The sequence below is a fragment of the Sceloporus undulatus genome, chromosome 1 (genome assembly GCF_019175285.1).
Source record: "Sceloporus undulatus isolate JIND9_A2432 ecotype Alabama chromosome 1, SceUnd_v1.1, whole genome shotgun sequence".
NCBI lineage: Eukaryota > Metazoa > Chordata > Lepidosauria > Squamata > Phrynosomatidae > Sceloporus > Sceloporus undulatus.
Window position 1 is genome coordinate 354,559,339 of NC_056522.1, and position 72,089 is coordinate 354,631,427.

Here is a 72,089-nt window from a genome sequence, read left to right on the forward strand (position 1 = left end):
ATGAAAGATACTACTCAGCAGCTACTTATCCAATAGAGATGTATTTACAGTGAGGGCAACTGATTTCAGAAAATGCTTAGTGAGGATATATAACAGCCTTTTCCAAGATAACCTTAACCAGAGTATGCTTCAGGAAAGGTAATGAAAAGAGTGCAAAGTAATGAATCTGGAAGCTTTAGATTTTCAATAGTTTAATTTAGCATTTAAATCCCTGTTTACCCTAGTAGTAGTGGTAGTAGTAGTATTTCCTCTAGTGAGCTCAACAGGTTCCCGACTTTATAGAAAGCTATAATCTTGTAGATTTAGGAACCATTTGGCATACGATTATACAAGATTGAATGAACTCAGGACTTTAACCTACTTAATACATATGGACTAGGCCTAAATCTAATTCATAGTTTCATACAGAGTAAACTTGTGGAATCAATGGAAATTTGTTAAATCGACACATATAGAGTCATAGAATCATAGAATCGTAGAGCTGGAAGAGACCACAAGGGCCATCCAGTCCAACCCCCTGCCATGCAGGAACTCTCAATCAAAGCATCCCCGACAGATGGCCATTCCATTGATTTAGTCAATTTATTCTAGTTGGAGCTACCAACTGGATTCAGGCTCTAATTTAGCCAGTACTTTAATATGGCCCTGACAGTGTCCAAATTAGATATAGTTCCATTTTTATAGCACAGATGAGGTCTCCTTGACTTCACAGGAGCTGGTGAATAGAAACTTAATTGGGAATAGCTGTGTGCACTTCTCTTTCTGAAAAGCAGTGGTTTACTGAAGTTGTTCTCTAACAATACATTTCACCTTGTGTCATGCCTTAAAGAAACTATGGCCTAACTCCAAAGTGACCTGAAGCAGCTTTATTTTGGCCTGTCTGTATGGAGCCTATAATAATGGAAACTACCCACTCTCCATAGATCTGGTCTTTTGTTTCTTTCCTTGTAGACCTTGAGCCCAGCTAAGACTGAAGATCAAAGAAAGAAACAAGGAAAACACAGTTGAAGCTCTGTTACCTGAATTATAGGAAGTGGAATCTCAGAGTTATTATGCTACACTCTTACTCCACCTCTTCAGTTATATGTTAAAATGACATACGTATTGTCAGTTTATTTATATGTGTTGGATATCAGTTATAGGACTATTAAGATTAATTCTAATGTAAAGCAACTCCTGTATACTTCTAGACAAGAAAGCAGCTTCTCAGGGCAGGAAGTGCAGCTCTCTAATGGGGAATCAGTGAGGAAACATAGGCGGGTTACATACCACCGAGAAGCAGTGCTGTCCTACCGCCGCCGCTTGCGGCATCTGGGAGCCACAGCTGCCACACCGCGGGGCTTCCAGACGCTCAGAGGAAGGAGCGTGGAAATTGCGCTCCTTCTCGAGCCCCGGAAGAGGCACCGCAAGTGCCAAAGGGTGCACTTGTGGTGTCACTTCCGGTGTGCCACGTGCGGACGCAGAGCGTCCGTTACATCAATATGGTGGTGGCCGTGTGGAACGGTCGCTGCCATATTGTACATATTGAATACATATTAGGGTTAGGGGGGTGCGGAAGCACCGCCCCTTCCTAACCCTAATACGTATTCAATACATATTTTTGGCAGTCTATAATCTGCCATAGTAAAATTCATGCTTGCACAACTTGTGATTCATCATTCTGGATACTGGCCAAAGGTTTATGAGGCTTGTTGTCAGTAACATAGGGATGATACCTGAGTGGGGAAAGGCTGCTTCAAAATACAGCATGCCAAGCAGCTGAGAGAGAGCAAAAAGAAGACCCTTTAAAAATCCGAACCATACACATTGCAAGGGTTTCAGGTACAGTGGTAAATTATAAATTGCTAGAGCAGACTATGAGCATGTAAAACCTATATGGTAACTGTAAATAAAAGAAGTATGATAATAAATCATTGTTATTCTCCAGTTGTTCAGATGTGGGTTGCACTTTTTGATATTATAGCATTTCCCTCTCTCTAATTATATTGCTAATATTTATACTTAGGCCCTATACAGACCATCCCAAAAGGCTGGCCTGTGGGTGGAGTTGGGCCCCAGTGTTCTGATGACGCATGCCCTGATTCTGCCCCCAGGGTGCCATGATGCCGCACAACACTCTAGATAGCACACAGCAGCATGGCACCTCCGGTACACCAACAGGATTCCACACTTAATACACACAAAAAGGTTTGCAGAATAGTCTATCAGCTACTACGTTGTAAGGTACAGTATTGGGAGAACATCCAAATTCTGACTTTGTATGGGTAAAATGTCTTTCTTCTTCTCCCTCACTAACCCAATACTGCCACTCATCTGAGGGGACAATAGGAAACTTGGACAGTTTGGAATAAGCCGACAATATTTCTTAAACACATGCCAAAAAAGCATCATTGGGTGCATTTGACTTTTCTACTTCTCAGCAGGATTTGAGATTGTTGCCATGAAGAGGATACTCTCAGTATTTTCATGTACAACCATAGCTATGAAAGGCCTGTCAAACTTGATAATAGAAGGTGTAGACATTGGCACCAGGTCCATCGCAGAGGCTGCAGAGGCTTCTGTTCCTCTCTCATCTATCAACATCATGGCCTTATGAATGGCCTACGAAAAGAAATAAAAATTGAAAATCATGTCTATCTATGGAAAGGTAAATCCTGAATGCATTATTTCAGACTGTTAATGAATGTCTTGCAAATATGTCTGATTATAATGCTCAGTTTCTGTGCAATTGGCAAATTCATTGCCAGGATCCCATTGGGCAATATGGTTTGCACAATCCTTTTGTAGCTGGTGGCAATGGTGAATCTGATCTGAGGTTGTAATCTAGCCTTTAGCAGATGTCCATGGTACTGAATAACTTGGAGGATAGAGTTCAGGACCTTGGATAGCACCTCTGAATAAAACTCAGAATAAATAAAACTAAAACTAAATAAAACTCTAGAATAGCTTGGCACATTCACACTGTACAGTGTGATAGCAGTTTGATACCACTTTAACTGCTGAGGATTCTAGGATTCCACTGAATCCTAGAATCTGTAGTTTGGTGAGTGACTTAGAATTCTCTGCTCCAGCGTTCTAGTGCACTAGGGCCCTCTAGCAGAAAATTCTAAGAATTCTATCACACTATATTTTATAGCACCACATTTCACTTTTACTGGCATGGCAACAAGGCATGGAATCCTGGGATTTACAATTTAGGGAGGGTCATTTAGAATTCTCAGTCAGAAAGCTCTATTGAGAAACCTTACTAAAATACAAACCCCAGAATCCCACAGAAAGTTGCCATGGCAGCTAAGATAGAATATAGCATTATTAACAGTGTAGTGTGATAGGGCTCTATGTTTCTCATCTTCTTACAAATGTCAGGATTCAGTAGGATGGAGCCTGAGCCATTAAAGTGAGATCAAATGTTGTAAGTGTAAATACACCTCCTGTGCAATGAGGCATCTCATTCTCTTTGGCTGTGGCATAAGTGAGCCGGTCCCCTGTTTTTGCTACTGCTGCCACTGCCACTGCACTCACTACGGCTCAGCTGCCAGCACCTCTTCCCTCCTCACCATACCCAGCAAGCAACTCAAATTGTTTGCCTCTTTTCTTAAAGCAAACTTGCCAGGAATGAAGCAACTGTGGCAACAATGACTGCTGTAGCAGGAGGTCTTACAATGGGCAACCATCATGTCACTGAGGTGGGAAAGGACACTACCATAGTTCACCATAGTTCTTCTGTCCTCCTAATAAGTATACTGGCAAGGCTTTTTACCCCATCACCATTACCAAAGATCTTGGACCAAGTTTTTCACTATCTGGTCAGCAAGTTGACCAAAAGTTGTATTCTCTATAAGCTTCAACAAAGTTTTGTCCCTAGATGTTATGGCCTCTCAAAGAAAGGGGTGAAGTCCTACATGGACTTTTTTTTTAAAAAAAAATTGATTTTGAGGTATAAAATTCTCCAAGAAGTATCTTTCCTTAAGATAATAGCTGCCATGTGAGTGGATTGTCATATGACACAGTCATGAGAGGACCCATGTCAAGAAAAATGGTAAATCATTGTCCTTTTCAGGATATTTTTATACTTGTTTTGTTTCTACTTTAGAATCTTTTCACAGTATCTAAAAACTCATTCTACAAAGCAGCCCAAAGAACTGTATCAGGGGCAGTTCCAGAAAGTGGCAATGTTGTGTATTTGCTAGACTTTCAAGACTATCATAGAACCCACAAACCTGATAGTATCGCTTTTTCTACTTTACACAGTGTCCAAGGTACCACCAAAGGGATTTCAAAGTTTTTGTGCCTCACCATTTCCAGACAAGAGGAGCCCTATGAGGATGCCATGTTCCCTCCCCGCTTCCAAAATATTCCTAGAGACAGCACTAATTTTTTTTACATGTAAAAATTAGGGCTGTTCTTTATTTGTTTCATTTGGGAGTTCACCTCAGTTATGAGGGGTGGGGATTTTAGACAGATCTCTAAAATTAAATGGAAGTAGAGGGACAAAAATGATTGGGAGAAAGCAGTGTATAATTGTGAGAGAGAGATTAAGCAGTAAAGCTATCTAAATGTACAAAGAGAATAAAGTTATCACCTGCTTTTTAAAAAACAACAACACAAAACCTTAATTCCTGATTCTACACAAGGGAGGAGGAATACCATCAACTTACGTCTGAGAGCCGATGTTGTGGCTGCCCTGTGATTCCAGACAGATCTGCTCTGTCAGTGAAGACATCAACCACACCCATAGTGTACATTATGTCCTTCAGGTTAAGCTCTCCAGTAGCCTTGCATTTTGGAAGATAGACATTGACAGAGCTATATAATAATAATAAATAAAAAAACAGAAAAAGGAAAAAAGAATGGTCAACTGCATGAGAAAACCAGTGCAAGACAGGCTTGTTTTACTTGAACAGCAGAGACAGTATGGACCATGCCTCCTTTGGAATACAAAGGGTTGTAGTAATTTGGAACATCCTCCTACATTCAAAATTTCTAGCCAAAAAAGGGGGAAGGGCATTCTCTGAGATATAGCATAACAGATAAAACCTGATTTAGAACCTGCTGGGAGTGGTCTCTGAGATCTTGCTTTGAAGGCACACTGCTTCTGGTTGGTTGAAACTGCTTTCCTAAAAGATTCCCAACTAGAAAAGTAGAGAGATGCTGCCTGTCAGTATAGGCCATTGCAAATTGTGGCCTACCAGATTTTGTTGGACTTCCCAGATTTTCGTAGAGATCAAAAAAAGTATTATCAGTGGTCAAAGATAATGGAAAATGAAGACTGATAAGATATGAAGACCCACAGGTCTTCCAGCATGGATAGACAGCCCAACCACTTGATCCAATAGTGTAAGGCAGCTTCAAACCTTCAGATCTAATGCTGAACTAGATTGGACTTTGGTCTGATCCAATGGGAATTTTTTTAATTCAATCTTTAAAGGGTTAATTATTGTTTTTTAATTAAAAAGAAACTGAATGTGATATACTGCTCCTTTAGGAAAGACTTGTTAGTTAGTTGTGATCAAAAGAAAATTATGTCTGGCCCACAAATTGCCCAGCAGAACAATCCAGGATGTATCTACTCAAAACTAACCCCCAATATATTAAATGGAATAATAATAATAATAAACTCCCAAGTTAATGTACATGTGGGTGCAACCTAACTTAAACTTCAAAATAGATCTGTTGCAAGAACAATAAATCAAATTATCTTGATGTGATTTTAAAAACAATAGCACATCTCAGTATTTCGTGTCACCTTAAAGATATGGCACCAGTTTTCCTAGGCAAGAGGATGCCTTTATAAATGCATTTTATTAAAGCTTTGCCTTCAAAACATCCTCCTCCAATTGTCATCTTAACCCTCAATCAAAGGTCCTAAGTCAGAGCTATCCTGCACTGGGTCCTGTCCCAGGTCAGTCCACAGGCCAGCACAGCGATAAACAGGTGTTTACACATCAGCACACATGCTGCTCTGCCATGGACCTGCTACCACCAACACTCCATACCTACCTCCACCATTGCATCTTCTGAGAAGACCCCTATCACAGTCCGTAACAGCAGAAAGGGGGTGCCTGGCCATAACCACATGCCCGGGCTCCCTCCTTTCAAGACAGAGACCATAATGTGGGGTCTTCTCAGAAAACACCCTTTTAGATCAGGTTAAGGCCCATTTGGGCCAGGATCAGGTCGTATCTACCAGACCCACATCTTGTCTGCCTGATTCCAGCATGGTGCTAATGGATAGGATGACATGAGGCCGGGGCGGGGGGAGCACTGGCCTTTAGGTCCATGCATACAGGCCCCAAATCACTTGGCACCACAGTCCAAACTTGAAAGCAGTTACCTCTTCTTAAGTACTCTTTTCCATGTTCTCAAAGCGCCACATGATAAGCTGCTGGCAACTTTATCCACCTGTCCTTTGTCAGGTAGGATAAAATATGCAGCCGCTTGTCCATCATAGGGCATTTTCACCACAGTGCAAGAACGCTCATCGTCATGGCCAGCTTCAAACATTCCCATCTGGAACATCATAGGCACTTGCACAACAGTGTATGGATCCACATAGAAGTTGTGTGGTTCAGTGTACTTTGGATTGAAAGGCTTCTTCCATTTGGCTGACAGAAGAAAGAAAGTGTTAGTGGATAATTTAAGAAGGCATAACAATTTTATTAACTGAAACAATATTATTGCTACTAGATCGTACTGTATATAAGGGACTATGAAATTAAAATGGAATCATTTATGGCACAGAACATTTCAAGACCTCACTTCCATCTTTGACTTCAGAGTGCAGCATGGATTCTCTGGGTGACCTGGTGCAAGTCGCATCTCTCAGCCTCCTCAGTAAATGACAATGGCAAACCCCATTTGAATAAACCTGCCAAGAAAACCCAAAAAGCGAGGTGGGGTTCTCCAGATGGTTTTGTGTGTGTGTGAGTGTGTGTGTGAGTGAGAGTGTGAAAGAGACTGTATGGGCGGTCTATAACCCGCCTGTGTCTGTGCCTTTAAGTCTCCAGCTATGGGGGGAATGTGAGGAGAGAAGTGTGTGGCATGGCTGTATCATATAGCATTTTATGATTCATAGAATTCTCTACTGTGGAGCTCTAGTGAGACCCCAAACCACTGTTCCTAGAATTCTAAACACCTCCCTAAACTACAAATCCTAGAATTCCATAGGACAGAGCCAAAACAGTTAAATTGGGATCAATGTGCTATAACTATGTTGCACATATACATTCAGAGTATGTACTCATTACAACAAAAGTGTTCTCTCTGTGCTGGTGCACCAGAACACTGTCATGGTGATCATAAGTCATGGTCAGAAACATGAGATGTAGCAAGCTTGCTGAAAGTTGGCAAGTCAAGAGCCATGATTATTATTTGAATAGGAGAAGACTTCAGAACCTTCTAGACCAGTTCTCACAGAAGTGGCATATCTGTGTCTAGTTTGTAACATTTCACACTGCAGATGGAACCCACAGCGTTGAATATTCTTCCACAGAAAATATTATGATTATGTAGATCAGAGAACAAATAGGGTGATAGAATGCATCCTTGCCTGATCCCTTTGCCAAGTGGAAACCACTCTGTTTCTCTAAATTCCAATCTAATTGTAGCCTCTTATCCTATGTACAGATTTCTCATTGGGACTATCTGATGTAGTGGCACTCCCATAACCTTAAGAGCTATCCATAACTTTTTGTGATCAATATAGGCAAATGCTTTCTATAGTCTATAAAGCACATGGAGATTTTTCACCCCTGGAATTCCTTTGTATGCTCCATTAGCCAATATATGTTTGCAATGTGGTCCTTGAACCCTGCTTGTACTTCTGGGATTTCTCTTTCCATGTATAGTTCCAGTCTATTGTGCATAATTTTGAGCATAATCTTGCATGTGTGGAAGATTATTGCTATGGCCTTACAATTACTGTAGTTTTCTCTCTCTCTCTCTCTCTCTCTCTTTGTGGACTGGGATATATACTGATTGTTTCCAGTCTGTTGACCACCATTTTGTTTATGGAAAAAATTATAAGAACAGGTTTGGACTCAGATGAAGGAGAAGTGAAGCTAGGAGGAAGGAACATCAACAATCATAGATATATCGACAACACCATATTACTAGCAAAAAACATAACAGAGTTGTAGCAATTACTAAGGAAACTCAAAGATGAAAGTGAAAAGGCAGGCTTAATGTTGAACATAAAGACAACAAAAATAATGACCATAGAAGAAATACATAAATTCAACTTAGACAATGAAAAAATCAAAATAGTTAAAGAGTTTCCATACCATGCATCAAACATTGATCAGAAAGGAAACTGCAGTCAAGAAAGAAGAAGACTGTGGATGGAAAGCCATGAAAGAATATGACAAGATCCTAAACAGTACAAATATACAATTGAGAACTTAAGTTAGAATTGTCCAGACTATTGTAGTCCCCATCATCATGTATAGATGTGAGAGCTGGACAGTGAAAAAAGCTGAAAGGAAAAGTAATCAACTCATCTGAGATGTGGTGCTGGAGAAGAGTGTTAAGAATACTGTGAACATCCAAAAAGACAAACAAATAGGTCCTCAAACTGATCACAAGTTCAAAAATCTCCTTGGAAGTCAAGGTGATCAAACTGAGGCTGTTGTACTTTGGCCACATCATAAGAAGGCATGACTCATAAGAAAAGACAATAATGCTAGGAAAGAGAGGAAAACCACACAACAGATGAATAGACCCAATCAGAGAAGTCATGGGTATGATTTGCAGGAACTAAGCAGAGTAGTGGAGGACAGGGGATATTGGAGATCTCTTATCCACAGGGTCACCATGAGTCAGGGCTGACTCAAGGGCAGTTAAAAACAAGAGATCAGAGAAGGGAATCTGTGGGATTTCTCATGTTTATCAACTTCTGCTATTTCTAGCACCCTGACCAGATTGCCTGGGACAGAAAAAGACTTGAGTCCAACAACATCTGCAGGATTACAGGTGCCTAGTATTATCTTTAAAAAGAAAAAAAATACCCTGCCTCCTGAGAAGCATCCAACTATATTCTTACTCTTTCTCTCTGCCTTTTTTCATTCCTTGCCATAAAGGTGTGACTTGAGGTTGCCAATAGCCATCATTATAGTAATTCATAACAATAACTCAAAAGATCAGAAAACATGCAAATAACAAGATAGCAGATAACAGAGTATGGGCCTGTACAGACAGACTAAAATGAATCTGCTTTGGGTTACTTTGGAGGTATGCTGTTTAAATGACACATGCATCTTTAGATGCCAGAAGCTGTGCCAAATCTGCTCCCCAGTTCTTAGGACTGGAGCTTGGCTTTGGCGTGGCTTCTGGCCTCTTTTTGGTCTGTATGTATGGGCTCTATATTTTCCAAGATGATCAGTCAGTCTTGTTTAAAACCTGAAGAGCTCCTCTTCTTCAAGTTTATTTCTGACATAGACTCTCTGCATAGTCTTGGGCAAGCCACTTAATCTAGCTATACACCCATCGTTTCCTAATCTGTGAAATGGGAATAATTATGCTTTCTTGACTAACAGGTATGCTGTTGGGAATTCATTCATTAGATCTTTGAAGTGCTATGACACTGAGCATGTCTGCATGAAAAGGGCAAGTTGCTGCATTGTGACTATAATTAATCAATCACTCTAAAAGCTTTAAATCCCAAACTGCTCTAAACAACCAACAAAGAAACCTTAACCCCATGTTATTAACTGAGTGTGTTAAAGGAATTAATTTTGCAATAACATAAAATGTTGAAGGGTGGCATGAAAAACTGAATCCCATTTTTAAAAATGGGCTCTACATTTTCTTACTCTCCCTTGTCTAGATCTTCCCTTTTTCTTTTTCTGTCATGTATTTTTAGGCTATACGCTTGAAGCTAGGGATTAAATAGTTTCTATTAACTGTACGTCTGGAAGCTTTTGTTGTTGAATAGTGGAGTACAGTATATGTTTCAAATAAATAAATACTCTAACATGCAATCAGGAATAGTATGGTCCAAGAAAAGTGTTACTCTTGATTCTACTGATGGGTCACATATTATGGTGTCTGGGTTTTTTGTGTATGTGTGTACAGTATTTATGTTTGTTGTTTTTATGTTTTTCCAGACTATAATGTATGCTTCATTTCTACTAACTGAATAATGATCTTTCAATCCACAGCCCTGAGATCTTTCAGTTGTTGTGTCTACATACCCAATTAAAGTTAGAACTTTGAAAATTGGATGATTTTTTAAAATCTGAAATTTTAGTTAATATTTTATCCTCCTTCTCCATCCAAAGTGAATGTTGCATCCCCTCTTCCTTTACTGAACTCATTTAAAAGGGGTTTATTAAGTTTAGAAAAGATCATAGTGAATTCTATTACTGTATATACTCATGTATACGTCTAGAAATTTTAGTCAAAATTTTTTCCAGTTCTGGGCGCCACAATTCAAAAAGGACATTGAGAAACTGGAGCGTGTCCAAAGGAGGGCGACTAAAATGGTGAAGGGTCTGGAAACCATGTCCTATGAGGAACAACTTAGGGAGCTGGGGATGTTTAGCCTGGAGAAGAGAAGGTTAAGAGGTGATATGATAGCCCTGTTTAAATATTAAATATTTGAAGGGATGTCATATTGAGGAGGGAGCTAGCTTGTTTTCTGCTGCTCCAGAGACTAGGACTTGGAGCAATGGATGCAAGCTCCAGGAAAAGAGATTCCACCTCAACATTAGGAGAAACTTCCTAACAGTAAGGGCTGTTCGACAGTGGAACACACTCCCTCGGAGTGTAGCAGAGTCTCTTTCCCTGGAGGTCAGACTGTGGTAGTCTCCTTCTCTAGATGTCTTTAAGTAGAGGCTGAATGGCCATCTGTCAGGGATGCTTTTATTGTGACTTCCTGCATGGCAGGGGGTTGGACTGGATGGCCCTTGTGGTCTCTTCCAATGCTATGATTCTATGATTCTATGACTCAAAAAACTTGAGTCGACTTATCCACTGGTCAATGTAAGTACTGTACTTTAATGCTCGTAAAAAACAGGGCTATTCCCTGGTGAAAGGCAAGAGTCTAATCTGTCCTGGAAGCACTGACCTTCCCCTATTCACTCAACTATCCTGCCTTTAATATGAGCACAAACAGTTATGCCTGCTAGAATTTTGTAATTTTGACAGTTTTCCTTGCTTCATCCTTTAGATACTTTGTGACATGCCCCTATGTTTTACCCTTGGCTTATCAATGGGTCATATCAAAATCCATAATTTTGGCCCCAAAACCCACCCTTGAATTATACATGAGGTCAACTTATAGTTGAGTATATACAGTAGGGTGTTTTTAACCTTGCAAATACAGGCTATTTAAAAACAGCAATAATTCTAGTCTCTCTTTAAGCCATCGTCTCTCCTTTTTTTATTCTGTGTGAAAACCATTCCTTTTCAATATTCCCAACCCTTATTTAGATTCAACTGAAAAACTTACTTCATGAGATAGTAGAAAGGAGGACTGAGGAGTTATGCAAATAATAATAATATTAATGTGCTGAAAAGCTAGCATGTTTAATTTTATCAACATAGTATTCCTGAAAATTTTCAAGTACTTTTTCCTGAAGAGGAATATTATTTCTTTCTTTCACATTTTCTCTGAAATAGCACAGATGTCATTGTAATTAAGAACATTCCATGCTTTATAAACAAACGCAATAGACATACATATATTTGTCATAGGTTGCACCTTGGAATTACATGGAGTGTGAGAAGCACCTCAGATTATCTGCAGATGGGATCACAAGTCTGTCTTACCTTTTAAGTACATATAGCTAACCAGTAGTATTTCAGTAATTGGGTCCACCTCATCAACAAGTTTGGCAATCTTCCCATGGGTTTTCCTTTCAACATAATTATTGATGTGCTGTTCAGTTTCTGCTGTGTTCTTAAAGTTCTCCATATAAATGTCTCCTCCATAGATGTTTCTGAGTCCATTTAAGAATTGCTCTTGTGGATGGAGCTTGTTTTGTACAAAGAGGCAATTACCCATTTCTACCTGGAGGCCAGAGCCTCCATTGTTTAGCATGTAAATGAGGTCATGGAAACCTTCATGGATATTTTGTTCCTGGATCTCTGATGGCCTAAAGTCCAGTCCCCTAAGGATCTGATCTAAAGTGTTGGCCCTGGCACCCAAGGCCAGCATTGCAAAGGCAGAGGAGATGCACATGGGAGAGAAGACAATGTTCTTCTTTCTGGAATAATGCCGTGGGCCTCCATTGGAAGATACCTCCCTGAAGAATTTGAATGCAAAGTCAGAATTACTGTTGACTAGTACCTGGCTTGGCATATGGGCACTTCTTTGGCTGAGTTGATTGTCATGATGGGAGTATGGTTCATATCGGTAGTTGTTGCGACAATTGTTGTTATTGTCTGGATAAAGGTTTTTAGCAAGGCTCCCAGCAATTAAAAAGGAAAAAAAGAATATGATCTTCATTTTGCCCTCTAAGAAAGAAAAGAAAAGCATATTAGTTCTATTAGCACATTCTTTCTACCAAATTCTTGTTAGATGAAACTTGATCTAAACTTTTTGGTATCATTGGCTATAAGCTAATCTTGAACCCTGGCCATAATGATATCTCCTGCTTCTCATGCACTGATAAAATAGAATTTGAACTACCACCATTCATTATACATGATTCAAATGCTTACCCCAAGGAAAAATGTTCACTAACAAGAATAACACTTAATCATACACACACACACACACACACACACACAATATATATATATATATATATATATATATATATATATATATATATATCCCTGACTGAGCACATCCCTACTGTTTCAACCTTTCCTCATAGGCGAAGTTGCCAGTTGCCAGCTACAGATGCTGGCGAAACATCAGGAATAAACTCTTCTAGAACATGGCCACATAGCCCAAAAAACCCATAAAAAATAACAAAACTATTTCCTCATAGGGTTTGTTATCCAGGCTTCTCACTATCCTTGCCACCCTACTCTGGACACATTCTAGTTTGCTGAATCCTTCTTAAACTGTGTGGCCAAGTATTGCTGATCTGACAAAAGCATAATAAAGTTTTACCATTCATGATGCAAAATCTTTATTCTGTACTTGTCTTACTGCTTATCCTTACTTCACTGACATTATTTGTATAGTATTTGCAATGGCTGCACACAGCAGGTTGGTATTATTTATTCTATATTATACAGTGGGAAGGGGAACTTAAGCTAAGAAAATATTTTCTGCTATGGCAAGTGCAGAATTGCTGGGCTTCTAAGCACCCACTTGTAGACAGAATGCTATTACAAGTTATTACCAGTGGATGACACTGTCTCTCAACATAAAGGATCTCCCAGAATTACTGTGAGACTGAATTATATAGCATGCATTTTAACATCCTCATCAATTGGAAAAGGGGTGTAAAAGTATAAGCAGGTTCAATTTGTGGGGTAAGTGACTGATAGAAAATGAAAAAGTGAACATTAAAGGTGATTTTCACAGCTGAAAGAGAAATTGTTTCATTATTACCATAAACAACAAAACATAATAAAAGAAAAGCTAATGCCCATAGCAATCTCATCATCAAGAACAAAAATCAAAAGCACAGGGAGCACTTTTCTAGAGCTATTGCAGATAATGAGTTGGAGTCAATGTTTTCCTTTCTTTCCATGGATGAAGATTCCTCAATCTCAGGAACACTCTACTAGAAGGATAAAACTTTGGCTCTCACTCAATAATAACTTCAGGCGTCAGCAAGGATCACTCTCTGGTCTGAAGGGAAAGCAATAGACAAAAGAGGGTTGTGAAAGGATAACTTCACAAACAAGACTTGCTGACACCATGTTTATAAGGGTATGTCCCCTTCTTCTCAAGAAAACCAATTGATAGGCACATTTATATATGGAAAGGTGCTCTTTGACTGTCAGAACTAATGATTTCATCTCTCTATGTTTCCATCTGGATCTGGCACAATTGGGTAGAAAATTGTGATGGAATCCAATTTACAAAGAAAAGCGCTTCAGTGGGTGGTAGGCAGTGCAACATAAAAGAAACCAAGCTGGAGCAAACCATGGCTTGCTCATGTTCAGTGGCCAATTCACACTATACAATTATAGCATTATCATTCCATTTTAACTGCCATGGTAACATTCTATGAGATCTTGGGGTTTAAAGTTTGATGAGGGACTAGAACTCCCATCTCAGGTGTATTTTATTTGGACCTGGTGATTTGTTTGTTTTCAGTTTGTCAATATGTCCAGAAAAAATATTGGCAGCTTAAACTGTTTCCTGGAGTAGTTTTCTCCCATGGTTAATTTCTAGTATTTTGGGGAGAGGGTGGCAGGACTTATCTTGGAGAAAGACAGGCAGGCTGCTGGTGTGAATATGTTTACACATTCCTATCAGCTGCTTATCTCTATAAATCATATTCCACTCCATTCAAAGTGCACATCCATGTTTAAACTAGTAATACAAAATTCTGTACATTTTGGTCATTTAAAAAAAAATCTCTTAAATACAGATTTTCCAAAAGTTATCTGTTATTGTTTTCCCAGTCTGAGTTTCAGTTCACTGAGAAATTATATTTAAATTTTTGCATGAAAAGTCATGTGCATTTGGTAAACAGTTTTGTGTAACATGCACATTTTGCAATTCTCCTAATATTTTTGACTTCACATTTAAGGGAAATGTGAACTGAAAAGGTAAAATGCAATGTAAATAAATTGCTCCCCTGTCTGTAGTTAAATCCAAAATATTCCACCACCATGATTAGTTTTTCCAGGATTGTTAGGAATAAACATCATTCTATCCAGAATTTAGCATAGTTGCAATGCAGTCTCCACACAAAAGAAGCTCTCTTCCATCTTGAACTGAGAGTAAATAATTGTGACAATAAGACAAATTAAGTGAAATAGACCCTTGTTCCTTTGTGCTGTGTGATCAGCATCAAATCACACACTTGCCAGCTAGGTCTTTCCAAGAAACTTGTAGATTATATGTGTTTACTGCAGAAATTATACTATGACAAGTAATAAATTGTCCACACCTTAAAACATATCACAGTCTTTCAAATTTTACATACAAAAGAAGGCATGAAAACATCAAATTAAATTCAGGCATTATGAGAGAGATTATTCAAGCCTGCACCACAAAAATGCCACACGGAAGTAGATTCCCAGGTTCTTTCAGAAATAACAACCACAGCATCAGATTCCCATTTTCTTCATTTCTAGAGCAGCCTGGTGTAGAGGTTTGGATATTGGATTAGGATTCTGGAGACCAAGATTTGAATCCCTGCTCAGCCATGGAAAGCCACTGAGTGACCTTGTGCAAGTCACACTTTCTCAGCCTCAGAGGAAAGTAATGGCAGACCTTCCCTGAATAAACATAGCCAAGAAAACCCAGTGATAGGTTCGCCTTAGGGTGACTATAAGTCAAAAATGATTTGAAGGCACACAGCAGCAAATCTGCTTATCTCCTTGATTCTATCAGTGTTTGATTCCATCTCCTTGTTCTACAGGAATAATGTCTCTCAAGCATTCTTGGCTGATATTGGACCACATTTTCCTATAGAATTCTTCAGGAAATACTACTTGCTCTATTGTTTCATCAAACAATCATACCATTAGCATGTCATTCCAACTTTTGTCAAAAGTGAGAATTGTTTTTATGGAACCAGCAAAGCAATGTGTGTCCCTCTAATCAATATATTTTGGCAAGATATTCACTCTTGTCATTCTGATGTATCAGAAAGCCAGGCAAGTTCAAGTCTTCAATTTCTTTTACTCAAGGAAATAAATATCCTACTATATTTTGCTTTTCCTTTGTTTTATCACTTTCATTAAAACCATAAGACCAGCGCTTAGCAAGTACAACAAAAAATACATGATCCGTAATTAAGCTGCATTATGATATATATGATGCCAAATGGCATGTTAATACAAACTGTGTACTTTATGTATGACAAATGTTAGGTCCAAGATAGGCAGCCTGAAATTAAATGTTCTCCCAAGAGATAAACAGCCTGGATCATAGGAATGCTGCCTGTATAACCTTGGAATTATTATTTGGGTCCAGGAGGGCAGTATGTTGGTATGTGAAGTGTGTATGTATTTAAGGAGAAAATACCATATTACCAGAAGCCATGGAACACTGCAATGATGTTCTCCTCCTATCTATGCACAATCTGTTCTGGTTTGGCAACTGGATCTAATTGAGGCAAGGATGGGTTTGTATGACTGTGGTGTATGAATGTTTAGGCACCTTCGCTTTTTGATGGTTCAGTGCACACAAGCTTTGTTTCATGCACAAAATGATTTAAAATGCTGTGCATAAAAAAAAAGCTATGTGTATAATGTACATAGGAAAAATAAATGAATTTCATGTTTAGACTTGGGTCCCATCACCAAGATATCTCATTATGTATATGCAAATATTCCAAAATCTAAAACACTCCATAGTTTCAATTTTAGCACAATTAAAATATGGGCAAAAGACAATAAAGACCATTGCCTAGTTATCCACAGATGATGGGACAGGAAGAAATGGGATTAAAGCTATACACCTCATCATACTTACCAGGGTCCCTTTCACAATGCACAATTATAGTGGTATAATTCCATTTTAACTTCCATGGTTCCTTCCATCATATGAAATCTTGGAACTTGCAGTTAAGAGAGGGATATGCAAAATTCTCTGCTGAGAGCCTGAGTGCCTCAACAAGCTACTAGCCCCAGGATACTCTAGGATATAACCATGACAGTTAAAGTGGGATCATAGTATTATAATTGTGTGGTGTGAAAAGATCCTATATCCTTCCTTATTTTTATTTTCTCTATAACCCAACAAATTTGCCTCCTTCAGATATTTCTCAATTTCTATTTTTGTCTGTTTTTTGCTTCAGACATTTACTTCTCAAGTAACCTCAGACCAGAACCTATGCTCAGAATATGTCACAGAATGTTTCCTTCTGTGTTTTGTTGTTGTTGTTGTTGTTTAACTTGTCCAGACTTTCTGTTGGAGATGGAAAAATCTCTGATGTTTCTGTCTGTGTTCTCTACTAATCTTTACATTCTTTTGTGTTTCACTATCTCTTTTAAATTGCATCACATGCCTTTTCTCCCTCTCTTTCTGATTCTCTTGCTCTATTTTTGATACATTGTTTCCATTATTGCTTATATTCCAAAAAGTGCACATTTTTATTATATTAAAAAATTCTATAGGTTCAGTAGTCCTTATCCAGAATTATGAAATCCCAAAACTCCAAACTCCAACATTGTCCACTTGGTGGCTGGGATATTGACACTTTTTTGATGGTTCGGTGTACATGAACATGTGTTTCAAGCACAAATCATTAAAAACATTGTGTGTAAAATTGTCTCTTTTATTAGGCCAGGCCTGTTCTATACTCATCCTCTGATGGTTTTTATCCTACTAATTTATGTTGCCTTTTAGTTTGTCCTGCATCACTGCTTCACTATTATATTTTGCTTTATTATTTTAATGTTGTATATTTTATATTGCTATTTGTTTATATGTTGCTCTTTTCTGTACACCATTCTGAGATATTTTATGAAAGCTGGTACAGAATGAGCACTCCTGATCTGAAAATCCAAAATCTGAAATGCTTCAAAATCCAAAATATTTTTCATGGGTGATTAAGGCCAAGCTTTCTGATGGTCCAATGTATACAAACTTTGTTTTATGCACAAAAGTATTAAAAATATTCTGTATAAAATTACCTTCAGGCTATGTGTATAAGAAACATAAATTAATTCCATGTTTAAACTTCAGTCCCATCTCCAAAATATCTCACTATGTATATACATACATTTATTCGAAAATCTGGAGGGGGGGAATCCAAAATCCAAACCACTTGTAGCCCCAAGAATTTTAGATAAGGGATACTAAATCTGTAGTCTCCAATCGTTTAATGCTCCTTAAAATATTGGGATAGAATTCAGATGGCTCTTCCTAATATTAGAACCATACAATCTTATAAAATAAATTTACAGACAAGCCTGCATTTCAGCCAAACTCTTTTCATGAATTATTAGTTGTCCAGCACACTTGTCTAATAATACAAATATCAATCTTGCTAGAGATTTTACTTACAGCTCAGTCAATATTACTCTGCTGTTCTCTCCGTGTCTACACTGCTCCCTCCTTGATCCCTTTGGTTGCTAGAGTGAAAGCAGAGCATCCTTTTGGTACTGGCAAACTAGTTCTGAGTCTGACTCACCTAGACAGGGAACTAGTTTTACTGGACATTGAGCTCTTCTGAATATACATGTGACTTTGCATAATGACACAGGATTGTCTGTCTCCTTGATGATTGGGAACCCAATTTTCATCAAGATGAACACCTCCTGAATACATAATTAAATAATCAATCCACATTTCAGTTGTTGCAATCTTCCAACTCATTACAAACAAAAGGATTTTATTTTTTATTTTTTTTAAAGGCAATTAAGCCCAGGTATTATGAATTACTTTGGTAATCACAAGGTCCATCCAGAAGACATCAGCTCTGTGTTTTTAATAGTATCTAGTCCCACCCTTATACACTTAATAGGTTTAATAAACTTTTTTAAAATGCAAACTCTTGATTTGGAATGGGAGCTTTGAGAAATTGAAAACAATGATTGATGAATTATGAAGAGTCCTCACATTTTTAAATAAGACATTGTTGATATGTACTGTCAAGTCAACTTCATCATATGACAACTGTATCAGTGAGATAGCTTCAAGACATCCTATCATCAATAGCCTTGCATAGGCCTTATAAACCAGGGCTGTGGTTTCCATTATTGTGTCAAACCAGCGTTTAATTAGGTCTTTCTCTTTTACTGTTTCTTTCAACTTTCCCCAGTATTATTGCTGAAGAAACAATCAACATGTGATAATTGGAGTGCAGTTCTGTCCTTCAGTAAGTGCAAAATATTGTTTCGCAAAGAGGTGCACGCAAAGGTGTTTCCTCTGTCTAACAACTTATTAGTTCTGCTCTTTAGAAACACACTAAAAGGATGGGACAAAATCACTGGGTGGGAAAAGAGAATCCCCTATATACTGGCACTGAACACTGAGCAGTGTGTTATTATGCTTGCTATTGTCACAGCCATTCATTTCTCCCACAGAGAATTAAAACAGGCTCAATTTAGGGTGCATTTGGCATGTAAACATACGATGTATTTGGAAGACCACAAGCAAATATTAGGTCACTGGAAAGCTAAGAAGTTTCCATTGCTAGTATCCTCTGGGAATATTACAGAGAATGTCCCATTTAATTTGAAGATTTATTTTTATGGTAATTATCCACAGATCCAAAACGTATAACATACATGGTGTGGAGTTACAATGCTAGGACCCAGGTTTATCCACTAAAGCTAAATGGTGGAAGCTTCCTGACAAATAAAAGAAAGTATTCACATATCACATTGTTAAACGATGGAGATCATTGCTACAGGGTGTAGTCATAGCTGCAAACATGGATGACTTTAAAATGCATTGGATGATGGGACCATCAATTTCTATTAGTCAGGATAGCTATATGTGTCCTCCAGTAGTACACTTAGTATGGCGTCAGTCCATCACAGAGCATGAAATAGAGAATGCGCTTAACTCATCACCTGCTGGTGGGCTTTCTTTGGGGCAATGATTCTGTGTGAACAGAATGTGGATTAGAAAAGCCACAGGTCTAGTCCAACACAGTTCTTTTTATGTTCTCATGGCTTAATAGGAAACATAAATGATTTTCATGGTGCTATGACAGGTGGCAGTGAACCACAATTTACAACTGTGGGAAACTTGGAAAGAGGATTTTGTTTCATGAAATATAGAACCCATCCTTAAAATGTGCCAAACCCAGGGATGGGCCAAGCGTGCACATGTATGCAGTGAGAATTTCATTATATGCTCTCCCACTGAAACCATAGCATCTCCTCCAAGCTCTAATTAAAGAGGGAGGCAGCAGCCTTTGGCAAACACTAAGCTTCAGCTTGAAGGAGCTGTGTTTTCATGGTGGCCAGAAGAGATGCCAAGTCTATTGATAGTGCAGCAAAGTGTCTTCTGCTGTAGAAAAATATATATATATACATAAACAACTCTGGAGTCTCTGGAATATTTATCAAGACAAAATAGTTTGCAACATTCCCCTTGTATTAATACACATGTCCTCCTGAGGTTCACAATGATTGGTAATGTAATGGTTTGGGAGATAAAAGAGGCCAAATGAAAATGATGTTATAAATATAATCACCATTTTCAAAACAAACGAACAAAGAAACCCATATCATGTGAGTCCAGAAGGTGCTACAAATTATTCTGGGCTGGGTAGGAAGCAGAGCTCAATCCCAAGGTGTGGCTGCAATGGTATCTCTGAAGCATTACCCAGGAGTTAGATGGTTCTTCTGACACTCCCAGATCCTAAAATGTTTCTTCTCTTTGGAAACATCACCAAGTGCCAACAACAAACACAGGATGAAAGGAAGATGGGTGTGAATAGAACAAAGGTAGAGTAGTGAGAGCCAGCATGCCTTAGTGGTTTGAGGGTTGGACTACAACTCTGAAGATCAGGGTTCAATTCCCAGCTTGGCCTTGAAACCCATTGCATGACTTTGGGCAAGTCACATGCTCTCAGCCTCAGAGGATGGCAATGGTAAGTCTCCTCTGAAGAAATTTGCCAAGCAAAGCCCATGATAGGTTTGTCTTGGGGTTGCCATGAGTTGGAAATGACTTGAAGACACAGAAAACACACACACAGTAGTAGCAGTAGTGACAGAAACAGTGGTGGACACAGCAGTAGTAAAATTAGCAGAGTTAGAAACTACAGCTCTCATGCGCTCCCAAAAAGTATGGGACATTTCCCAAGTAACTTTTGCAAAAACTGAAAAATAGAAGAAATATACCATGAATGGCCAATGAATAGGTGCTGTAAGCTACCTTTCAGAGGAAGGAACTGGCAAAACCACCTCCAGGCATTACTTGCTTTAAGAAACCCTAAGAAATTCATGGGGTCAACATAGATCAACAAGGGACTTGAAGGCACAGACACACACATAAATCACTTCCAGTTTTCATTTGCTGAGGGTTTTCCCCAGACAGTTTTGATTGATTTGGGGCAATGGAGGTAAGTGGGGGAGATTGAGTGGTGAATGGTGGAGTCTCCTTCTTTGGCAGTCTTTAAGCAGAGGCAGGATGGCCATCTGTTGGGGATGCTTTGATTTTGAATTCCTGTATGGCAGGGGGTTGGACTGGATGGCCCCTGGGGAGCCACAAAAAAAGAGGCTGGGTCTGCATGTGGCTCACAGGCCTTACTTTCTCCAGCCCTAGGCTAGGTCTTAGACCAGCAAAAGAAAAAACTCAAAGTCCATTCAGTAAAGCCTTGGACAAGATCCTCCATGATATCCTTGCAAAAAAGCTAGTAAAATACGAGCTAAACAATGGGACTGCTAGGTCAATTTGTAGCTGGTTGACTGTCCAAACCAAAAGGGTCTTAACCAATGGCTCCTCTTCATCCTGTAGAGAAATAACTAGTGGGTTACCATAGAGTTCTGTCCCGAGCCCAGTGCTATTCAACATGTTTATCAATGACTTGGATATAAGAATAGAGGGCATGCCTACGAAATTTGCAAATGATGCCAAATTAGGAGGAGTAGCTAATATCCCAGAGAACATAATCAGAAGTCAAAATGATCTTTACAGATTACAAACCTGGGTCAAAACTAACAAAACTAACAGGAAGAAATGTAAGGTGCTGCATTTAGGCTATATATATATACACACACACACACACACACACACACACACGCAGAGATATAGGATGGTTGACACCTGGCTTGAAGGCAGTACATGCAAAAGGAAACTAGGCATCTTAATGGACCACAAACTGAGCATGAGTCAACAGTATGATACAGCAGCTAAAAAACCCCCAATGTGATTCTAGGCTGCAGCAATAAGAGTATGATGTCTATATTGAGGGAAGTAATAGTATTACTCGATTCTGTTTTGGTCAGACCTCATCTGGAATATTAGGCCAGCACAATCCAAGAGGGATGTGTGTCCAAAGGAGGGTAGCTCATCTAGAAGTAAAAAAAATTAAGCCCAAAAATAGATTCCAAAATCCTAGGTATACGTGAGCCTTAGGGAAAATTGTGGGGAAAGGAAGGAAATTGGAGATCTGGTGGACATTTACTCCAGTCAGCCAGGATTAAATTGGCAACTGTCAGCCAGAGAACTTTTTCTTCAGCCAATTCTAGACTGTAGAATGATCTGCCGGAAGAGATTCAACAGCTCAATATGCTGTCTGAATTTAAAAGAGCTTTAAAGACCAGTCTTTTCTGGCAGGCTTATCCATAGAATATGATTTTTAAATTCTGAATTTTAAACAATTAATTATAAATGTGGATTGTTTTAATATGTGAAAATCTTATTTGTCCTTTTAAAATGATATGTATTTTAACTGATGTGTTTTAAGTGAAGAGGTGTTTCTTCTTGTTGTTCCCCACCTTGATCCATGGGGAGAGATGGGTAAGAAATTACTACTACTACTACTGTATCTGTTGGGAGTGCTTTTATTGTATACAATATATACTCGACTATAAGTCGAGAAATTTATGCCCCAAAATGGACTCCAAAATCAAGGATCGACTTATGTACAGGGCAATAGGTTACTACTGCTGATAAAGTTAATTAAAAAAGTGCCCACCTTCCTTTGTAGCCATGTAAACAGCTCCCCGTTTGAGTCCCGGCGCCGGCAGCCTCTCCTCTCTCCAAGGGTGTGTGTGTGAGAGAGAGATCCTTCAGCCTTCCCTCACAGCTGGAGCCAGGGATGTAGCCAAGGGGGGGTTTCTTGGGGTCTGGATCCCCCCCTTCTGTTAGATAAAATGAATGGTGTGTGCTGCCACACCGCTGCACCCAAACCCCATTATAATGGTGGCACTTAGTCTGGACCCCCCCCTTCCCAAAATCCTGGCTACATCCCTTCTGGAGCTAACTAGTAGCTGCTGAGGGAAGGGACCCAGAGAGAGGGAGCATGCCCAGGCTTGGACCCCATTTTGCAAGCCATAGGTCTGGAAATGCTGGGCTTAAAAGCAGGGAGAAAGCAAGGCTGGTTGGTGTCCTCTTTTTTATTTTGCTAGCCAGGAAATGCTGAGGTAAAGCAGGAGAAAGCAAGGCTGTTGGTGGTCCTCTTTTTATTTGCTAGCCAGGTCCTGGAAATGCTGAGGTTAAAAGCAAGGAGAAAGGCAAGGCTGGTTGGTGTCCTCTTTTTTAGTTGCTAGCAAGGCTGAAAATGCTGGGTTAAAAGAAGGAGAAACAAGGCTGGTTGGTGTCCTCTTTTTATTTTGCTAGCAAGGTCTGGAAATGCTGGGCTTAAAGGCAGAGAGAAAGCAAGGCTGGTGCCCCGTGTTTTGCAAGCCATAAGCCGGGAAATGCTGATGCAGAGGTGTGTATGTGTATGTTGCACCCAGACTTGTTTCCCCATGCTGATACTATGACCCGTGAGAGAGGTGTCAAAGAGGAGATGTAGAGAGGGAAGTGGGCTTTGTTTCCCCCTTTAGATCTTTGTACATGTCCTTGCTATACCAGGTGTGTAATCAAATCCATGATTTTGGCCTCAAAACTGCCTCGACTTATACATGAGATGCTAAAAAACGACTTATACATGAGTATATACTGTATGGTATTCCTGCTGCAGGAGGTCAGACTGGATGTCTTTTGGTCTCTTCAAACTCTATGATGCTATGAAGCAAAGTTTGTGCAGCGACCTTCACTATACATATATTGCAAGACTTTTTACCCATAGCTGTGCTGGAAGCTGGACAGGTAACCCAATTTATTCCTTCTCCATGCTGAGGGAAACAACCAAACAGAGATTACCTAGGAAGAAGCATATGTGAGATATTGCCAAAAATAAACTGTTTAATCTCAAGAGAAATTTATTTATTTTATTTTAATCCCACCTTTCTCCCAAAAAGGGACCCAAGGCAGCTCACAATATAGACACATTAAAACAACATTTTAAAAAACAATTAAAATAGCCTGATTCAACAGCAAAAAATTAAAAATTTTAAACATACAAAATTTAAAACATACAAAGGCGGTAATAAATCGGATCTCTTCCGGCAACTTGTTTCATATCTTGGGGGGTATGGCTATATACGTTCTATGGGAAGTTATTAGCGTGACTTTTGAATAATCTAATAGATTTTTTCCAGATGTTCTGAGAGTGCAGGGCGGATTATGTAGGAAGAGGCATTCCATCAAGTAGCTTGGGCCCAAGCCATATAGGGCTTTGAAGGTAATAACCAACACTTTGTATTGCACCCAGAAGCTAATTGGCAGCCGATGTAGAGATGTTAAAACTGGTGTTATATGGTCTCACCTGGGTGTTCCAGGGACCAATCTGGCTGCTGCATTTTGAACTAATTGAAGCTTCTGAACTTGGTACAAAGGTGGCCCCATGTAGAGTGCATTACAGAAATCTAAATGAGAGATTACCAGTGCATGTACCACTGTTTTAAGGTCCTTTTTGTCCAGGTAGGGACGCTGTTGGCGTATCAGCTGAAGCTGATACAAAGCACTCCTGGCCATCGCATCCACTTGAGATGATAATTGTAGAGATGAGTCCAGGAGTACTCCCAAACTGTGAGCTTTGTCCTTTAGGGGAAGTGTGACCCCATCAAGGACTGGCTGACAAATCTCCGTCCCCGGACTTGGGGTACCTATCACAAGTACCTCCGTTTTCTCTGGATTCAACCTGAGTTTGTTTTCCCTCATCTAGCCCATTATTGACTCTAGGCAGGCATCCAGAGAAAAGATTCCATCCTTAGTCACTGTAACAGTAGGAGACATAGAGAGATAGATCTGGGTGTCATCCGCATATTGATAACACCACGCTCCATGTCTCCAGATGATCTCTCCCAGCGGCTTCATGTAAATGTTAAATAGCATGGGGGATAGAATGGTGCCCTGAGGGATGTCATATGTCAGCTCTGTCTTAGAGGAGCAACTCTCTCCAATCCTCACCATCTGAAATCTGCCCAAGAGGTAGGAATGGAGCCACTGGAGCAGAGTGCCCCCAATGCCTAGCTCCCTCAGGTGTTTCAGAAGGATACCATGGTCGATGGTATTGAAGGCCGCTGAGATGTCCAAGAGCACCAGTAGGGTCACACTTCTCCTGTCGATGCCCAGACGGAGATCATTGACTAAGGAGACCATGGCTGTCTCAACTCCATATTCCGCCCTGAAGCCAGTTTGAAATGGGTCCAGCTAATTGGTTTCATCCAAGACAGCTTGGAGTTGGAAGCCGGCAGCCCTCTTGATCACTTTGCCCAAGAATGGTTCTGCTGATTGGATAGGGCTTTAAGGTTGCATTCATATACGCTTGTGCAGCTGTCACCATAAAATGGAAGGAATCACACGTTAATGCTCTTGGTTTGGTTGTGGGGAACTAGTTTATTTAAACAGATATAGGGAGAAAAACTGGATCTGCACCCTATGAAAAGCTGCAGCAGATTTTCCCCCCCAGAAGTTCAGAATTAGAGGAACCTGCCCCAAAACTAGAACTTCAAACTTAACTTTGTGGTTGAAATAGTAATCCTGCTAGTAAAAGAAAGTCCTGGAGTTTAGGTGCTAGGCATAAGTTTAGGATGAAGTGGCACCTTGTGAAACTGCAAAAATAGTGAAAAACAAAACAAAAATGGTTTCTCTTTTGTTCTGTTTCTTGTTCATCTGTTTCTTTTTTTGCCTAGGCCCTACCCTCATCTCATAAATGTTTGCAGTGATGAAAATGCACCTTTAACATCTTGCTTGACTGAGCAAAAAGAAACATTTTTCTGATTAGGTGTGTTATTAAACATGATGGTTGAGCACCATGAAGGAACTTTATTACTGCCCAAGTCATTAAGTTCCCCTAAAGCCTTGCATATGTCTGTAGATTGCAGCGAAAGCCCCCTGCTATGCTGTGCTCTTCCCATCCTTCAGAAACGGTTGGAGATGTGTGAGTGACATGCAGTCTCTCTTAGAGCATTTCCCCTGCTGGAGCATAAGGAGATGGCTTTGTTAATTCAAATATTCAAATGTCAGCATGTGGGTGAATATACTTTCCTCGGTAGCTTTGCTTGATTTTAAACTACATTACCATTTGTCATGCACAACAGGAAGGGGTGGTAATAACTTACTACTATGAAGCATCTACTTGTATTATGAAGCTGAGCTTCACCCCCTCCTCTTTACAATTCTGGGGCGGCGGATCCACTAAATTACAAATGTGTGAGAAAGTTCATCTACTTCTTTTTCTTTTTTTCCGAATTACATCTTCAGTTATTGTCTCCCACTTTTGTCCACACCTTCAATACAATAATTATTTTTAGAATTTTCTCCTAGTAGAGTTTTATTTCATTCCAAATGAAAAAAACCTCCTAATCACATAGGGCCCCAACAGACAGGCCAAAATAAAGCTGCTTCGGGTCACTTTGGAGGTATGCTGTTTAAATAACACACTCATTTTAAGAGGCCAGAAGCTGTGCCAAAGCTGCGCTCCAGTCCTTAGGACTGGAGCATGGTTTTGATGCAGCTTCCAGACTCTTAGGATGCAGGCATCATTTAATCAGCATCATTTAAAGTGATCCGAAGCAGCTTTATTTTGGCCTGTCTGTTCAGCCCCACAGTTTCTAACAATCCTGATTTGGCAGGGACTAACCCAGTTAATCCTCTGTCATCCAACCTTTTTAGCCATCTCTAAAATTTTCCAGTTTCTCTTTCCTCCTCAGTTTACTGAGTTCAAAGTGCAAAAGTAGTTTTGATTGAGGAGGGGGAAGAAGAGAGGAAGAGAAGAAATCTTACCCTTCACAGATGATCCACTGTGTCCACCTTTTCACCTCCTTTTAAAACTTCCCAGTTTCATTCTCCTCTTCCCACTTTTCCCACTTTGTTCAGTCAAAAGTGCAAATCTAGTTTGCAATCAATTAACACAGTGGGAGAAGAGAAAAGGAAGGGCCAGAGCCTTGCCTTTTCCAGTAACAGCAGGCAAAAGTAAAATGCTGTAGAGTGTGCTAGCTTGTCTTTTCTTCCTCATTGATAAATTTTGCCATCTTAACTACACACTGACTTTGCTTGTTCACAATAAAATATCAGAGGGCATGTCATCATAGGTATCATATAGGGGAGGTGCTAAAGTAAAATCCAACTGTTCAGCAAATTTATTTCGATATGTGAAATGAACAAGGGCCACTATCAAATACTTTGTCTCCTGTAGCAATATGTTTCTGGATAGTGATGGAGGCAATCTGTCTGTCTGCCTGTCTCTGATGCTGTACAGACCTAGCACACTTACTAGGGTTGCCTCAGGGCATCCTTTCCAGACACCCCACAACCCTAGTATGTTGTAATGGTGGCGCCCTTTTTACATGGGCACCGCCATTACAACGTCACGGTCATGCCGCCTACAAATAGGGCAGCATGAATGTGACATCTTGGCGCCGCTGAAGGGCACCTGTGGCGTCCTTTCAGCAGTGCTGGAAGGAGCTCTGAAATGGAGCTCCTTCCTTCGTTTGTGTTGCTGGTGCAGCCTTTACATGGCTGTGCCAGCAACACAAAGGAGAAAGCGGCCAAGCACCCCCTTTCTCCCTTTCCCCGCCACTGCTGGGGTATCCTTGGGGCATGAAGCCCCAAGGACACCCCTTTCCAGGCTGCGGGGAAGTGGCCTTTTGCCGCTTCCTCGCGGCTTGGAAAAGCGGCGGATCGGGGCCTCAGGGCTGCTGCTGTGACAGCTGAGGCCCCGATCTGCTGGGGAAAGGGGCGGGTGCAGGCCACCCCAAAGGTGCGGTCTGTACACCACCTCTCTTATACATAAAACACATTTCAGAACACATATATCTACTCCTCTGGAACACCTGTTTTCATTGCCAGCTTCCTGATTCTCTATATAGAGAATAAAGCTATATCTGAAATGGCAAACCATCTTCATAAGAACACAATTGTTATTGAATCATAGAAACCAAGAGCTGGAACAGACCAAAAGGGTCATCCAGTCCAACCCGCTGCCATGCAGGATCGCACAATCAGAGCACCCTCAACAGATGGCCATCCAGAAGGAGAAGGAGGAGGCTCCACCACGCTCTGGGGCAGTATGTTCTGCTGTTGAACAGCATTTATGGTAATGTTTTTTGCAGTAAATGTGTCCTGCTTCACTTTAAAAGGGAAACAGTGGTTTGCGTGTGGACTATGACTTTGGAGACCAGGTTTTGAATCCCCGCTTGGCCATAGACAAGGCACGCTCTCTCAGTTTCAAAAGAAGGCAAATGCAAACCCCTTATGAACAAATCTGCTGTGGTAGGTTTGTCTTAGGGTCAGCCTAGCTTGGCAATGACTTGAAAGTCCACAAACAAAGATAAATTGGAACCAATTCAGAGGAGGGCAGCATACACAGGCATGGGGCAATGGGGCAATTTGACAATGGAATCAATTACATCCCTACTGTAGTGGTGGACTCCCCTCCTCCACCACCCATTAGACATCTTGAAGCAAAGGTTGAACAGCCATCCATTGAGGATACCCTTATTCTGGGTTTCTTGCACTTTGCAAGGGTTTGGACAAGGCAACTTACAAGGTTTTCTGTGGGGTTCTGTAATTTTATGTTTATTTAATTTGTATTACTTTTGAATTGTATTTTTTTCCTTTTTTCAAATGTGGGTTGCCTCAGAAACTTGTGTGAGAAAATAACACTTAAATGTTCTAACTATGAAGGAATCTGCACTGCAGAAATAATCCAGTTTGACACCACTTGAACTGCCATGGCTCAGTACTATGGAATTCTGGGAACTGTATTTTGCTGTGGCACCAGAGCTCTCTGACAGTGAAAGCTAAATATCTCACAGAACTACAATTCACAGAATTCCGTAACACTGCCCCATCCACCAAAATGATGCCAACAGTAGAGAGGGAAAGTACCTGTCTGCACAGAGAATTCTTGAAAGGTTTAGGCATTTTTAAGAGATCTTATTTGATTGGAACTCTTTCTAGATACATTCTGCTTCCAGATATCTCCTTATGAGCATGCTTTGGTAAGGAAACATTGTTTCCCCAGGTCTTAATAAGGCTGAAACCTCCCATCTACCCACACATACCCATGTTTTTCATGTCCTTTGCCTTGACACATAAGCCAGTCACTTACATCCTGTGTGCCTCTTAATGAAGGGCTGTGGCATGGAAGAAAATAAGATAATTATTCTCTTACTGCCAACTTGACAGCATCAGAAGTTGCAACAAGATGATGGCCATCAGTATTAGGATGTTTGGATTCCAATGTGTAACTCAAACCATTTCACATTCGCCCCCTCGATTCCCCTTTCCTTCTCATTCTCTGTCCTTCCATTGAATTTTAGATTGTAAGCTGCATCCAGAGCAACCAGTTTTCTTGCATCATGTAAAACATCATGCAAACAGTTGTGTAAAATAAAATTGACAACTGCCACCACAAGCACAAATTGGAAATGAGAAAATATTGTTGTACTCTGGTCAGCTCTTGTTTGAGATTCCAACCAGCCATGACCTCTTCGAGGATATTCCATTCCGTCATATGTGTTTTTTTCCAGTGTGGGTTGTTTTGGCTTTGCCCCATCCCCTTTACAAGTGCTTTTCAACTTTTGAAACCTTTGCATTTCCTTCTAATACCTAGGTTTCCTCTTGCACATGGTTGGTGCTGTTTTAGCTACTTTGTTGTTTTTTGTTGTTGTATGGCTTCAAGTCATTTCCAACATGGCAACCCTAGCGTATTTTCTTGGGGTTTTCCTGGCAAGTTTCTTCAGAGGGGATTGCCATTGCCATCCTCTGAAGATGAGAGATTGTGACTTGCCCAGGGTCACCCAATGGGTTTCCACTGCCAAGGTGGATTCAAACCCTGGCCTCCACAATCATAGTTCAATGCTCAAACTACTACATCACACTCTGTCTCTTTAGCTACTTAAGGACCAGAATAAGTTCAATTCTTACTGAATTCAGATTCCTGCAGTAGATAGTCAAATACTTTCTGGTTCCTCTATAATTAGGGTATGGAAAAATTATAATCCCTTGTTTACCAAGGGCCCATTAAGACTACACTTTACCCCAGGATCGGGAATTGACACGTGAAATTCATATTCGTTCCGATTCTGTCACAATCCATTTCGAGGCATGCACAAGTAAATGCCCTTTAGCGCGGGTCATCCAGATTTGGGGCAAAACCCGTCTTCCCTGAAATATGAACTTGCCCCCAATCATGATCGGGTCAAGTTCAGGGGAGGGATTAAGGTCAGAGGGTGGGCAGAGGGCGAGTATACCCTCCCCTCATTGGAGAAGGAGGTGGAGGAGGAGGAAGGAGCCAGAGGAAGGATGCAAAAAAGGAGAATCTGACAGGAGGCAAAAAGGGGGTGATTGACGGGGTCAGTTCAGGGCAGGTCAGAGGCCCAGAGCAAGGCAAGGCTCTGCTCTCCAGCAGGGACCTTTTCCCTTTGATTTTTTTTTATATTATTTTTCTACATCTATGCGCATGTTTTTTTGCAATAGGTATATAGAGAGAACGTGAGCAGGAGGAAGGGTCAATTCAGGGCAGGTCAGAGGGCCACAGCAAGCCAAGGCTCTGGTCTCCAGCAGGGAACTTTTCCCTTTGATTTTCATTTTTTAAAATTATTTTTCTCCATCTACGTGCATGTTTTTTGCAATATTTAGAATGTGACTAGCTGCTTGTTCACTTTCCCTTTCATTTCCTAGCTTCCTCGCTGAAAGGAGCCCTTTGCAAGAGGCTTTGAAGAATACGAATGAATGCTATAATGCGAATGTTACAATATGTTTCTCTTTCCAGTTTGGCAAACTGGCAAATTGATACACAGAATGCTTTTGCTACTGTCTCAAAGGGGTAGCCTAGGAAAAGCAAGTATGGCATTGCTTCCTTTTCTGGCATTTCTGAGGTGGAGAATTTTTATTATTATTATTACATGTGTATGAGGCATTCTGGGGTGGCAAGGAAGGGGGGATACAGGATGCAGAGATGGCATTAGCTTGCATTTTGGGGTTGAAAATGGGGCCAAGGGCAGATCATAACCTGCACTGACCCAAATGCCCACAACACACACACACACACACACACACACACACACACACAGAGGAGGTTTTTAAATTTGACAAAATGTGTGCATTTTAGTGCCTGGTCCTTTAAAAAAAGGAGGGGGAAGCACACTGCTGATGCCCCAATGAGTGCTGGAAACGTCACCTATGACGATCATGGAACTGAAAGTTGATTGACAGCAGGTGCAACCCAATTTCTCAAGCGGACATTCGGGGCAAAATACCCCTGATTAAGTAGTGAGCACTTGCTTCCAGAGGGATTCAGGGAGGGAGAAACCGAAGCTCCCCAGTTCCTTCCAGGGCAAAACCGCCAGTGGGAATGGGGCCAAAATCTGGCATTCAGAAATATGCCAAATTCACATGTAAATTGAACTGCTATTGTCCTGCTTTGGCACAGTTGCAAGAGGGAAAGCAAACGAATCCACTTCTGTTTCCGACAAACTGTAGTTTGCTGTTATTTTTAGAAGCAGAAACTGAACTATCATTAACTGTAATCAATTCAAATACATATAGTTTTTTTACTACAATTTAAAGTTGGCTTGTTTTTACAAAAAACCCTTAACATTAACCACAATTTGTGAGGGTTAAAACATGACAAGTGATTGTAAAATGAAAATAGTATCAAATGCTTCCAACTCCACTGCAGATGTACCAGAGGAAGACAGGGGAGAAGGGAGTACACAAACCTAAGGACTTTATCACACAAGAAAAAAAGACAGAAGCATAGAGCTACACTCTCATCAATATAGCTAAATAATGTGAAGATTTTCACATGATGTTGCCATTATTGTGCAATTGTCTCATAAATAAAGCAGCAAAATCACACCACTTTTTATTCATGGGATTTCCCCCTGAATAAAAAGCAGTGTGATTCCTGTTGGAAGAGAAGGTCCAGCATCTGGCAACCTGGGTATCTTCACTTCTGCATATTAGGGAGCAAGATATCTTCCTGGTCAGAACAGATTGGACTGTCCTGGTTGGGGAACACACAGAGGAAGTTTCTGGGGAGGAGGACACTTCACATACACAGGAGGCAGACATTTGGAGGAATGTCACACACAAAACTAAGAACACCAGGGATCATCCTGGAAGCTTGCAGCTACAGAACCAATTTGAAATCCTCTCCCTTATCAGGGATAATGAGGGAGAGCAGCAAGAATAGTCCTCAACAAAAGTGCATGAGATCCCTGTAGAATCAGCCCAGGGAATGGCTGCTGCTAAGCCCCAGAGGAGGCAGATAGTGGTCATAGGGGACTTCTTGCTGAGGGCTACAGAAGCAGTGCTGTGTGGGCCTGGCAAGATGTCTCAGGAGGTGTGTTGTCTCCATGGGGCAAATATCCATGATGTGATGGAGAGGTTGACAAGACTTGTCAAGCCTACTGACTGTTACCCATTTCTTTTGGTCCATGTGGGAACCAATGATACTGCAAGGCACAGCCTTCAGAATATCAGAAGGAATTATGAAGCTCTAGGTAGGAAGCTGAAAGAGATGTATGCACAGGTTGTCATCTCATCTCTTCTCCCTGTTGAAGGGCATAGTCCAGGAAGGGAGAGGAAAACAATGGATGTAAACAACTGGCTCCACAGATTGTGTCGCCAAAAACGGTTTGGATTCTTGGATCATGGGCTGCAGTTCCATGAAGCGGGACTTCTGGCAAGGGATGGTTTGCACCTTACTCCAGTTGGCACAAACGTTTTTACCAATAGTCTTCAGGGCTTTAAACTGAATTATATGGGGGAGGGAGACAGTATTTTGTAAGGCAGGAGTTCACCAAGGGGTGGTGAAACTGTTAAAGATAGAACAAGGCAAATGCAAATAGTGTAAAGACCCAACAGTGAGAGGGGAAAAAACAAGCAAATATGATATAATAGGCATCACTGAAATCTGGTAGGATGAGTCTCATGATTAGAATGTAATAATGGAGAGGTATAACCTTTTAAAGAGAAATAGACCAAACAAGAAAGGAGGAGTAATAGCATTATATGTCAGGGATGTTTACATCTGCAAAGAGATCCAGGACATATTCTGGAAGCCAGGTGGAGAACATCTGGATACAAATGAAAGGGGATGAAAACAACAAGGATGTTATTATGGGACTTGACTACAGACCCACAAGTCAGAGTGAGGAATTGGATGATGCCTTTCTAAAACAGATGACTACATACCCAGAAAGGAGAGATGTAGGCCCCATTGCCACTTACAGATAAATCGGTGCGTGATCCAAATTGATGGATTGATTCAACAGTGGATCATGGTTCCCACTATATTTGCCCCATCACATTTTTCCCTCCAAAATAATCAATTTGTGGTTCCCATTCACAAATGAATTGATTCAAAATGATTCAGTTCCATCTGGCCAAAGGGGAAATTTGAATTGATTCCCATCCGCATGTGGTTCACACGTGTGCAGATTCAATTTATCAAAAAAGAAGCTAAAAAAAACCAGCATCAAAAAGACACGGGTTAAATGGGTCTAGCACATGGCTCCCCTCTCGGAATCACTTCAGCAATTTAAGTGGGAACCAGGGTCGTTTAAATCAAAGAAATCCAGTAGTAATCTTATATAGAACTTGGACTCATTAGAAGTCACAACTCCCTAAGCAGTCCCCCTGTTTTTTCCTCCTGCATCCTACTCTGAAGTAGGACAGAGGGAGCCCAATTTTCTTTAACTGCTACCACACCAGCATGTATAATGGTATGACTGGGACACTGGGAAACCAGGGTTTGAATCCTAACTCAGCCATAGAAACCCACTGGATGACCGTGGGCAAGTCACATGCTCTCAGCCTCAGGGGAAGGCAATGGCAAACCTCTTGTGGATGAATGTGCCAAGAAAACCCTTTGATAGCTTTGCTTTAGGGTCACCATCAGAAATGCCTCGAAGACACAACAACAACAACAACACCCCACTAATATTAATATCTGAAGATCCAATCACTTAGAGGGGAGGCTCAGCAGGGTTTATCTTGCCCTTTTCCCACCTCTGACTTCAAGAAGACTTTCCCTTCCCCTCCCATAGAAGATAGGAATTCTATACACTCACATAAATGTCCATACACTGAACAAAAGCATGTAAAGAGAGTGGAAAGGAGGAGATTTTCACAAGCAAATCTTTCTCTTAAGCAAGCTAATCTTAAATTAGTAAAGATATCATATATATGAAGTCACCTTCCTTCAGATGGCACTTAAGAGTAGTTACAAAGTTGCAAAACAGTCTCAAATCATATCCAGCTAGGGTTTAAAAGAACATAATCTTAATGTGACTAGCTACTCATTCCTATTCCACTCATGATGCAGTTGATACTCTGGGTCTTCAAATCCTCTGGGGAATCTGGAATTCACTCATATTGTCCAGGCTATAGACATGCTTTCATAGTTAAATGTTCTTTTATAATTTCATTTCATTGTTTCTTCCTTCTCAATGTTCTAATTCTTTTCTGTTCTACAGTGTGCCTGCACCATATGCAGACATGCCATAAGCAGCTTTCAGTTTACACTGAAACTGTGTAACAGAAGCAGCAATGTCATGTGTGCCTGTGGTATGTGCCAAACCACATGTGCATGAGCCCCATTGTATTCAATGGGGCTCAAGCATATGCGGTATTTTCCTTAGGTGCGGGGGGGGGGGGGTTCAGAATGGATCACCGCATAAGGGAAGGGCCGACTGTATTTGTCACCTTCTGTTATCTAGATACAGTACTGACTCCCTATATTGGGAGAAAGATGGGATATAAGAAAATCATCATCATCATCAAAAGGTTGGATCCATATTTTGAAACTGGAGTGGCTGAAGCAACCTTTTTGAAAATGGAACGGATTGGTTGGTTATAGGAAGATGTACTTTTACTTCTTTATGCAACACATAATTGATAGAATAAATCCCACAAGATGTATAAATGGATACTTCTTTAGAAGCTTTTAAAACAGGCTAGACTACAGGTGGGAAAGGTTTGACCCAAAGGCTGCATGTAAGTTGTGTTCAAGCCCATTTTGAAGTTCCTCAAGCCCTCCATCAGTTCCTCAAATCCTCTGTTAAACATTCTTAAAATTATTTTTCAGCACAATTTTCAGACAAAAATTGCCCAAAATTCACACTCAAAGCCCTATCAAATGCATATAAACATACAAAACTCTCCCCAACCCATCTCAAAACCTTCCACCTCTGTCAAATATTTTGGGGAGGTGCATGGTGTAGTGGTTTGGGTGTTGGACTAAAACTCTGGAGACAAGGGTTTGATTCCCAGCTGGGTTATTAAACCCACTGGGTGATCTTGGACAAGTTACATGCTCTCAGCCTCAAGGGGAAGGCAATGGCAAGCCTCCTCTGAAAAAATCATGCCAAGAAAACCCTGTGATAGACTGGCCATAAATCAGAAACGACGTGAAGGCATGCAACACAACATAGAATGAGACAGCTCTAGTGAATCACCAAACAACAAACCCCAGGTTTTCATAGGATGCAGCTGTGGAAGTTAGGGCTTATTACAATTGTAGCACTATTATTCCACTTTAACTGTCATGGTTCTAGCCTATCGAATCTTGGGATATGTATTTTCATGAGGCACTGGAGCATACTGGCTGGAAATTCTGGATGTCCCTCCCTAAACTACTAATCACAGGATTCCATAGGATGGAACCATGACAGCTATAATGGAATAACAGTGCTATAATTCTGTAATGTGAATCGGCCTTTAAAGTGGAATCATAGTGTATTGTATTGTGTGAAAAGTCTTTGGCAGTTTAGAAGTCCAGTCAATAAACCATGCAACACAGCTCTTCAAAAATATAACCCAGCACCTCTTAATATAGGTGTTTGAGAGAAGTGCACACTATCAGAAAGATTTTTAAAAACCATGTGCTTTAGAACATATTTCAGTACAAAACTTACATGTGATTTTTGTTACAGATTTGCATTCAAATAGGCTGGAATGACTTAATGGGTGAACTTGTGTGAAAGTAGAAAGGACCAGAAGCAATGATGCGGCCATCCTTTATTCATTTATTTATTTTTAATTTTTTTCACCTAAAATATTTTTGTTTCTCATTGGGATGAAGAATCCTAGGATTTTAATAAAGTGAGTTGAATATATTTCCCAAAAGTGATCATTCCTAAACAATGCTGACATTGATCACTGTCCCATCCCAAGACTTTCACAATCAGCGGTTTTGATTTTACAACTTATTGGGGCTAGACAGAATTCTGGATAATCAATCAACACCTTTTAAAGCCTGTTTTCCTGTTGGGTGCAATTTTGTGTTGTAGGATGTTGCCTGGATACCTCAAATGAGTCACCTAACTTCATAGACAATGGGGACAGTATACACCCTGTGATGCGTGTGATGGCCCACAGATGTATGGCACAGCCTGTTAGGAGCCATGCCACAGTCTGTTGTGCTACAGTGGGTGATCCTACTGAAACGTGAATTTGCACTCACATCTGATTTCAGGCTGATTTTAGAGTACCAATCATACTAAGCCTGGCCACTAAAAACTGACTGGGTACAGTATGGAGAAATGTATATTCTGAAGGAATGCCACATTTAGTCCATAAAATCATTTACAGTGGGCCCTAGGTATTTTCTGGAGTTTGGTTCAATGACTCACCATGGATATCAAAATCCATGGATGTTCACATCCCATTTAATACAATGGATACTGGTCATATGCCGCACTAAGAAACTGGCTCCCAGCATTATTAAAGCAGATATCTCTAACAGCCTTACTGTGCCCAATGAAAGTTCGTAAGCATCTTCGTTCACCATACACTTCCCAGAGCTTAATTTTACAGTCCATGGAGCAGGACAACAGCAGGTGGCCAGAAAGAGGAAACAGCCTGACAGCACTGACTCTCTTTGTATGACCAGGCCATACATGGATTTGCTTTTTAGGAAGATAACATTTTTCAGGGGGTACAGTTGAACATAGGTTAACTCCAACATCCTGAGGAACATGAAGATAGGACCTCCCTTGATAGTCACACATCTCTTTGACATGCAAAATAGTCTTTTCTTCTCCAAGTTTATCATCTTCATGTTTGCCTTTCTTTTGCCTCTTTGCTATTATTTCATCCAACTCCCTTTGTTCTTCTTCTGAAAGCTTTGCAACATCCTTTTCATCAACATATTTTGCCCATGGTCCCAAGAAGCCATCAATATTAGATGCGTCATTTTCTTTGAATTTCTTCCTTTTCTCCATTTTCTTTTGCCCTGTTTCAAACACAGCTAAACCTTGATTTTTTTCCCCGCTTCCTCAACAGATCCAGTATATTTAGTGGAAACTTCATAATTATCTATTGAGGGATCCAAAGCATACCCATAAGTTGCAAATGTCCTTCTCTGTTGTTCAAACATGAAATCATTAATGTGTGCTGGTTCTGTGTATCCAGAAAGCATATTCCTCGGTGCAGCCATCTGCTGAGTCCTAAATGGATTCACTGGCCCAAACTCAGGAGCAAACATGGTATCATAAGATGGGTTATACTGAACTTCCTTGGTAGCTGGATCAAGGTGAACTCCTGTTTCCACATCTTCCTTCACAGCCACGGCGAGGGCTGAGTCCACGAGGGGCAGCAGCAGCAACTCCTGGGATGCTGGGGAGGCCTGGTGGAGCTCGGCATCGTCGCCACCGCCGCCAGGGTCCCTCGCGGGGCGGCTGGGCTCTCCTCCTTCGCCCTCTGAGCCCAAGTCCGAGTCAGAGCCGCCGTAGGAGCAATACAATGGATAGTAAAATTGTGTCCTTTATATAAAATGGTAAATCAAAGTTTTGCTTTTTGGAATTTATGTATTTATTTTATAAGAAGTATTTAGTTTTATTATACTGTACATATCGTATTTAGCATGACAGGAATATTTGATTGGTGATGATGACGTTGTATGAATGTATTACTGTTATAACAGAAATAAAATTATATATTTAATTTTATTTATATTTCCTTCCTCTCCCTACGGATCGAGGTGGGATTACATCAATAAAAGAAAATTACAATTACATATAAATACAGTCCATAAAATCACAGCATTACATTACATCAATAAAATCATTATGTCACCATCTAGTCTAACAGACACGCTCAGAGTGGAGTGTCCCTTTATGGTTGTCTACAGAAGATCAGGGGGGTAGGCTCGACAGAAGTGATCCGTCTTGAGAAGGCACAACTCATTAGAAAAGACAATGATGCTGGGGAAGATAAAGGACAGTAGATAGAGAAGAAAACCACATACTGTACCAGACTCAATGAGAGCCACCATGGGCTTGAGCCTGCAGGGCCTGAGCAGAGAGGTAGAGACTTGGAGATGTCTCATTCACAAGGTCACCATGAGTTGAGATTGACTCAAAAGCAGCTAACAACAAATGTTACTAACAGGATAATGGCTGAATGGATGTTAAATAGTGATGGTGATAGTCTGCTTTAGCTGGCTCAGCACTGACCCTGGGATGAGTAAATTGCCAGAAAACCCAAGCTGGTGAATGAAATCTGAAAACCCTGGCTCAAACTGGAACCTCATTTCTGTGACAGCAAAACACAGAAATTCAAGTCAATCTGTATTCGTTTCCTGTTAACCCTCTGTCATATATACATTTTTTGAACTTGTATTCCACCCTATCCAATGTGGTAAAGGTGGTGTACAACTTTATTAGTCAAATTAACTTTGTGCCTTTGTCTGACCTACTTTCCCCCCACATCTATATTTATGAATCTAAGCACTCTATCCATAATTCAGTTTGAAATGAAATCACATGGAGCAATTAGCCCTGAGTCCTGACATGTCTGCAAGCTCTATGTTTGCCCTTCAGTATCAACCCCTTTCCTCTGAAAAGCTTAGAACAATTTGCAAACAAATTAAGATCAAATGAAAACACACTTGTTTATAGTATTCATTTTCCAAAGCACTGATAGCTGACTTGTGGCTGGTTGTGTATTTAACATACCAAGAAGAAAAACAGGATTGGAGCTGAAGGGCCAAAGGGAAAGGGCCATTAATTTAAGCTAAATATATGCAATCTTAATATGAGAGGTTGCAGAGCATGTTTACTGCTCACTTGATTTGTTGTTGTTGTTGTTCTGTTGGACCAACAGAGCTGCAAACATTATATAACATGATGTTATAAACAGACCACATCCCTAGTTTCTGTGGGTTTTCCGGGCTATGTGACTAAGTTCTGGAAGAATTTATTCCTCCTGTTTCACCTGTATCTGTGGCTGACATCTTCAGAGGGTCGTGGCATGGAAGTATGTGGGAAATATATTTGTGGATGATCCTTGGTTGGGGGGAAGTTATTTACATGTTAAAGTCTGTGTTATTCTGTTGTTGAATAGAAAGGCCTCAGAGTGGAAGGATATGCAGGAGGACGTGTGTGTTTATTTAATTAGCAATCCATCGTCAGCAGGGAAATCCCCTGAGCCTGGGTGGTGTTCATTTGCATGTATTGAGTCTTAATTTTGGTGATCTTCAGGACTCGTAGCAAAACTTTGTTTACTTTTAGTGTTTACTCTTTTGTGTTGAAGTTGTCCAGGTGTTTGTGGATTTCAGTGGCCTCCCTGTGCATTCTTACCTGGTAGTTGCAAGCATGGTCAAAAATTTCAGTGTTTTCAAATAGCATTCTATGCCTAGCTTGGTTTATGACATGTTCTGCTAGTACTGCTGATTCTTCTGGCTGGCTCAGTCTGCAGTGTCTCTCATGTTCTTTGATTCATGTTTGAACACTGTGTTTAGTGGCCCCTATGTAGACCTGCCCATAGCTTCACATTGTGTGGTAAACTGCAGCAGTGAGAGGGTCTCTCTCTTGTCCTTCACTGAGCTCAGCATTTGCTGGATTTTCTTGGATGGTCTGTAGATCATTTGTTGTGTTTTATCAGATTCCCTATTCTTTTCATGGCTCCTTTGATGTATGTAAAAATCCCTTTCGGTGGTTGGTTGTTCCCTCCTGTGGTTTTTTTTTTCTGGGTCTGGCAGCTCTTCTGATGTCTCAGCTGGAGTATCTGTTGGGTTTCACATATCCATTTTTCCTAGTCTACCAGTGTTTTATTGTGCTCCTTTTTTGTCCTGGATGATGGCTGGAGTTATTGTGCAGGTATCTGTCCATGTGCGTAGGTTTTCCTTCTTTTTCTTTTCCCATTGTGGATGCTTGGACCACATCCCCTCAAAGTTTTACTTTGCTGTACTTTATCACTGCCAAATTACTCTACAAAGTGTGATGTGGTTTTGGAACTTGGACTAGCATCAGGAGAAAAGAGTGGCCATCATGAATGCAAAGTCTTAATTGTGGGGAAATTCACAATAGGCCAGCAGAAAAATCCCTGTGCAGGCTTCTGAAACTGAAGTTTCTTCACCAGGCAAATATGATTAAAAACATGAAGGAGAAAAAGGGATGACTGTGTTAGAGTCACTCTGCATGTTATCTTCCAACGGTCTGGAAGGTGAGAATTGCAGACTAACAAATTAGACTTAATCAGATGACTCTCCTAGTGGTCTGGGACACACCAAGAGTGCATCTACAGTGTAGAAATAATGCAGTTTGATACCACTTTAACTGCTATGGCTTCATCCTACAGAATTCTGGGATTTGTAGTCTTGTAAACCACCAGCACTTTGGCAAAGGAGACTAAAGACATTGTAAAACTACAAATCCCACAATTCCATAGAAACAACACTTAAAGTGGTGTAAAATTGAATTATTTCTACAGTGTATGTGCAGCGGAGAAATCAGAACAGTAAAATGTGGCTCTCCATGTGAAAATACTATACAGAGGTCTCCATTAATACCTATATCTAGGTATTCCATGAATAGAAAAGGCAGACTAGGTTTGGGGTCCCCAATGTCTACTCCACCATTGCACTAATTAACACTTCCCTTGGTGGATGTCCTACTACTAATTTAGAAACAGGGGGAACAGTGAAGCAAAGTGAAGGACAGACTTCTGCATGAAATGTCTGAAATATGTCATTTTTCTTTTTTCGGAATGTCTGAAGGCCCACAGGCATCTACTTCAAGTCAAATAATGTAGCCAAGCAATTTATTTACTCCTAATAAAGGGAGCAAATCCTCATTTTATTAGAGGGTTTGACAAATATCCAAAGTTAGGGCCTAACAAGAAATGAACTGATTCATTCCATTCCTACTTTTAACTGGTGTGGCAAAGTCACAGCAGTGTACAAACCAGGGTGATCTGAATGCTGGGCTAGGATTCTGAGAGGGTTCAGATCTCTGCCTGGCCATGGAAACCCACTGGGTGGTTTGGCTAGGGTTGCCAGCAAGAAAACAGGAAAGGTCTCCTGTATGCAGATTATTGTACTGACAAATAACCTGACTGCTCCCTAATGAGATGCAGCCAGGTTGTGGAATGCAGGTGGATATTATCACACAGAATTTGTCACTGCTGCCACCAGACAGCTGCATCCCAGGTCCCAGCTGCACTTCGGAAGCCAGTTTTCGAAGCCAGGAGCTTTCTGACTTTGAAAGGCCGCCTCTGAATCCAGGATGTAGCCACCCAGTGGTGGCAGCAAGTTATGTGCGATAATACCCACCTGCATCCCGCAACCCGGCTGCATCCTGTTAGGGAGCAGTCGAGTTATTTGTCAATGGGATCATCTCCTATGTTAATGGCTGTGCAGAAGAGAAAATTTCAGCAACTCTTTGCTTATTACCAAGCTGTGTGACAAACAACACCTGCTGATATTTCCTCTGCTACACAACAATGAAAGGCGTATGAGCCTTCTCCATTTTCTACTCTGTAAAATGTATGAGTAATTCACAGTCTCTCAGCCTCAGATAAAGACAATGACAGCCCTCTTCTGAACAAATCTTGACAAGATAATCCCTTCATATGTTGTTTGTAGGTTGCAAACGACTTGAAGGCACAGAATATCAAATCAATCAAAACAAGTTCAAAACTCATTGGGCAACCATTAATTACACCTTTGATCATAGACTGATCATATTCTCATAGCTTAAACTATCTCACAGGGTAATAATGAAGACAAATCTGTAAGGTCCACCCTGCTGAGCTTTTTCTAGAAAATTCAGTGTAATAAATATCCACAAACCTCTTTGTTGTTTTTATATGCCTTCAAGTGAACTCTGACTTATGGTGACTCTTGCCTTTCTTGCTGAGGTTTGTTTAGGGGAGGTTTGCCATTGCCTTCTTGTGAGGCTGAGAGATTGTAACTTGCCCAAGGTCACCCACTGAGTAAAGATTCAAGCCTGGCATCCTATTACAGTAGTCAAACCACTACACCCCACCGGCTCTCAGTCCTCTCTAGTCTAATCACAATGTTAGCAACTACCCTTCCTAGACTGGTCATAGTGAGTTGGGTGGACCAAATGCCATAACTGCACCCTGCCCATGAATGTGTACAGTACAGTTGCTATTGTTAACTGCCTTTGAGTCATCCCAGACTCATGGAGACCCTGTGGATAAGACATATTTAAGACTCCCTGTCTTCCACCCTCTGCTCAATTCCTGTAAATTCATACCTGTGACTTTTCTAATAGTCTATTCATGTAGCATGTTGTCTTCCTCTCTTTCTCCTTTTCTCCACCTTCCCCAGAATAACTGTATTTTCTAATGAATCATGCCTTCTTATTATGGCTTGGATGATTCTAACACTGGTGTTCAGTTGCATATCTTTACTCTTTAGGATCCTGTCTAGTTCTTTCATAGCTGCCCTTCTCATACCTAGTCTTCTTCTGATTTCTTGACTGCAGTTTCCATTCTGATCAATGTTTGATCCAAGGTGCGGGAACTCTTTTACTATTCCTACTTTCTCAATGTCTAGGTAGAATGTATCTAGTTCTACCATGGTCATTATTTTTGTTTCCTTTTTGTTCAGCATTAAGCCTGCCTTTACACTTTCTTATTTAACCTACCTTAATAATTATTCCAAGTCTATGATGTTACCTGCTATTAATATGGTGTATCTGTGTATCTTAGATTGTACAGTACAACTAATCCACAAAATTCAAAGCCATGCCTGAAGCTAGATCATGGGGGGGGGGGGGGGAGTAATGTGAATGCACCATAAGAGCTTCAAGAATTTTCATAAGAATGGGAGCTGTGGCAAGAAAGAAACTCTGCCCTTGTCTTTCCTGGCTCTCACACTTCATCCTACTCTATTTCTCACTCCCTTCATCTTATCGCCGTGAGTTCTGACATCCTGTACTCCTTTGTTGTTGCTGCCACCCACTCTTCTTCATCTGCTGGCTTCCAGGCTTGGAACTCCCCAAAACAGCTGTTTCCATTCCATTCAAATCTCTTCCCCAAAACATGCCCCTCCCAGCACATGTTGCCCTCAACACTGTTGTTACACAATCAGTGAAAGAAAAAGAAAATCCATCCCAGTTCTCCTTTGATAACTATCTCAGGGTGTTTCTCCTTCTCTCTTTATGTCACTCAAGTCATGAGAAAGGCAATGTTTCCCTGGTAATAATGAGAGCAGATAACAAACAAAAGTGCTTCCTAATTGATACTCAATATAATTAATAAGTGTTGCATGTATAAAAGGGAAAGAGATATATGATGATCTTGTTTCCCTCATAAGGGGAAAGCATATCATTAAACTTCATTAAGCACAAGGAAGGGGGGCAATTTGATCCCCTAAAATCATGTTTTCATTGCAGAATGAACAAAGAACTAAAGAGTAAAGATATACAACTGAGCACCACAGTTACAACCCAGGAATTCTGTGGGATTATCATCTATACAGTGGTAAACAATGTCCCCAAGTTTTATTCACTTACCAGAAAGAATGGGCCCTTGCACAATCCACAATTGTAGCAGTATGATTCCACTTTAATGGCTATGGTTCTATCCTCTGGAATCCTGAGTTTTGCAGTTTAGAGGAAGGTATTTAGAATTCTCCACCAGAGAGTTCTAATGCCTTACCATAGTAGAAACTCCAGGATCCCATTGGATGTTGCCCTGCTAGCTAAAGTGGAATCAATGTGTTATAATTGTGTAGTATGAAAGAGATCCAAGTTTTCTTTTTACAAACAATGAACAGCTGTGGGGAGGGGATGTCTCAATAAATCTACTGTTTTTCCCCCATTAGGGCAGATTTTTTGTTCCAGCCATTGTAAAGTATTCGAATAAAAAGAAAGTAAAGGTCCTGTGAAATTTTTCAAAAGAAACAGGATATGCTTTCATTGCCATTAGGTTTGCCCTATTCAGGGATAGTGGCACCTTCTTCTATTATTAGAGGCATGGCAAGATCATGTGAATTATCACTGAAGTCAAGGAATTTAAGAAGTGTACATTATCCTCTGACACTCCTGGAAATCTCATGGCATCATGAAGTACCTCACAATTCCCACAAAGCAATTCCCTTTTATAAATCATAGTGCATGAATCCAAAGTTAGCATCAAATATGAACATATGATACCAGCTTATCCAGCATGGTTTGAGCATTGGACTTTTCTTTAGAAGACAAGGTATGTTTTTTTCTGGATCTTTCGGACTATGTGGCCATGTTCTAGAAGCGTTTGGCCACATAGCCCGAAAAACCCACAAAAAACTATAGATGCCATTCATGAAAGCCTTTGACTTCAGACAAGGTATGCTTTACCACTGAGCTCTAGTTCTTCCCCAGGTGATTTATGTGGAAAAGTGGACAGTTGATACTTATTGTTCAGGTAATTACCTAGTTAACACCTTTTTATTTAAAACAGTATTTTGATTAGACTGTCCTGAATGCAACTAAGGTGCCTCCCTTTTCTGATGAGCTGGTGGTTGTTGTTATTGTGTGCCTTCAAGTTGTTTCCAACTTATGGTAACCCTATCACCCAGTTTTCTTAACAAGATTTGTTCAGAAGGGGGGTTGTCTTTGTCTTCCTCTCAAGCTGAGAGTGCATGGCTTACCCATGTCATTCAGTGGGTTTTCATAGCCAAGCGGGGACTTGAACCCTGGTTTTCAAAGTCACCAACCAGTGCTGAAACCACTACACCACACTGGTTCACCACTAAGCTGGCTACTGAAATGTTAATCAGCAAGGCTCACCTGTCCCTGATAACTATGACCTTTACTGGTAAATGGGGATTTATCATCTAACACAGCTACAACTGGATTACAGTTTATTTGGCTCTAAAAAGTTCTAGGCTATTAAGTCATTGGTCATGGATTGGTATGCCAAGTATCCATCAAATTTTCTCCTAATTTGTCATGAAGAAATTTCTCACAAGCAATTAGATAAAAGGTATAAGATACCAATAATATTATTAGCCAAAATATGTATGTGTGTGTGTGTGTGTGTGTGTGTGTGTGTGTATATATATATATATATATATATATATATATATATATATAATTTCTTATGAGAAATTTAGGAGAAAACTTATAGGACATTAGATACTCAAATTGGTAGGGGGACCTAGAAACTGTTGACTCGTGTTCAATTTGTGGTCTACTTGGACTCCCAGATCCCTTTCACACATAGTTTCATTCAGCCAGTGTCCCCCATTATATATCTCTGCATTTCATTTTTCCACCCTTAGTGCAGTACCTTACATTTCTCCGTGTTACATTTCTCCCTCTTTCTTTTAGGGCTTGCATTTCCCAACCTTACCTACAACACACTTGACAGATGGAGAATTTTTCCAGGTTCTTTTCTACTACTGGTGTTTGTTGAAGGCCTGGTGCTATTCCATGGAAAGCTTTTTAATGGGCCAGCATCACTGCTGCCAAGGCTTATACAATAAGAAGACACAGGAGTTTCAGACACTCTCTAGCATGCACCAAAAGGCATCATGGTCTCAAATAATATACAGTCGGCCCTAATTATACATGGATTTTTTATACACAGATTCAACATCCATGGTTTGAAAATGTTCAAAAAAGTATCAATTTCAAATATCAAACCTTGATTTTCCATTTTTTATAAGGGACACTATTTTGCTATGTCATTATATTTAATGGGACGTGAGCATACACGGATTTTGTTATACACGGGGGATCTTGGAACCAAACCCCAGCATATAACAAGGGTCCACTGTACACTGTCTCTTCTGAGTGTGTCTGTCTTTTTGATGCATTGATGATACCCAAGTAAAACATGCATACCAGCAGCCTTGTGCTGGGCTACACAGTCCTGCCAACAGATGGGCATGTAAATGTCTATTTACTTCAAATCTCATGAGAGGAGAACCTCAGCTTTGGTCAGGCATCACCTGGAATACTGCATCTAGTTCTGGGCACTACAGTTCAAAAAGGATGCTGTCCAAAAGAGGGTTACCAAAATGGTGAATGGTCTGGGACAGTGCCCTATGAGGAGTGACTTAAGGAGCTGGGTATATTTAGCCTGGAGAAGAGAATGTTAAGAGGGGATATGATAGCCTTGTTTAAATATTTGAAGGGATGTCACACTGAAAATGGAGCAAGCTTGTTTTCTGCTGATCCAGAGATTAGGTCACAGAGCAATGGATTCAAACTAGAGGAGAAGAGATTCCACCTTAACATTAGGAAGAATTTCCTGACAATAAGAGCTGTTCAACAGTGGAACTCACTCCCTCGAAGTGTGGTGGAGTCTCCTTCTTTGGAGGTTTTTAAACAGAGGCTGGATGACCATAGAGTTGAATCATAGAGTTGGAAGCAACCACAAGGGCCATCCAGTTCAACCCCCTGCCATGCAAGAACGCACAATCAAGGCACCCCCGACAGATTCCTGTTGAGGTGGAATCTCTTTTCTGGTAGCTTTAATCCATTGTTCTGGGTCCTATTCTCTGGAGCAGCAGAAAACAAGGTTGCTCCATCCTCAATATGACATACCTTCAAATATTTAAACAAAGCTATCATATCACCTCTTAACAATCTCTTCTCCAGGCTAAACATACTCCAGGCTAAACATACCCTATGAGTTGTTCCTCATAGGGCATGATTACCTGACCCTTCACCATTTTAATCACCCTCCATTCCCCTGTTTCCTCAGCTTACTTCTGTTACTCCAAACAGAGTCTGAAATAGTCAGCAAGAGAAAGAAGAGCCTTGCCTTTTCCAGTAGGCTCAGGCAAGAGCAAACTGCTGCAGCCTCAACTAGCTTATCTGTTCTTCCTTATTAATAACTTCTACTAACTTGACAACACACCAATGTTGCTTAGCTATACTTGTCCTGCTTCTCATTTGTGAAATGTTGGAAGATATGCAATATTAACATGGTCATTCCATCCTTGACTGATTCACGCATAGGCCTTCTTTGCTGCAGATTAACAACAAAGGTGCTGGCTATCCAAGATGTTGGCCTTCCATCCCTCTTTGTACCAGGGAAACACAACTGTTGAGCTACAGTTGATAGCACAACTGTCTTGCATATTAGCCTTTCAAGATAAGGTGGTGCTAATGCCCTGACTAATTGATAGGGTGGAGTGATGAGAATGAAAATGAGGCAAGGAGTCAATTTGGGAGGAATGTAAACTATGTAAATCTTATCCAGCAGAATCCAAAGCTGCTGCTACTATGAAACTCATACATGGCAACATTTGAAAGGCTAATATACAAGACAATTGTGGTATCAACAGCAAAATTTCACCCACTTTTTATAATAAAATACTGCCATTGACTGTATTTTCTGTGTTTTGAAATGGCATGGGCAATATGTGGCTCTCCAGATGATGGACTGTAACTCCCACCAGCCCTATCCGGCTTTTAGTCAATTGTGAGGGATAATGGGAGTTGCAGTCCAACAACATTGGGAAGGCCACTCTTTCTGCATCCCTGTTTGAGGGATGTCATTTCAGAGTGAGGTTTTATCACTTGGTATTTAATATCAAGCAAACGTGAAACTACTTGAAACAGTATTTTGTAACATTTTGTCTGATGCCAATTGAGACTTCGGGGAGACACCTGTCGTGTGCTGAAGTCATTGGGTGTGAAAGACAAGAATACAATAGCCTAATCTGGATGTTGTTCTTTAACAACAGTTTTGTAAGACAATAGGAACTGAATATAACATAATTGTCATTACTGATCAGGATTATGGGAGAAGTGAATGGAAAATTTAGCAAAACATATATCCATACTTGCAGGTGAACAGAAAAAAAATGATGTCAGTCTTGAAATAATATCTTGTAAAATATCTGGAATTAAATGTAAAGATTCGCTGTCATTGATTTTACAAACACATTGACTGGTATCCTATTCAGTATTTACAAAATCATAAAACAGACTTCCATTTCTCATAACTTATGTTCATAATTGTCAATTTGTTAATTTGTTTATTTTATTTATATCCTGCCTTTCTCTCAATATGGGGACTCAAGGTGGCTAATAGCAAAGGTAAAACAGTTTAAAAACTGTGCAATTATAATGTTTAAAACATAATTGAAAGTATTAACCATTAAAACAATAAAATGCATTTAAAAACTATTACAGATTTAAAATCTAAATCGCACAGCACATAAAAGCCAAACTCTTGTCAGTCTGAAAAAGCCTGATGGCACAAAAATGGTTTTACCTGCTGCCGAAATGAGAGCAGGGATGGAGCCATCATGCGCTCTCTAAGGAGGGAGTTCCAAAGTTTGAGAGCAGCCACCATGAAGGCTAAATGCGACTCCAAAGCCCTGTCTCTTAAGCCAGAGACCCCCAGTTGATGTGCTTATGAAATGTTACAGATCTGGAGCACTGAGAGGTGACAGCTTCAGTGCTCTCCTGATCATGGGGTTCTTTGCGACAAGTGGCTGCAGTAGCATCTCGATGGGTCTCTCCAACTGCCTGTCTCAATGAGCCCCATGACCAGAAGAGTGTGGCAGTCATAATTTTCCAGTCCTGTGATCTGCAGTGCCCTAGAAACCCTATGGCTGGGACATTCACAGGTTTAAGAGGTAGGTTTGAGGGAGTTGGCATCAGCAGAAGTGCCATCATAATAACATAATAACTCAGGATGTTGGTCATTTTTTTTTTTAAAAAAATCACAATAAAATGTGGCATCCACCTATACAAAAGGAGAGGTTTCTATTTTTCCTTTTCTTGCTTTCTAATCAAGCCACATCCCAGAATGGGACAGACTAATTCCTTAATGTATTTCCCATCAAAAGATAAATATTGAACTAGGAGCTCCTTTCACTAATGTACCATATAGCTTGACAATGACCACATATCAGTAACAAATCCTCCACTTTGTGAAATTAATTCTCAATAAAACATACAATGCTACGCATTTTTACATTGGAAGAAAGTCCATTAAATAAAATCGGAACAGATGCATCTGATTTGGAAACTTTGACTACATCTACACTGCAGAATTGATGCAGTTTGACACCACTTTAGCTGCCATGGCTCAATGCTATGGAATTCTGGAATATGTAGTTTTGTGAGCTATTTAGCCTTCTCTTTTAGAGAGCTCTCATGACACAACAAAGTACAAATCCCAATATTCCACAGAATGGAGCCGTGACAGTAAAGGCAGTGTCAAAATACAAAAATTCTGCAGTGTGGCAGCAGCCTTTGGCTCTGAGAAACTTGTATTCTATGAAAACGTGATGAATTTATGTTTTGGTAATAAAACACCACATTTTAGATGGTAAAGGATAAAACAGTTCCATAAGAGGACTAAAAAAAATATGTCAAACCTATACTGATATGTAATCTCAGGGCTAATGTGAATGTCAGTGTTTACGTTGTATCATCTGGCTGTTTCTAAATAAAATGTGTGATAAGCATCAAGCTCAATAGATTGACCAATGTTTGTGACACTCATGACTGCGTGCAACTAAATTGACATGTTTTGTGCCACCTGCTGGTAAAATACTGACTTTTCACATTTGCCTAAAACCCACTCTCATTGTTATATGCATATCCCGTTTCTGCAGCAAATTTGGATTAAGTGGCCACTTGTCCCCCTCTCTATCATTCAGAAGTTGTGTCGATGTAAAATGGCAAACTTCCACAAATTATTTCTGGCCACATGCATCCAATTTATTTATTTTTTAATCTGTCTGTCAAGGATGTGCACATGTGGAAGAGCACAGGCAAACTAATATATGTAGTTATGCATGTATGCACATAAATATAACAGCCTTTTTTGAAAAATAAAAAAATGATGATCATGCCACTCAAATGAGCAGCTCTTGGGGACTTGTCACTACCTGTTTCTCCTTGGCCAGCAGTGTAAATCTACCAGCCACGCTTAATGTACATCCAGATTTTTGTAGACAATCCAGAGAAAACCATGGTTCTATCTTCAAAGAAAGTCCTCAGGTGCTGAAAAACCCTGCTTATTCTCTGGAGTTTATCAGACAAGGGGAATTGGAAGTATAATCCAATGGCAATCTGAATGTAATCATGGGGTTTAATGTTATTGCATGATAACCCACTACACACAAATTCGAACAATGTGAAGTCAGTCCAAACACAATCATGTGGTTTCATGTTATTGCGTGATAGACTGCCACATGCAAATTTGGGCAATGACATCCTATTTTCAGGCAATGAGGAGCCAGTTCGAATGCAATGCGTATCCACGTAATTGCGCAAAACTAGCAACTTTAAGTGAATGCGTTTTGGACCCACTTTCTTTTCATTCGAATTTAAGAGAAATTCCTCCCATTTGATAAACTCTGAATTGACAAAAACATTTTAAATTATCCATGGATACATTCTGAAGGAATCTTTCCCATGGTTCCTAGAGGATTCAAAACATTTTTAGTGTGTCAGGCTTATCTGACCTAGCTGTTTGGTTTCACAATTCAGCTGTAAGATTTGAATAAAAATTGCTAAAATGTGTTTAACTGCTCTCCTTTCCTTGGGGGGGGGGTCATTTAAGAACCTATCTCTGTTCTTTCAGTGTTATTTCTGTCAAAGAAACAATGCCCTGGAAAACATCTGCTTCATTAATTAAGGTATACCTATGTACAAGTACAGTATAGTGGGAGCAGAAGACACAGCAGGCAGTAAAAACTACTTAGCCTGCATTGGATTTCAAGGCAAGGCGGCTGCAACAGAAAGGGCTTCACAGCTGTCTTTCTTTATTTCCTCTTTTTTTTTTTGTCCTTTGGATTTAAACAGCACACAGCAACTTCTTGTGACCTCTATGTACCATTCTAAAGGCTTAAGGGAGGGCTGTGCTGCTTTCCAGCACAAGTGCTGCTTTCCAGATGCTGTTGGACTGTATTTTGCATCAATCCTAGCCATCACAGCCAATGGTTATGATTGCTGGCAGTTGCACACTAACAATATCTGGAGGACTGGGAGGTTATTCACACTGTAAAAACAATCCAAGATAGATCTGCGTTAAATCTCCGTTGTTCACAAGCATCCCAAATGCACACCAAACACCCCCCCCCCTCCACTTAATCTGAGATAATCGATATTTGGGTTTTTATCCAAGTTTTTTTTTTAAATGTCTCTAGCGTGAATAACAAATACAAATAGACCTATGACAAAATGCTCCATAACAAAGGGGGGGGTTCCAAATGCATTGGCATCATTGACCCCATCTTTATTCAAATGCTTGCATGTGCAAGCAACCAAACTCACAGAGATGTGGATTGATGCAGATCAATGCAAATCAATGTGGATCAATGTGGATCAGTGCAGACTGATGCAGATCAATGTGGTTCCATATTGAGGATAACAAACTCGGTACGCATGAATGAGATAATTTGCATTGTTGCACTAAAAAAAGACATCTGATTGAGCCCTGGGTTTTCCCCACCCCTAGCATAAAGTAACCAGGGAAACTCATATCTCTTTTGAGTAACCTGTACTTAAGCAAAACAACAACACTGTGACAGATGTAGGTACAGTAGTCAAATAGGTAAGCTATACAACCATAACCACAAGCATCATTTATCTCATAAGATTTGTGTGTGTGTGTCACCTGTTGACTTATGGGGACCCCATGCATTTCATTGGGTTTTCTTAGGCAAGGAATAATTAGAGGTAGTTTTGCCAGTTACTTCCTCTGAAATAGAACTACAGTACCTGGTATTTGTTAGTTGTTTGGTGGTGTCCCATCTAAGTACTAATCAGAGCTGATCCTGAGGCATCTAAGATCAGAGAGCATCTGGTGCATCCAGGTTATTAAGTATATTTCTGTAATTCATTCCTATGAGCTTTATTTTGCCTGAGCATAAAAGCACTCTACTTTTCAACACTTTGCACACCAAAGTTGATTAAATATGCTGTATCTAACGTGTGATTCTCTGAATGTGGCCAGCATTTTTCCATTGTGGCACAGAACATTTTTTGGTTTCTTTAGCAATTCCATATGGACCAAGCGTTTCCTGTGATAATGACTCTTTGACGAGATGGATTGATAGTGGGTATCTATCCATCCTGAATCAAAACAGCAACTAGCATTCAAGATAAATGATTAAATTAGTAATAGTTTTATTAGTAATTATAGTGAACCTTTGGTATTCTCTGTGATTTGGTTCCAGGACCCACCACTTGCTGAGACCCAAATCCATGGATGCTCTGTAAAATGCTGTTCCTTATATAAAATGGAAAAATCAAATTAAGTAAGTTTGCAGATGTCTGTGGGAAATAAGTATCAAGATGATGATGATGATGATGATGATGATGATGATGATGATGATGATGATGATGATGGCTGGAATCCTGGAATATGTAAGCTAGAGTTATGCACTCATAACTGTTATGAATTCATGATATCTATGTAACCCATTGTAACGGAGAGCACTCCCAGCTGTCCAATCAGAAGGCAGCTGAGGGCCAGCCAATAGCCTGTAGGCTGGAACTTTTGAAGATCCCGAACTGACAGTTGGGGAGTCAGTTGGAACTGGGACAGTTTAGAACGGCAGTTAGGGTTTAGAATCTTGGGGAGAGAGAACTGAGGTCCAGGAGTTCCTGCGGGAATGAGTTAGGGGCTGGAATCCTGAGAGGGAGGGTTCCAGGGCTCGAGAAGGACGGTTAGGGGTAGAGTCTGTGTAGAAAGGGCTCCCTACCGTTGCACTGCCAGACCTCTAGGAGAGGGAGGGACTGGAGTGTAATATCCTGCGGGATATGGTCAGCCTTGGTGGCTGAGTTAAGAGAACGAACTGTCTAAAGAGAGGCAGGAAAGTCTCTAGGTGATAGAGGGATATCTAGGGAAAAGTAAAGTGACAGTAGCCGAGTCAAATAATACAAGTGTAACTAAGTAACCTGTGCCTGAACTAGCAATTACTTAATATAATTCAGTTCAAGAAAGAGATGTTCAACCATTCTGTTTAATAATAATAATAATAATAATAATAATAATAATAATAATATTTATTTGTATACTGCCCTCTGGCAAACCAATCCGGGCGGTTAACAACAGTAAAATATAAAATATGAGAATTAAAAACACTTTATCCCTCCCCCCTTAAGACAGTATTAAATAGTATAACATATTAAAAATACAATATCAAGGATAAAAACAGCAATTAAAACTAAAAACCCTGATATCCCTCTGTTGATCCTCGACCATCTCTAAGATGGGGCCACGGGAGGAATGAGGGAATCAGGGAACCTGGGAACCTGGGCCGGGATGGTTAATCTGGAAAGGCCTGCCGGAAGAGATCCGTCTTGACCGCTTTTTTAAAGCTGTCTAATGATGTTATCTGACGGATCTCATCCGGCAGGTCGTTCCAGAGTTTGGGGGCGACAGCAGAGAATGCCCTCTGGGAGGTTGCCGCAAGCCTAGATTTTAGAGGCTGCAGTAAGTTCCTCCCAGAGGACCGGAGAGCGCGGGGAGGATTGTACGGGAGGAGGCGGTCTCTAAGATAGTTTGGACCCAAGCCATTTAGGGCTTTAAAGGTGATAACCAACACCTTGTACTGGGCCCGGAAGCTGATATAAATAATAAAGTTTATATTTTGGTTTACATAAAAGCTTGTCAGTCATACATATCAGCTCCATGCTACTATATAAATAAAAGATCCTACCGCCAGCCCTTAAAAAGAGGGTAGTCATTACAAAATTGGTGGCAGCAATAAGGAAAGAAGGGTAACCGTTACACCCCTATCTTAGGGACTATATAGGGATTGTGAAAGCCCCCAATTTCAAATTATTAGAAAGCAGCCACTGCAATTGATGGGAGTCTGTTCCTCTGTCATCAGGGAAGCAGCCAGCTGACAGTCCCACCCATATATGTTATTCCTGGTGCAAGGGGGAATTGCAACACAAATCCTGTACCTCCTTGTTGCACTGGAGATCCCTCATGGGAAGGGGTAGATATGGCCATCAGCTGGTTCCAGAGTGGCAGGGGAAACATACCCCCACTGATAACAGCAGATGTTTCCCTGTAACAAAGATTGAAGGAACTGGGCCAGGATTTACAATTTAGCATCATATTTAGAGTGCTTGTGCATGCTTATTTCTCATAAAAGATTACAGACAAGACGTAGAAGAAACAGAAGTAATATTATATAATGGAAAATACGAAGAATGTGTTGATGTGAAAAAAATATGATAATGTAAAGAAACCTAATTTTAAAAACTAGACACAGTTTGAATGGTCAGTGAAGTATTGAGATGTAGAAATACTGCCATCTGCTGGCAGAGCTCATGGCATACATTACAACTGATGGAGAAACCTGTGCTTTTACTTCCAACTACTGTTTCCCTCTAATGGCTTTGGGGTAGCAAGGGTGTTCTCACAGCCATATCAGATTGTTCTTTGAAACCTGTATCTGTGGGCCAGACTATAAGGCCAGGAAAGCCTTGTACAGTCCTAGCTCACTGATGTAACATGTGTCTTCTGTCTGTGGTCCAAAATACACTGCAGAAATAATCCCATTTGAGACCACTTTAACTGCCCTGGATCAGTACTAAAGAATCCTGGGCTAAATGTCTCACAAAACCTCAGTTTCCAGAATTCCTTAGCACTGAGCCAGGGCAGTTAAAGTGGTCTCAAACTGGATTATTCCTGGAGTGTGTTTTGGACCTATGTTTCATGAATAAAGTGGCTAAACAAATGGATTTTATGAAGATTAATTTATGAGGACCATTTCATGATATTACTTGAAGAAGAAAATAAGCCAACAAACTTGGACTTTAAGAACCCATATTTATTTGTTGAATTCTGGTCTCAGCTTTCTTACAGTGAACTTTAGGAGCAGTGTGTAGAGAGATCTGTTAGAGAAAAAGATCTTTGTTATGGGTGATGTCTCGTTCTGCCGGTGGTTCTGAACTGGTACCAAATGGAACAGATGCAGTCTTCTCTGGAACTCAGGAACAAAGTAACTTCAACACAGATTTTCACTCAAATGAAGGTTTATTGACTTTGTTGCTATTTACACTTTCACAGCAGGCTACTATACATCTATTCTCTTTCAGATTCCATGCAAGAAGCTTGAATGTGACATCAGTCTTTGTTCTCACATAAGATCAACTTTCCCACCAAGTGGACACACCTATTTTTCATGAAGTCACCACACTACACAAAAGCATAACAATACTGTAATACATTTTGTTTATATTATGTCTCAGGCAATGTCCTTGAAGACTTGTTCTTCCAGGCCTAGGCTTTCTGGCCTGCAACAGGAACCATTTTAAACCTTAGTTAACCATTGACACATCTGAACATTTTCAATACAAATTAGAAATATATGTTAACAAGATCTTGTTGCACCTCTGAGATTAACTGAAAGAAAGGGGTTGGCAGCATGAGTTTTTGTAGACTTCAGTCTACTTCCTCAGATGCGTTTGATGAAGTGGAAGCCAGGGACAGACATATATATGCCATGGGTATGTGAGAATGTCAATTCAAATTCCAAGTCCTTTGTGTATGGAATAGCAAGTCCAGTTTTAATGATGGTTGTTTGTGGTCAAAGACAAAGCCATTGGATGTGGAAATGAAGTTTCAAGACCAGTTTGGCCTTGGAAAATAGCCAGTAGCTAGGGAGAACAGATGAGTGAAGGACATCCTCATGAGGATGGGGTCAGATAGTGTTGAAATGTGTGTAGTGAGTCAGGAAGCCATTGTCCTTGTTCAGTCCATTGTTGAGGGACTGTAGTTTATGGATGAATTTCAGTTCTGCTGTTTCTCTTTCCAATCTACCTTTGTAGTTCTTTTGTTTAAAGACTCCTGTTCTGAGGTCTCAGATTGAATGCCCAGGGAGATTCAAATGTTCTACCATTGTTTTTTCTGTATTTCCATACCTAATGTCTGTCTCATTTATGTCCATTTTCCTTTGGCACAGAGACTGGCCTGTTTGCCTGATGCAGAGTGCTGATGGGCATTGATGACATAGAATGGCATAAATCACATTGAAGGATGAGCACGTGAAGGTCCCCCTGATATTGTGAGTGATGTAATTAGGTCTTTTAATGATATTTTCTGGATAAATGCGTAATCAGAGTTGGCATCTTGGTTTGTGGCAAGGCTTGATACCTGTGTCTTCATCTGTGTTCCTGTGGGTAAGGACCTTTTTGAGATTTGGAAGCTGTCTGTAGGTGAATAAAGGCCTGCCACCAAGAGCCCTTGAAAGTGGCATTATTGTCCAGAATGGGTTGTAGTGTTAAGGAAAATGCAACATGGGACATACAGTAGTAGAAATAAAACATGTATGTGAAAGTCACAATGACTAAGCAAGAGCAATTAAGAAGCTACACAGGTGAAAAAGCTAATGTAATTTAGAAGTCTTGAATGTCAAGGACAGAATTATAGAATGTATAATTGGAAACACCTGAGATTCATTAAGTGTACAAGGTGAAATGATGAAATTCTTAAGTATGGGTTGAACTATGTGAACCAATCAAAATGAGTGTACACGCCCACTGGGTGGAAACTGACTAAGTGGGTGGTGATTAACAATGGCTATAATAATTGCTATGTTTGCCAATGTATTTTGTGGGTAGTTGTGGATAGTTGGAGTGTTTTGGAGATTGTAGAGATTGTTGAGGGCATAGAGTATCTGTATATAGTAGAATAAAGTAGATCTTTTATATAAGACTACTGAGTTGTCTGATGTCTTGAGGAAGATACAAGAGCCAGCAGGATCCTGGAGAAGTTTGAAGACATCTCAGGAAGAAGAGTGAGAAGGCTTGGAGAGTTTGTCAGGGTCTTCAGCCTATTCTCTGAAACTCTGCTGCTTTGGAAAAAAGCATTAACCACTGACCAAAGCTGGTCAGCACCACTGCATAACAAGGTGGACAGTTAGAGCCAGAGGTGAAGAGCTACAACTCCCATCATCCCTGACATGTAGTTCATTGATGGTGTGCCTGAGTGGTCCCAGTTGGGAGCTGTATGTGACCACTAATGAAAAAAAGTTAAAACATTTTAATGCCCTCCAGTTTTTAGAAACTGATTGTGGTGGGCTTTTAATGCTATATGGTGCTGTATTAAAGGTTTGTATGTAGTGCAAAGACAAGTTTACAACTGAATATTGAGAAAACAAAAATAATGACCACAGATGATTTACATACCTTTAAAGCAGACAATGAAGAAATTGAAATAGTTCAAGATTTTCCATACCTTGACTCAGTCATTAATCAGCATGGAGACTGCAGTCAAGGAATCAAAACACTAGGACCTGGAAGTGCAGCTAAGCAAGAACTAACCAAATCCTAAAGTGTAAAGCTATATCATTCAATACTAAAGTTAGAATTGTCCATGTCATTGTATTACCCATCACTATGTATAGATGTGAGAAAAGCTGATAGGAAGAAAATCAACTCATTTGAAATGTGGTGCTGGAGAAGAGTTTTATGGGTACCATGGATTGCTAAAAAGAGAAATCAATAAGTGCTATAGCAAATCATGCCTGAACTCTCCCTAGAAGCCAAGATGACTACGCTGAGAATGTCATATTTTGGTGATATAATGTGAAGAAATGACTCAGTAGAAAAGAGAATAAGGTTTGGTAAGGTAGAAAAGGCAGTAGGAAAAAAAAGGAAGATCTGAGGAGGTCTGTCAATGAACCATGGGGGTTGCCATAAGTCAAAGTTGATTTGATGGCAGTTAACAACAAACAAATGTAGTCTTTTAATGAATTATAATATTTAAATGTTTAATGTTTTTAACTTTATTTATTTATTTATTGGATTATATCCCACCTTTCTCCCAAAATGGAATTCAACTTTACAAACCTTTTTTAAAAAATTACTTTTACATTCACATTGCATAGTGTTAATCTGTATTGTTTTAAATGTGCTGCTAGCCACCCTGAGTATCATAACTGAGTCTCATAGCTGAGAGAACAGCAAGTTTTAGAAAGAGAAGGAGAAGTAAGAATAGCCACATGAAGATGAGAAAGAGCTCCTGTAGCTTTAATACTGAAATGGCAGGAATAATTAAAAATGAAGTATATGCTGAAATGTCATCTTCTACTTGACTGTTAAAAATAAAAGAACCCAGTCTCCTTTTTTCCTCTTTTTTCATGTGACCCAAAGCATATATGTCCAATTTATATGATTATTGTTTCAAGTGATACTTAGCTAACAGTATGCAAGAAGGTTGTTGCTGTCCAATATTTGCTGGGGTCACACAGTATGTCTGACTTGCAAAGGCAGGAAGTAGGGCAAAGATTTGCAAGGTACATTGCACATCTCAAAATATAACTGGCATGTCATGGCCATAACAGTACTGAGTGACAACACCATTATAGCCTCCATGGTGGCTGGTAGCACAACTCTACCAGCTAACTCCTAGAGCTCTGGTTCACTTTTATGCTGTCTGTCCTGATGGACAATACCTAATTTATTTATAGAAAGACATATTTGAGGCAGAATGCTTGACAACAACAAAATAAAATTGCCTTTTGAATGTGAGTGATGTAACTGCAGCTGTTAATGATCAACGAATTCTCTGAGCCTAGCCAGGATCTCAGCACACCCTGAATAATTGTAGGTAGCTTATCTGATTATTTAAATTATGATGCTGATGATAATGATGATGGATTAAGTAGATCAGGCGTTCTGAAGAATAACTACAAAATGGTATGTTTCCATTTATCTTATGTGGCTGACATACTAAAATAGCATTTGCAGTATATTGCAAGTTTACAGGATTGCAGCCTTTGCAACTACGTGACAGAGGTGGGAATCCTGTGACCCTCCACATGTTGCTGTAATAAAACTTTGCCTTTACATCAGTGCTAACAATGAGGAGTAATGAGAATTGCTGTCCAATGATATCTACATATCCCCCAACCATCTTAATTTGGCAGGTACAATCACATTTAATCCTGTGGGACCCTTTTTTTTTTGGGAGGAAGTGGGTTACATCCCCCCACAACACACCTCCAGGATGCTCCATTCAACACAGCACAACTCACAAACTAACTCCACCATTAACATGTAAAAACCATTTCCTCCCAAACAAGAAGAAAAGAAGGTTAAGAGGTGATATGATAGCCCTGTTTAAATATTTGAAGGGATGTCACATTGAGGAGGGAGCTAGCTTGTTTTCTGCTGCTCCAGAGACTAGGACCCAAAGCAATGGATGCAAGCTCCAGAAAAAGAGATTCCACCTCAACATTAGGAGGAACTTCCTGACAGTATGGTCTGTTCGACAGTGGAACAAACTCCCCCGGAGTGTAGTGGAATCTCCCTCCTTGGAAGTCTTTAAACTGAGGCTGGATGGGGATACTTTGATTGAGAGTTCCTGCATGACAGGGGGTTGGTTTTCAGATAATGTTGCCCACAAAACACTCTGAAGGGAATTTTATTTTTTAGGACACTGCTACTACTACTTTACTACTACTGTAGAGCACTATTATTACTACTACATCCTCCTCCTCTTCTAATTCTAATTCTTCTAATTATGAAGTTGAAACTTCAGGGAGAAACTCTTCTAGAACATGGCCACATAGCCTGAAAAACCCACAAACAACTGTCTTCTAATTCTATTTCTTCCTCCTCCATCATCCATCTGGCATAAGAAACATAGGACAGTGGGACCAAGCCCTATAGGATATTAGCTTTATAATTTGTGTAAATTACAGGTTAATAATAATAATAATAATAATAATAATAATAAATTAGCACTAGTCCTGGAATAGTAGGGATATTTATGACATTTTACATCCACCTCAGATACTTCTCAGGTTATGAGTATCTCTACAGTACACAGTTATATTAGTTTGATTCCTCCTTTAAACACTTATGGCTCTATCCTACAGAATCCTGGTACATCTAATTCCACCACTAAATGACAAATCCCAGGATTCCAGAGGACAGAGGTGTAATAATTGTTAAAATAGGATTAAAGTGCTATAACTGTGTAGTGAAGATGAACTATTTTCCCTCAGACTGCTTCCCACTAGAGTTGGCAGTAGTTTAGGTTTTATTTTAATTTTTACTGTAATGCTCATTACCTGTAACAAATTATTGGATGAAGTTTTAATCTTCACTTCAAAGGATCTATCCAAAGCAGTGAACTCTAGCCCCCAATAGATTCAGCACCTTGGAGAATTCCTAGATCAGGTTCTCATAGAATCATAGGTGCTTTCTGCACTGCCATTTGGGACGTCCGGAGGACGTCCCATTTTTAAAAAGGGGCGTCTCTTTTAGACGCCCCATGGCCTAGTACGGACTCCGTCCGTACAAGATGGCGCCGGCCCTTCTACATGGCCGGCGCCATCTTTGCGTATCGGACACTTAGCGTCCGTACGCGTCGCGCCGCTGCTGATGTAGCGAGCGCGCCCCTGGCGCCTCGCTACGTCGCAAACGCGACGAAAAAAGAAGCTCCATTTTGGAGCTTCTTTTTTCGGTCCGCGCGGGAGTCGGGCCGTCTGAAGGCTCCGGCTCCCCCGCGGACCTACTGGCGGCGGTCTGTACCCCGCCAAAGAATCATAGAGTTGGAAGAGACCACTAGGGCCATCCAATCCAACCCCCTGCCATGCAGGAAATCCAAATCAAAGCATCCCCGACAGATGGCCATCCAGCCTCTGTTTGAAGACCTCCAGGGAAGGAGACTCCATTACACTCCGAGGGAGTGTGTTCCACTGTCAAACAGCCCTTACTGTCAGGAAGTTCCTTCTAATGTTGAGCTGGAATCTCTTTTCCTGGAGCTTGCATCCATTGCTCCAGGTCCTAGTCTCTGGAGCAGCAGAAAACAAGTTAGCTCCCTCCTCAATATGACATCCCTTCAAGTATTTAAACAGGGCTATCATATCACCTCTTAACCTTCTCTTCTCCAGGCTAAACATACCCAGCTCCCTGAGTCGTTCCTCATAAGGCATGGTTTCCAGACCTTTCACCATTTTAGTCGCCCTCCTTTGGACACGCTCCAGTTTCTCAATGTCCTTTTTGAACTGTGGTGCCCAGAACTGGACACAGTATTCCAGGTGAGGCCTGACCAAAGCAGAATACAGTGGCACTATTACTTCTCTTGATCTAGACACTATACTTTTATTGATGCAGCCTAAAATTGCATTGGCCTTTTTAGCTGCCACATCGCACTGTTGACTCATGTTCAACTTGTTGTCCACTTGGACTCCCAGATCCCTTTCACATGTTGTCTCCTTAAGCTAGGTGTCACCCATCCTATATCTGTGCATTTTATTTTTCTCCCCTAAGTGCAGTACCTTACATTTCTCCGTGTTGAATTTCATTTTGTTAGCTTTGGCCCAGCTTTCTAGTCTATTCAGATCATTTTGAATGTTGATCCTGTCCTCTGGAGTATTAGCTATTCCTCCTAATTGGTGTCATCTGCAAATTTGATAAGTATGCTCCCAATTCTGTCATCCAGGACATTGATGAAGATGTTGAATAACACTGGGCTCAGGACAGAGCCCTGTGGGACCCCATTGGTCACTTCCCTCCAGGATGAAGAGGAGCCATTGTTGATCACCCTTTGGGTTCGGCCGGTCAACCAATTACAAATCCATGTAACAGTTACCTTGTCTAGCCCACATTTTACAAGCTTGTTTGCAAGAATGTCATGGGAAACTTTGTCAAAGGCCTTACTGAAATCAAGATACACTACATCCACAGCATTCCCCTCATCTACCAAGCTGGTAATTTTATCAAAGAAAGAGATTAGATTTGTCTGGCATGACTTGTTTCTCTGAAACCCATGTTGACTTTTTGTGATTATGGCATTGCCTTCTAGATGTTCACAGACCCTCTGTTTAATGATCTGCTCTAGAATCTTTCCTGGTATTGATGTCAGACTAACAGGACGATAATTGTTGGGATCCTCTTTTTTCCCCTTTTTGAAGATGGGGACAACGTTTGCCCTCCGCCAGTCTGCTGGGATCTCTCCTGTTTTCCAGGAGTTTTCAAATATTATTGCCAATGGCTCCGATATTACATTTGCCAGTTCTTTTAATACCCTTGGATGTAGTTCATCTGGTCCTGGAGACTTAAATTCATTTAGATTAACTAATAGTGCCAGCCTATTTTGCTTTGGTCAGACCTCACCTAGAATACAGTGTCCAATTCTAGGCATCACAGTTCAAGAGGGATATTGACAAGCTGGAGTGTGTCCAAAGGAAAGTGACCAAAATGTTGAAAAGACTGGAAACCATGTCTTATGAGGAGAGACTTAAGGAGTTGTGTATATTTAGACTGGAGAAGAGAAGGTTAAAAGGTGTATATTATAGCCTTGTATAAATATTTGAAGGGGTGCATATTGAGGCAGGAGCAAGCTTGTTTTCTGCAGCTCCAGAGACCAGGACATGGAAGAATGAATGCAAGCTACAAGAAAAGAGATTTGTCCTAAACATTAGGAGGAACTTCCTGATAGTAAGAGCTGTTCGACAGTGGAACACACCTCCCTCAGAGTGTGGTGGAGTCTCCTTCTTTGGAGGTTTTTAAACAGATGTTGGATGGCCATCTGTCAGGAGTGCTTTGATTGTGCATTTTTGCATGGCAGGGGGTTGAACTGGATGGTCCTTGTGGTCTCTTCCAACTGTGATCCCTCTGAAGTACAGACCAAAACTGCAGAGTGGATTTGATGCCTACACCACTGACATGGGTGCCCCTAGCCACCACTGTGTAAAGCGGTGAGAATAGATCTTGTGAGGACAGGCATATAGCGATGTGAGGTGCTGGCCATAGTGGAAGTTATAAGTCTGGGATTCCATTTTTAGTCCCTCTAACCATCCATGCATTTTTTTCTTTCTTTTTACTAAGCATTCCTCACATTTTACTGTGAAAGATATATCTAACATCTTACCAATTGGTGTTTCATAAGCCACATCACTTACTCTTCTGAGGATGAATTTGGACAGTGTTTGCATGTGTGCGGCAAACAAATTATAATATTCTGGGCAAAGTCATCTTTTTGCATTTACTTTTGATGTTCCATATTCTTTTCTACAAATTGGAGCCAGCCACTTTGATTTCTTTGATCTGTACCCGCTTTGTGGAATTTTTGCCATCTTTAGTACTGCAATTTAGTTCACTGAAAACTTCTGTTATGGGTGTTTTTATGTGTTTAGATCTTAACATTATCAAAATACTTGTCAGCGACATTGAAGTTGTGACCTCCTGGTATTCTCCACAAGCAACAATTTCAGCAGAAGCTTTGCTAATTACACATTAACACACATTTCCAACCTACTTGTTTCTCTTCCTACATCCTCATTGCCATTACAGCAGTTAGCTATTTATTTTGTAGCCACCTTACATTTTTAGGCCCTATAACAATAAAAAAAGTTGGAAGTTGAGGACTTACAATTGTAACTAGCAACCTGAATGAGTGGAGAGTGATGTTTCTATCTGCCCCTCCACTGTCTTGAAGATACTTGAAAATAAGTTACTTGAAGATAAGTGGTTACCTATTTTGAGGCTCTGCTTCCTTTCTGCTACTTCTCCAAGATGTGGTTGATCTTACTCATGGAAAGAGATAGCACAGGTCTCCTCCATGATGGGTGGAAGCACAACCAGACTTAGGGAAGCCTACTCTAGAGGCCTTTGTAAACAAAGGGTCCATCTAGACTGTAGAAATAATGCAGTTTGACACCACTTTAAGTGCTGTAGCTCCATCCTGAGATTTGTAGTTGTACAAGGTCTTTAGCCTTCTCTGCCAAAGAATTCTGGGGCTTCACAAAACTACAGATCTCAGGATTCTGTAGGATGGAGCTGAAGTAGTTAATGTGGTAGCAAACTGCATTATTTCTACAACCTAGATGCACCCTAAGTTAAGACTTTTGTATCTGTGAATGAGTTTCCTGAAATTACTAAAGGTATATGTCTTTTTTTCTAATTACCTTCCCGTAGAATATTTATTTTCTTTTATTTGTCAGAAGCTCAGCACCAAACTGCTGTTCTGTGCTATTACAGATACTCAATATTTTCTACAAAATAGACAAAATAATTAACATTATTTTTTGCTCTCTCTCTCCATTGGTAGTATCCATTTGAGTGGACAATAAATCTGCTCTGGATTTTATTTTGAACCAAAGTGCTGTCCCTGATCCTCATAATAATCTCAACACTTTGGATAAATTTTTTAAAGATCATACTGAATTCTGAAGTGGATTTGTTACCTTCAGTGACACTGTAGCTATTTAGGTGGAGGGATATTTCCCCCTCTTCCACCAGCCAGTAGCTTGTGATTCCTTGAAACATGTTTAGGTTTGCCGGTTCCAGTTTTTACCACCAAACCAGAAACACTGCAACTGGATTTTAGTTTATGAATACTTCATTTGCCACAGTGCATCTGTGCCTCGGAAGCAGAAAAATAAGAACTCTTTTAGAGAAAAAATGGTTTCTATTTGCTGTTGGCCCCAATCCACTTTCTGTCATGCTTATGCTTGTTGCAGAATATTAATGCTGTGCCTTAAATAATAACAGATTTCATTTCCATGTTTAAACCACACTGACTTGATGTTTTCAATAGGTTTGCACATCTTGACAGTGGCAGCTGGTAAAGCGGTTTACTAGCTGGAACCACTAGCTAGCTGCTGTTGTGGGTCAACCAAAGGGGGATAGAATTCCCATTCTTGCAGAAAATGGAACATAGCAATGGAGGCAAGGAACATCTTGGCTAGCATGTAAGTATGTGCATTCTCAGATATACCATGCAAGTATATATGTGCTTTCTGACTGGTTGGTTAGCCCTTATGCCTACACACATACAGTAAGGCACCCTCCAAAATGTCCAAGACACTCCTCTCTCCTTCCAGCTTCTAACATGCACTGCCATGAGCACCAGGGACCCTTTCAGACTACACTGTTTTAGCACTATGATTCCACTTAATTTAATTGAGATGATTCCATCCTAGGGAATCCTGGAGTTGGTAGTTTGTTGTGGCACTAGAGCTCTTTGGCTGAGATTTCTAAATCCCCAAACCTAAGGTGCAAATCCAAAACATACATGTATGTGGTCTTAAACTGATTCAACTCATTTAAATTATTAATATGTTTCTAGTATTTTTTATTCATTATTGTTTTAAATTCTGATTTGTTTTAAACTACTTAAATTGATTTTTTCTGATATAGGGCAGGAATTTAATATTTTAATAAATACAGAAATAGCGTGTCAATCATTGTAACCAAATATCAAGTGTCTGCCACTGCTGCCCCCACCATTCCTCCTTCCCTATCCTTTTTCCTTTTCTGTTGTGCCTTTTAGATTGCAAGCCTGTAGGAAAGGATGGTCTCATTTCTGACATTAGTAAGCTGCTGTACTAGGTCCACAGCATACTGCAGAAATAATCCAGTTTGAGACCACTTTAAATGCCCTGGATCAGTGCTAGAGAATCCTGGGAACTGTCATTTATTGTGGCACCAGAGCTCTCTGACAGAGAAGGCTAAATGACTTACAAAACTACAGTCCCCAGAATTCCTTAGCATTGGGCCAGGGCAATTAAAGCAGTCTCAAACAGGATTATTTCTGCAGTGTGTTTTGGACCATAGTCTGTCTAGGTGAACAACATTGTGAAAAAGAAATGATGAATTAAACTGAATTAACAAATAGGCAAACATCAGAGAAGGCAACTAGCCCATTAGTAACCACACTGAGTGAGGCACTCTCATTTCTCATTGGTTTCTTCATAGGATGAGAATTCTTTCTCCTTCTTGATACTTTAGGGAGCTTTAGACAGACTCAGTGGCATACACAACTTTATCTTCCAGAGAGAGAGAGAGAGAACAACCAGGAGACAGCTGCTACACCTCTTCCCAAATTTATGCCTCCATAGGCGGCCATCTCATTCTGCCGAATAGGTAGGCAAGGTCCTGCAGAGTTCTTGCAAACCTTGACTGACTTAAATTGCTCCATTGACTTCAACCAAAGCTTGTGCATAATGGAGCCCCTAACTAATTGTTACATCTCAGCTTGGCAGTCCTAGCTGATCTTCAACCAGACATGCAAAGAACAGCAATTAGGTGGAAAAACATGGTTGAAGGGTTCCTAATTAACCAGTAAAAATAAATATGCTGTTGTGCAGTGCCGGATGAATTTACATCATACTAATTTGGATCGAAAACAAGCAAGCTTGTTCTCTGGAGTATGCTGAGTGGCAGCCATCTCAGCCTCTAGCTATAGCCTTTCTATAAAGTTTGCCACGGCTGATTCTAAGCTGATAAGGCCACATGGTACTCCTGTCTAGACAGGTTTACTGTAAGGTAAATTCACAACTGTAACTTGATGAATATGCTTCCCTCTTCACACTTTCTTTTGCCAACTTTTAACAGCCTGCCTCATGGAACATACTCTGAAAGCCCCATTGTAGTGCTTTACTGGCAATAACTCTTCACTCCATGTCACAGACAACCCTCTCTTGCCATTGGCTTCTTGACAAGAGCCAATGACAAGGAGATGGCTTGGGTATGCCTCCAGAGCTATGGGAATGGGCTCTGATGACGGTCCAGTTTATAGACCTTCCTGGGCCACAAATTCTTTCCATCCAGAGTGTTGAAGCCTGGCCAAGGCCTTTACTTCTCCCTGAAACCTATGCCATCCAAACAAAAAGATAAACTTGGATGGCCTGTGACATTTTCTGCTCAGGCAAAAGACAAATTCACTCCCTTTCCTAGGCTGCATCTGCACTTCCACAAAAATAATCCAGTTTGACATTTCTTGAACTGTCATGGCTCAATGCTATGGAATTCCAGGAAGTGTAGTTTTGTGAGACATTTACCCTTCTCTATCGGAGCGCTCTGGTGCCACAAGAAACTATAGTTCCCAGTATTCCATAGCAGTCATGGCAGTTCCAACCGTATCAAACTGGATTATTTCTGCAGTGCGGATGCAGCCCTGGTCTATGTATAGACACTAACTGGGATGAGCTGAACCTTCCTTTGCTATGGCTGCTGGGACAATATTCTCCATTACACTTAGGGCAGTAGGTTAGTTTAGAGGGCCCAGAACAGTTTGTGTGGCATTCACAACAGTGTTCTCCCTTAGAGCAAAACAGGGAGGGAGTTCAGGGGTAATAACTGAGAGGTTGCCACTGCTGCCCTCCAGCATCTGCTGCCTTAGTCACTTGCCTCACTCAGCCTAATGCTAGGTCCAGCCCTGAAGGAAGCAATACGGAGAGGCAGATTTATTGACAGCCACTCTCCCAAAATGCCATGGAGCAATGGTTCCCCGAAGCACCACTTGACTTTACTGTCAGGAGAGCAAGGGAAAGCAGGTCTGTTGGAAGCCACTGAGGATGGGTCTTAAAACATGTAGAAGCCTGAAGGGACAATTCCCAAAGATCCTATGTTGTTTGCTACTACTCATCTGTTCCCTGATCAGCAGTGTAGCTATGAAGGTGAGGGGGAGATTGTAGAGAGGGAAGTTTAAACCTCTGTTTCCCATTATCCATCCTTACTTTTTCATCCACTGTTCACCTTAACAGCAGCAAAGGTGGTGGCATAGGGGAGATTGTGGAAAATGAGTCCCTACAACTGCCCCTCTTTGCTGTTACAAGTATGTATGTTGTATATGTATGTTTATATGTGTACATATGTGATGTGAATGCATGTGTTCAATAGCAATAGCAGGTACATTTCTATACTGCTTATCCGTGCACTTAAGCACACCCTAAGTGGTTTACAATATGTAAGCTAATTGCCCCCATCAAGCCACCTTGGAAGGATTTCAGGCTGAGTCGACCCTGAGCCCTGGCTGGTACTGAACTCACAACCTTGTGGTTTGTGTCATGGCCAGCCAAGATGAGCTCTCGGAGGATGAGGAGGAGGATGAGCCTCCTCCAGAGCAAGGGCTGTTTGAGGCTATGCCAGGTGTTAGTTCTACTCTGCCAGGTCCCAGCTGTGCTTCCCCAGCCCCAGAGCAGGAGGTCCAACCAGGTCCTAGTGCTGAGGAGAGGCCTCCTATGGTGCCACAGCCTAGTGGTGACTTTGGAGATGAGGCTTGCCTGCAGGTGCCTTCTTATCAAGAGAGAAGGGCCGAGAGTGCTTGCAGGCGCAGATCCAGGAGGATTGCAGAAAGACAATTAGCAAACCAGCCTCAGGTGGCTCGAGGGAGAGTTTCCCTGATTTAAGTGGGAGAGAGGCTTGAGTGTGTTGCTAGAGTTTATTGCATGAGCCCTTGGTGTGGTTGCTGTCGCTCTAGCTCCTGACATCTTGTTACCTTGCTACCTTGTTATCTTGACCTCAGACTGGACTTTTGTTATCTCTTGGCTGTTGTGACCTTGGACTGCTTTGACCACGCTACTTTCTGGCTTCCTGACTTTGGCTTGTCTTTCGGTACGTTTGACTTTCTGGAACCCTGACATCGGCTTGCTTCCTCGGCCTGCTCTTAGACTGCTTCTTCACAAGGTTTGTTTTGCTTGCACGTGTTGGCTGAAGGCTTGGTTATCAGCATAAGTCAGAGATTGCTGGCAGCAATCCCAGACAGTTTGTGAGTGAGTGGCTGCAGTACAGGGATTTAACCACTGCACCACCAGGGCTCCTGTTCATGGTTTATATTGTATACAATAGATAGAGTCAATGAACTTTGCAGGATTGGATCAAAACCCCACTGTCCACACAGCCTGCTCCCAAGGTGGGCCAAATATCCATGATCAGACCACACAGCCTGGCATCAAGCTGCATTGCTGGGTAATCTTTCTTTTTTCTTTTTTGCCTCCCTACCATTCATGAACACCATCACACAAACACACCGTCTGCAACCTCTAGTTATCTCTCACGTCCCGCCCACTTGCCATCCCATTAGCTGCCCTCCTCTTTGATCGGCTACATAGTTGTATGTGTGATGCTTTTCTGGCACGGGGCACTGGGGCATTGATGTGCAAGTGATACATTGGCAAAGCACAATCATGGAGCCCCCCCATACATTCCTCCGTCCGCCCTTCACGCCATGCCCCCCCCCCCGTTGAGCTGTTTGCTTTGTATATGTTGTAATTACATCCATTGGAGCTGTCACACTTTCATTTTTTTGCTTTGCCACAGCCCCACTCTGGTGCCAGGCTGTTTATGTGGAGGTGTGAAGATGCACATTTTCTGTGCTTAGCCAGAGTATCACAACTTCTTTTCACTCTGGCTTTTATCCCCAGTGTGGCGCTTCATTTCAGTTTCCACCCACTTTGTAAGTGTGCATCATATAAACATGCTGCCTTCAAAGCGTCTGGAAACTACTTTATTTTCCCTGTCTATTTCACCCCTAGGATTCAACATCTTGAGTATCTCCTGTAAGTTGTAGTCTAAAAACTCAAAATTTCCAAGGTCTGGAAGTGCAATCTTTATAGAGTCACAGCTGCCAATCCCTGGCCTAGAAGAGTGGAAGAATGCATTTCAATTACCAAGATCAATTCCATGGTTTCCAAAGTACATTGTTTAAGTATTCTTCGGATTCCTTGGAAGCTTATGGGATTTTCCTCAATAAGGTTCTTGTCAAAAAGCCTCAACTTCCCTAAAAGAAATTTTACACACTACCAATGATATTCCCTTACAAGGTACAGCACTGAGACTATCTACTCAAAAAAATTGTTTTAGAACAACTGCAAATTCACAAGCCAACTGGCTAACCTCTACCAAAATTATATTACTATCTGTGGAATTAATACGTAGATATTCCCAAGTCTCTTTTCCACCTATGTTAAAAAGCCGTTCAAGGAAAGAATCCATTAGTATTCAAAATTATGGCATTTGTTTTCAACAAAGGTGGATAGAATATTCAACAATATTTTTTAAAAATGAAAAAAAAATATGTATTGGGAAACCCTGAAGAAAAGAATCTTGAACTTATGAGATTCTGATGGGAAGATGTTTTGTACATTTTCTAGATAGAAAGCAGTTTTTTCTACACACAAAATAATATTTGTGCATATTTTCTAATCATATTTGCATGTCTGCACATCAACCATGTGTGTATTTTACATGGAATAAGCCCTGAAAAAGGCTTCAAAAACTGTGTGGTTTTTGAAGTCTTTTTTGGAGTGGGAAGAAAATTGCTAAAATTATCCATTGCTAGCTTTGAGGAGAAAAATAGTGATGAATTAAATTCCAAATATTCAATCATTCAAACATTCCATTCTTTGGGTATCCTGTATACAAAATGACATTTAGTTTAGAACCATGCTTCACACTCCTTAATATAGCCCCCTTAAGAAGATCATTTTCCAGCTCTGCAGTTCCAATGTATGCCTACTGCCTTTTTGGACAGAAGATTTAATAACATGCCATCAGACTAAAGATTAGGTATCTGTAAGTCTGGTGAAGTTGAGGATATCTCTCATTATTTATTAAGATGCCCATTGTATAATTCCCAAGACTACCTTTGGCCTGGCTGCTAGAAAAGTAAGAGCTAAGCACTGAAAAAATTAGTGGGATAAATAGAATATTTCCTTTTCTTTTAAAGTTTTCTGTACCTATGTTTTAAGCTGGCAGGGGACTCGGAGTGCTCGAGCAGGGAGAGTTAGTACTGGAAAGGAAAGTCTAATTAAATTTTAGTTCCTTTAGTAATTCAGTTTTTTAAGGAATGACTGTTGTTTGATAAATGTAAATGACATAGTAAATTAATGTTGTGCTTGCTTTTTATATGTGTTTTACTTTTATGTACAAAATTGTGATTGCCTAGGGCTATGAACAATAAAGTTTACATGACTTGGCACTGAGACTACCATCAGAGTAGAAAGTCTGAAAGCTGTTGATCTGATGTTATCATAGCTGAGAAATTTTCTTTGTTGGAATGAGAATTCAAAATAGAATAGCATATATGAATCTGAAAATGTTTACTTAGCTACAGAGCAACTGTGAATGAATATATCTGTAGCTTTTTCAAATGAATCAGTTTGGCAACATATGGAGCTCTCCCATGCAAAACAAATTTTAAAAGCCAGCAGGATCTTCCATTTCTTACTCTCTTCTTGATGTTTTGCCTAATGTAATGAATATCAGCAATTCCTCTACCTAGCATCTATTATTGCGCAGAGGAAACATTTGTTTTATGTTCACATCAGAGTGCTCATCCATTTTAATGGCCTATCTGCAGGCAAAATAACATATTCAAAGGATATTTTTCAGAAAGAAGATTTTCTACATATGACTTCCACAAGTCAACTATGGGTCTGTACAAACAATCCCAAAGGGGTGGCCTCCAGCCACTCCTTGTTCAGCCAGATCAGGGCTGTGGCAACCTCCCGTCACAACCGCAATCTGGCCTTTCCAGTGTGTGAAAAGGTGCTGCAAAAAGCAGCTCTTTTTTGCACCCTGGAAAAAGCGCCATAGCTGCATTGCTGCGGCTATAAGGCACTCCTTCGGTGCTGCATCATATGGATACAGCGCTGGAGGCGGCCAATGATACCGTGTAGGCCTTTCTCTCACAAAGATATTTGTTGTTGTTGTTATTATTATTATTAACCTTTATTTATAAGGCACTATAAATTTACACAGCGCTGTACATACAATCTTTTTAACTGGATGGTTCCCTGCCCTCAGGCTTACAATATAAAAAGACACGACACAAAAGGAGAAGGGAGTGGTGGAGGGGAAGGGGATGAGGGCCAGCAGTTCTTCCCTACCTCCGAGGCCTGGATCAGGGGAGATGGACTGGAGGGAGGGCTGGCTTCCTAATGGATGGTTAATCTTCTTCCAGGGAGGCCTGTTGGAGCTAGCCTGCCTCTCTAGTAGGATAATACATATAAAATACATAGCAATACAGGAAATGATTCAATAAAACAGGCAACAAAAGAACATCAAATAGCAAGGGACAATTATGCAATGCCTGGGAACACTTCTCTGAACAGGAT

The 72,089-nt window shown here is 40.6% G+C and overlaps 2 protein-coding genes across 2 annotated transcripts; both read right to left on the bottom strand.

Annotated features, from left to right (window-relative positions):
- Positions 1-2,352: 2,352 nt before the first annotated feature.
- On the bottom strand, positions 2,353-17,176 carry LOC121927076 (alpha-1-antitrypsin-like). The gene is made up of 5 exons (XM_042460619.1): positions 16,981-17,176; positions 11,770-12,456; positions 6,335-6,605; positions 4,659-4,806; positions 2,353-2,601 (listed from the first exon to the last, which is right to left on the bottom strand). The coding sequence occupies exons 1-5, from the start codon at positions 17,174-17,176 to the stop codon at positions 2,410-2,412; spliced, it is 1,494 nt and encodes a 497-aa protein (XP_042316553.1). The 3' UTR covers positions 2,353-2,409.
- Positions 17,177-36,723: 19,547 nt separating this feature from the next.
- On the bottom strand, positions 36,724-38,330 carry LOC121927084 (pre-mRNA-processing factor 17-like). The gene is given in 3 exon segments (XM_042460631.1): positions 36,724-37,323; positions 37,326-37,756; positions 38,309-38,330. Coding segments are annotated over 3 exon segments (1,053 nt in total).
- Positions 38,331-72,089: the final 33,759 nt, after the last annotated feature.

What these genes read in the sequence shown, in the direction of transcription:
- LOC121927076 (XM_042460619.1), bottom strand. Translation starts at nt 17,176, where the DNA reads ATGTGCACTTTTTGGAATATAAGCAATAATGGAAACAATGTATCAAAA. An exon ending in TAGCTATATGTACTTAAAAG is followed by an intron (nt 6,606 to 11,769) that starts GTAAGACAGACT and finishes TTCTTCTGTCAG; the next exon opens with CCAAATGGAAGAAGCCTTTC. An exon ending in AAAAGAGTACTTAAGAAGAG is followed by an intron (nt 4,807 to 6,334) that starts GTAACTGCTTTC and finishes ATTATTATATAG; the next exon opens with CTCTGTCAATGTCTATCTTC.